General features: G+C 35.9%; 1 protein-coding gene and 1 non-coding gene across 2 annotated transcripts; one reads left to right on the top strand and one right to left on the bottom strand.

Moving 5' to 3' along the window:
* Window positions 1–27,462: 27,462 nt before the first annotated feature.
* On the bottom strand, window positions 27,463–61,358 carry SGPP1 (sphingosine-1-phosphate phosphatase 1). Its single transcript, XM_068544322.1, has 3 exons — window positions 60,501–61,358; window positions 36,721–36,810; window positions 27,463–29,911 (listed from the first exon to the last, which is right to left on the bottom strand). The coding sequence occupies exons 1-3, from the start codon at window positions 61,194–61,196 to the stop codon at window positions 29,360–29,362; spliced, it is 1,338 nt and encodes a 445-aa protein (XP_068400423.1). The 5' UTR covers window positions 61,197–61,358; the 3' UTR covers window positions 27,463–29,359.
* LOC137752616 (small nucleolar RNA SNORA61) lies at window positions 41,064–41,189 on the top strand. Its single transcript, XR_011071236.1, has one exon. It is a non-coding gene; the product is annotated as a small nucleolar RNA SNORA61 (small nucleolar RNA).
* Window positions 61,359–63,402: the final 2,044 nt, after the last annotated feature.

Here is a 63,402-nt window from a genome sequence, read left to right as displayed (position 1 = left end):
AAAAAATACGTTGTGATGATGGAGATAAAATATAGGGTCACAGTGAGAGTCAGCAGCTTGAATAAGTTTGTAATCAGATGATTATAAATGATTACAGATGATTGCTCTTAGGCTGATGAAGCGAAAGGTTAGAAGAGGAAAGGAACATTAAGTAGATTGTCTCAGTCATGAATATATTAATCTAATTAATTAACATTTTCTCACCCTTAAATTCCCAAATTGAAAATCTAAACATGGTAGTTGTTGGTTGTACTATAAAACTGACTACTTTTGATAATCATTTCCCACTTAAACTTGTAGCATGTAATAATTTTTCCTGTAAAACTTCCACAATAAGAAAATGTATATTTCAAAAAAAAAAACATATTTGAGTACTAGTTAGAGCAGCATGAGCAGTGAAGGAAAGAGAACTGTTTCAAAGAGCGAAGTCATAAATACCAAGTCTAAGTGAGCTAAATTGTAACCTTTGTCCCCCACCCTTGAGAGAATGCTCTGTGCAGGAGAAAACAAATCTCCCTCTTTTCCCTTGTAGATGCCTTGACTACCTATTTGGTGGACTAAGATAAGGGAAAGCAAGGACTTCAAAGTTTTACCAGGTCTTTGAGTAGATAGATGGTGGAACCAGAGGTAGATGACTGTAACATGAAATGGTTACCATATGGTCATTTCTTATGTACAAGAAGGCCTCTGGGCATGATTAGGAAGCTGGAGAATAAAAAATGAGAAATGGAAACCACTCTGCAAAAATAATATAAAGTACTACATGTATTATGGCCAGTAATTTACATAAAATGTGCTTTATTTAGAAAATGTTTCTCCTTAATATGAGTTGACTCATTCATTCAACAAATATTATCTATCACCTGTTATGTACTCAGTATATTTTACATCCTGGAATTACAATGTTAAACAAAACAAAGTTCCTGCCTTCATGCAGCTTACTTTCTAGTGGGAAGACACTAGAAATATAAATATAATGTATATTTAAAAAGTATATAATATAATTTCAGCTAATGACAAGTACTATGCAGGGTGGAATATTCAAATATTTAACATTGGTATGGCCAGCTTTGTGATACTTGGTATGGGTTCATATTCCCTTGTACTCCTCTGTATTTGCTCCCTTCCTTCCCTGCCTCACTTCCCTTTCCTGCTCACTCCAACTTCCTTGACATTGAACTTCCCAATAATGTGTTAGTATATAAGCTTTCGCTTGTAACTATGTTCCCACATACCCCTTCCTACTCCCACCCTAACCCCTCAGAACATGGGCCGGCCTTAGACTAGTTGTGACTGGTGTTATGCCTTTAGTTGCCATATCATGGGAAAGTCTGGGAGATGCTAGGATAGCAAGAACAGCGGATGCACTCAGGATGTGGGGCAGCAGCTATCTGCTTGCCAGCATAGAAGTAGCGTATCTCAATATTATAACAATTGATGTAGCCCTGCTAAAGTAAATTGGCTGAAAATCAGCCCTGCTCCTATGAAGAAAAATAAAGCAAGCTAAGAGGGTGGAGAGTTATAAAGTAGCTGTGTATTAACTCTGTATTCTTCCTGAGAAGTATAGAGTCTTTGGGAGGTGTGTGTGTGTGGATATTTTATACAAAGTTATCTGTTGGATAACCAGAGAGCATGGGAGATCTGTTTACCACACACTGATGGGGAGACTTCAGTGGGAACAAGAACTAGGAGTGCCAAAGACAACCTTAGACTCTTCTGATAGTGCCTCCTTTGTGTTGTCCTGGACTGAATAATTCATATTTTGGGATATATATTACAACGACAAATTGTTTCCTATAGACTGAACTGGTATGATAGAGACAGATCCGAGTACAAGACAATTTTGTAGGTGGGTGTATTCTGTGTGTGTTTTAAGGGGAGCAGAGGTTGCAAGAAGGAAATCCTAGGAACCTCAGGGGTACCCTTCTTTCTGAGGCTGATGTCTGCCCATGCACTTAATCACATGTCCTCTGAGGCCTTGAATCATCAATTGTGTCCTCACTTTATTTTCAACCTTTTCCTCAGTTCTACCTTTTCCTTCTTCCTACACATATGTAAGTCTGTTCCATTCTATAAAAACCTTTCCTGTGACCCTGAGAACCCATTGATTTATTCCATTTTCTATATCTTATCTGCTGCCTCTATTTCATCATCTCACCCTCATTCTTCGATTGGCTAGAATATAGCTTTCATCTCTAGGCTTCCATGAAAACTTCTCTCAGAGGTCACAAATCAACACTTAATTGCCAAATCCAAGGGTTTTCTCTACTTTGTCTGACAGGACCTACCTACATTTGAAAATGTTGACCCCTGCATCTTGTGAAATACCATTGGCTTCTGATTTTCCTTCATCCTAGTCCTCCTTCAGTCCCTCTGCCTCCTCCTAAATGTAATGTCCCCAAAGTCCCACAAAAAATTGTCTGCACCTTCAGTGTTGCCCCTCTCTGTGGCTTCCTTATCCTAGCCAACCACATACACGAAAGCCCTTTACATAATTTTTGACCCTCAACTTAACCCTTTTCATTCAGCCACAAATTATAGCATCTGGAAGAAGAAAAAAACATTCTCACGTACCCCTGCTTTCCCCACTGCTACCTTCCTAACTCAGACCCTCTTTACTGTTTGCTTGGACTTTGCAATAGCTTTAAACCAGCTTTGCCTCTACTTTCTCCCTCCTTCAGCCTCTTCTCCATAAAGTCACCAGTGCTTTACCTTGTAGAGAGACAGAGCAAATCCTTGACTCTCCTGCTTAAACCTTCTGTGGATTTTTGGTTTTAAAAGGTAGAGTAACAACAGTTTCTCTCTACTTCCTCCTATTTTCTAAAATTATCATAAAGGAATGAAAAAAAGTTAATAATCCAGAAGGACCAAGCAAACAAGAGGGAAGAAAAGAGATTTTAATGGATTTTTAGAAGATCGAAATTGAGTAGAAGACGGTAATTGATTTAGCAGGGTGGAGGAAGTAACCATTTAAGGAACAAAATATGTAAATGTTAATGAAAAGCCAGGTAATTAGCTCTGAAGAACCCCTCAGAGGCTCAGTGCTTATAGGCACCAACCCCACAAGATGGCTTTAGACCTAGGACCAAAAGTCTGTCATTGGAATCCCAGTTCCCCTTTCCTGTCCCACAGATCCTCACCTCTAAAAATGAACAGACAGCCAAAGATCTAACATAAAACAAAGAGGACCTGGAGAAAACAGGGTCAATGTAAGGAAAAACTTTAAAATAATTATTATTATACTCATAAAAATAAGTTTGCATCCATAAAAGAATAACAGATATGTGTATGTGTGTATATGTTGTATAACATATGTAATATATAATCTTTCTTATTAACTGACATATACTAATTATATATGTAATTATGTATAATATCTAATTATATATCAGTTAACAAGAAAGAGTTTGATATACATTTTATATATACATATTAGTTAACAAGATATATATATTATGTATTAGTTATATATATTAGTTAACAAGAAAGAGCTCTTGGAATCTAAATGTTAGTTAACAAGAAAGAGCTCTTGGAATCTAAAAAACATCTCACAGAAAATAGAATAAAAAGCAAAGAGGTAGAAAATAGAAGAAAAAAAATTTTTAAAGAAAGAATCAATTCAGGAGGTGCAGTTAATATGAGGTACAGAAAGAGAGAAGAGAGGAAATGGAGGAGAGGCATTTATCAAAGAAATAATACAAAAATGTGTCCTAGAACAGAAGGACATGTGTCTGCACTGTGTCCCCAAAACAGTGAATGTGAACCCACACTAAGGCACGTTATTGTGACACCTACAGAGAAGATCTGAAGGGCATCCACAATAATGAGGGGGTGGGCCATGGCAGAATGATGTCCTCATCCACCATGCTGGGAAGTCAATATCCAAAAATTAATAAAAAATAACCCTTTAAGAACACTGATTAGAAATATGGCTGTTGGGCTTCCCTGGTGGCACAGTGGTTGAGAATCTGCCTGCCAATGCAGGGGACATGGGTTCGAGCCCTGGTCTGGGAAGATCCCACATGCCGCGGAGCAACTGGGCCCGTGAGCCACAACTACTGAGCCTGCGCGTCTGGAGCCTGTGCTCCACAACAACAGAGGCCGCGACGGTGAAAGGCCTGCGCACCACGATGAAGAGTGGCCCCCGCTTAACGCAACTAGAGAAAGCCCTCGCACAGAAACGAAGACCCAACACAGCCAAAAATAAATAAATTAAAAAAAAAAAAAGTCTTAGGATGAGAAAGAAAAAGGATGCAGAAGATCTCATCTCATCAATGTTTAAAAAAAAAAAAAAAATGGCTGTAAATTTGAGTAAATAGAAGAATTGAGGACAGTTACCTGGTGAACAGGACTGGGAGTAGAGCAGAGAACTACTCTTATAATTGTAAGCCTTTTAGTACTATGCCTTTTTTTAAAAAATTGAAGTATAGTTGATTTATGATGTTTCAGGTGTACAGCAAAGTGATATATATACACACATACATATATATATTCTTTTTCAGATTCTTTTCCATTATAGGTTCTTACAGGATATTCAGTATAGTTCTCTGTGCTATACAGTTGGTCCTTGTTGTTTACATACAGATTTTATAATAGTAGTGTATATCTGTTAATCCCAAATTCCTAATTTATCCCTCCCCCCCTTTTCCCTTTGGTAACCATAAGTTTGTTTTCTATGTCTGTGTGTATATTTCTGTTTTGTAAATAAGTTCATTCATATCATTTTTTTAGATTCCACATATAAGTGATATCATATGATATTTGTCTTTCTCTGTCTGACTTACTTCACTTAGTATGATAATCTCTCGGTCCATCCACGTTGCTGCAAATGACATTATTTCATTCTTTTTTATGGCAATATGATGTCTTTTTAAAACTATAGACTTGTATTACTTTGGAAAAATGCAAGTACTATTAACAAAAACCTTTCTAGCTTCCCTGCTCCCCTTTGCCTACAAATAAGGCTTAAATCTTCACAGCATGCTTTTTAAAACCAGGCCTCCCCCCACCTTCTGATCTCATTTATCAGCCGTCTCTCCCCAGCCTCACACATCCTGCACACCAGTCACTCATTCCTTTAAGAACATGTGTTGAGCAACTACGTGAGCAAGTGGGTATAAAAAGATGAATAAGATACCTTCCCCCTCCTCACTGCACTGCCTAATGGCAGAAACAGATGCACAAAAAGTAAACTCACTTCAGTGAGTTTGACTCATAAATGAAAGTATAGACAGTGACCTATTTTATGAGAATCCAAAAGAGGGAGCAACAAGTTGCCCAAGTTTGTCCTTCACGCATAGCTCCATGCCCCTGGTCATGCTCCTCTGTGTGTTTGGGCTCTTTGTGGCCATATGGAAGGACATCATGAAACTTTCTCTTACGGTTCCTACCCAACCTCTCCTCTCAGAAACAAAGGCTTTTTCTTCCTTGCTCCCCAATCACTTTGCGCTTAATGCTCTGATTCTGTTTCACTCAGGAAGCATCATAAGATAATAACTAAAAGCTCCAGCTCTGGAGTCGAGAAGACTCTAGCACTTCCTGGATGTGTGACAGAGCAGACGACATATCCATTTAGCTTTTACTTGCTTCATTTCTTAGACGAGAAAGTAAGGCAACTGACATAATAGGGTTGTGTTGAGGATTACATGCATTTTATGCATAGAACATAGTATTTATTATGGTCATGTCAGTCTCCCCTCTTGAATACATTCCTGAGAAGGACAGGGACTGTGTTTGACTTTACTTTTGTCACCACTGTCTAGTCCAGAGCTTGACACTTGGCCAGGTACATGTTTGCTATGATGATAAAGGAAGAAAAAAAAAGTATTCTGAGAAGTTTTGATGGAGACTATGTAAACTAAACTGCCAAGATCCTCCTTACTGGTCATTGCACCCATTCCTCATATGTTGTGACTCTTGGCTGCTAACAGCTCATAGATGGAAGCTTCTGCTTGGGAGAATTGCTCTTAAATGATGGGAGCTACCTAATCAGGGAGGTTATACGCTACCACCACCCTCTCACCCAACCCAATGACTGAATATAAAAGGCTTGCCTCCTTTCTTGGAGGTGACACACACAACTCCATGGTGCCATCCATACTCCAGAGCTCCTTGTAGGATCAGACTGAGGATAAACTTCAGCTGAACGCGCATCTTTGCCTAGCCCCTTCTCCTACCCTCTTCTGTTTCCTGCACTGCCTTACAGGTTTCATCTGACATCACTCACTTTCTCTAAAAATCACTGGCACAAGAATCCTCATCTCAGACTCTGCTTCTTGAGAACCTGACCTAAGGTAATACACATCTGATGTTAAAACAGTCACGCAAAGGAGACAAGAATTGAAAAGACCAATAATAAAAGCAAAAGCAACAACCAAATGGCAGAACTAGATTTTTCCTACTTTCAGGACAATCTCTTCTTAGCCAAAATATGTGATAAAAATGACAGTGTAATGAGATCTAACAAGTCAGCTAAAAACCAAAAAGAAGACTATTTGAAATATGGATTTCTATATACTTTTCCAGCAAATGAATCTTGCCTTAGTGACTATAATGGATTGAGGTATTAGCTAATAATACTATAAAAACACTATTAGCAAGGTATTTAAAATCTATGCATCCAGAATATGAAGCTAAATTTTAACAATCTTTTGAGCAATATTTAAAATTATGTGACATGCAACACTTTATACAGTTTCACTAAACTAAGTGATAAATGTTTAGAATTCTAAGATTTCTTACTTCTGAGGTTTCTTAAAAGTGAAAGACAAAAGAAAACAAAAATAGCAATAACTAAAAAAAAAAAAAATCAATTCATACACCACTGGGGAAATATTTCTTTCCTGCAACAGTTAAAATAGCTAAAATAAAGAATTTTTAAAAAGAGACAAACTAAAATACATTCTTTAGGTAACATTCTAAAGGGAATATGCATAGAAAATATTGTGCAAAGTTGAAGAGACAAGTATTAAAACAAATTATGCAGTGTGGGAGGTTCCTATTCATTTGGATGAACGTGTGTTTCTCATCTGTTTCAGCTTATGGTATTTGTTAAATTCTGAGTTAAGAATGAAGTACAGGAAGAACTATTTTTCTTGAGCCATTAAAAGAAAGATATCCCAGAGAGGTTATGTTTTCAGTAATAAATGACTTTGCTAATAAAAACAATTTTGCATGGGAAAACAAAACTGATTTTTTTTTTAGTGGAGCAACTGGTTTCACTAGAATAAATGAATTCTCTGGAACATGGTTACAGTGCTAATAACACATGAAATCAAATCACTGGATTCTTCATTGGTAAGTTACAATGACAGGAAAGTTGGAGCCAGACTGTATGAAATTCTACAGAATATCATCTATTTTAATAGAAACAAGACTTTAAAATTTTAGTGTAGACTCTTTACAATACTTTTTAATTATCCGTAGAATGGGCATAAAATTTTTTTATACAACAGAGAGAGGTTTACTGATATTTTGTGGCAGAGCACTTAAAAGAGCTGCCAAAGTGAAGATGAGTTTCACATTTTCCCTTTACAAAAAAGAAAGTGTTTCAGATTTCCTGTGCTGACAAGTGGCTCTCTGCAAACGCAATGTTGGCAGATATTTTGGGGAACAGAAAAAAGGAACACTTTATCTGTTCCTTCAAGGTAATAGCGACCTTTTAACAATGAATGGAAAAGTAATTGTTTATCAAAAGCAAGTACAGGGACTTCCCTGGTGGTCCAGTGGTAAAGAATCTGCCTTCCAATGCAGGAGACCTGGGTTTGATCCCTAGTCGGGGAACTAAGATCCCACATCACACGGGGCAACTAAGCCCGCACGCCACAACTACTGAGCTCGGGTAACTTAAAGAGAGAGAGCCTGTGTGCCACAACTACAGAGCCCACACTCCCTGGAGCCTGCACACCACAACTAGAGAGAGAAAACCCGCACATCACGACTAGAGAGAAGCCCACACGCCGCATGTAAGAGCCCACGTGCTGCAACAAAGACCCGACGCAGCCAAATAAATAAATTAAATAAATATAATTTTTTATTAAAAAGGTGATTCACGGAGTAGCTATCATATTTTTTTTAAAAAAGGCAAGTACAATTTGAAAACACGTTTGGAAATGTTTCTATCATTCTGTGATTTTATTGCTGAAAATGATGTTTTGTCATCTATAAAAAATCAAGTCTGCTGAAATTGGGAAACAGAATTGTCAAACTTGTTTGAAAGTTTTCCAATGAAGAGTTACAGTAGATATTTAATCCATATGTTAGATATAAATATACACCATCTGATTGACATTAGGGAAGATTTCTAGTGGAATTTCAACAAAAACTTCCACTTTTCTAGTGGAATTTTCAACAGAAATTTCCATAATTAGGATATAGATGATAAAAACTGAGTATCCTGATTTTGCACCACTTCCCTTTGAACCTTAGTACCTTTTTGAAGTATGTTTTTCATACATTATAGACATTAAAACCGAGAAGTGAAATAAATTGAACATAGAATCAGACTTTCAAGAAGCTTTATGTCCAAAATGTTAAACCAAGATTTTAAAACATAATGAAATTATAATAATTATTATTATTGCTGAGAGCAAAACATTTGAGAATCATTAATAAGTAAAAATTATTTTAGAAATCTCATCCTTTAACAATTTTGATTCCATGTATATTTTATAATACAAAGAACATTATTATAGTACATGTGGGTAATTTATTAAGTAAAGTTTAGGGATAGATGCTTAAAATTTTTTTTGTGATAATGTGCAATCAACAAAGCTTGGTGACCACTGGTCTAGTGAATAGTAAGTACTTCATTGACAGAATGCTCTTTAATCAAACTCTCCAAGCTGATACAATTAAATATTTTAATTTCATCCTGTAATAGGTGAAAATCCAAGATATAAGAATAAAAATATAATTTCCAATTTTTTCTTGGCCAAACAATTTTACATGAAGTAACGTAGTGTGTGGAACTCAAGCATCCTTCCTATAACAGGAGAGCTATGTCAAGAGAGCAAACATGTGAACCAGCCTGCTGCAGAGTGGATTGGGGTCTGCCTTACTTGTTGACTATCAAGAGCCAAGAGAGATGGGCCACCTTTCACACATTAATTCTGCTCAATACAGATGTCATATTCTCACCATTTCACCAAATAGATAAATCCCTCTTGCATTCACAGAGGTGGAGAAAGCAGCATCTCCCTAAAATTTCCCAAAGAATGCAAGTTTTGGCAGACATTCCTGTCTTACTGGCTGAGGGAAAATGTACAAGAATAAGAGAATGAGTTCCCTCAAAAACAGTTTAAAAATCCTAAAGGCAGCTGTTTACAAATTTAATACAAAGTTCAATCACTTTCCCATAAAGAGAAAAGACCCAGTTAGAAAATAAAATGAATAAAAGATCCCATATACTATTTCAAAGATTGTATACTCAGGGAAAAACCTAAGAAATGTTCTGGGCCTGTATGAAGCCAATTGGAGGATACTGAAGACGATTTGAGTATATTTGAGTATAATTTGAGTGAGCTTGGTTGTCACTTCTTCAGGGAAGACTGCCCAGACCCCCAAGGTTAGATCAAATCACTTAATATAGGCCCAGCATGTATCTCTCCCTTAAAGCTTCACAATTTTATGTTTATATGTACAATTGTTTGCTTAATCTCTATTTCCCCTACTGGATTTCATAAAATCTATGATAACAGATACATTACTTTAGTTACATTTATATCTCCAGTGCCTAGCAGAGTTCTCGGTATAATAGGCACTCAACAGATATTTCTTAAGTTAGTGATGAATGAATGAATGAATGAATGAGATGGAAAGACATATATTGTGCTTGGTTAGAAACACTTAATAATGTAAAAGTGTTATTTCTATGTAAGTCTCTACACTGAATATAATAACAGTCAGAATATCAACAGCATTATGTTTTGGAACTTGACAAAGTGTTATTAGAATTCATCTAGATTCTGGGGATGAGTGGTGGTGATAGTTGCACAACAGTGTGAATGTGCACAACTGTACACTTAAAGATGGTAAAAATGCTGAATTTTATGTATATTTTACCACAATAAAAAAAATCTGACTGGCCAAAAAAATTCTTCTAGAAATATGAGAATAGATGGAAAAAAACTTTTTTAAAAAAGAGCATTTATGGAGGATTAATTAGTCTTATAAGAATTTTAAACTTATATAGCTACAGTACTTGAAACTCTTTGCAACCAGATAAACAAATCAACGAAGCTGAATAAAGAATCCAGAAAAAGACTAATATTTATATGGGAATTTAGTGTATGATAAAGATGATATTTCAGAATAATGAGTAAAAGATGGCTGATTCAACAATAGTTTTGGAAAAATAGGATAGCCATAAAAGAAAAAGACTGAATTTAAATTATCTCACCACTTTAGAAAAATTATGAACTTTGAAAAGGTGATTTGCATTCATGATAAAACAAAAAACCTTGAAACAGCACAAAAGTGTATACACTAAGAAGTGAATAGGGAAGCAGGTACTTTCATATACCATTAGTGGTGCTATAAATTGAAATAACCTATCTGGAGGGCAATTTGACATCTATCAATAATAAAATCCACAAAAACTTTGACTTGTCAGTTACTTTGCATAAATGCATTAAAATGTATATACAAGGACAGACTGTATCACTGTAATTTTTAAAAACCTAGCAATATCTTAAATTTATAAATAGAATACTGGTTAAACTATGCTACAAGAATACAATAATATGCAGCCATTAAAATTAGGTAGATCCTTCATACAATTTTTAAATGCACGGAACCATATATATAGCTCATTTTTATTTAACTTTCAAAGGGATTTTTATGCTAGTGTATACATTTTTTAAAAAGTCTACAGGGTCAACAGTGGTTACTTCTGAGGAGTAAAAGGAAGACTTTTATTCTCCCCTTTATATCTCAGTTATATTTTAATTTTTTATGTAACTATGAGCAAGTTTTATTAACTTGTGATAAACTTTAAAAAATATCAATGGACCGAAATGGCCGCATAAAATAGCTACATTAAAATGTCATGTACCAGGCTTCCCTGGTGGTGCAGTGGTTAAGAATCTGCCTGCCAATGCAGGGGACATGGGTTCGAGCTCTGGTCCGGGAAGATCCCACATGCCCCGGGGCAGCTAAGCCTGTGCGCCACAACTACTGAGCCTGCACTCTAGAGCCCGCGAGCCACAACTACTGAAGCCTGTGCGCCTGGAGCCCATGCTCCGCAACGAGAGAAGCCATGCAATGAGAAGCCCGCACACGGCAACGAAGAGTAGCCCCCGCTCGCCACAACTAGAGAAAGACCGCGCGTAGCAACAAAGACCCAATGCAGCCAATAAATAAATAAATAAATTTATAAAAAATAAAATGTCATGTACCCATTCAGAAATCTTTGCTGCAATCCCCCTTCTAGAAAAAAGCAGCCTCTAAGCTCCAAGAACAGGGTCTCTATACAGACTGCAATAGCACATGAAAATTTGTTCTTCCAGATATTGACTGTAGGAGAAAATTAGGCTCTCCATTGTTAAAGGAGAATTAAATTGTAGTTACAAAGTTATGGGAGTAATTTATTTGTAAATTTTCAAAGACTTTCATTAAAAAGGGCTTTCTTTTAAACACAACTAATTTTTAAAAAATTAAATAGTTCATCTCAAAGCATTCAGGTCAATTTCTTTTTAACTGACGTTTAGCTATAAAACAATACACTTTATCACTATTTCTCTATCAAAGACAGCGAAAGTAAGTTGTTAATGTTACTTCCTGATTTTGCAAAACTCCAATATCTGCTTTGAATAACTACAAGAAATAGAGAAGTTCTTTCTCTTGAAAACACAACTACTGTTCCACTCTTCTGCGGTTATACATATTTCTAAATTTTGAAATATAAATGTTGATTCTCGAGGGAACACTCTCTTCATAAGATAAAAATATTGTGAATACTATTCTTGAAATACCACATACAGAAATAGAATCTTTTAAAGAAATGCCAACCTATATCACCAGAATTTGTATTGAACACTTATTTGAAACATTTGTATATTGAGAACCTTGAAAAATGTAGCATATGTAGGTTAAGGTCCCACCAATATTATTAATGATACATTAGTAGGTATGTAATATTGGAAATCACCATCTTGCTCTCCTTTGAACATAGTGGAGAGGAAGAGCTGTGTAAGTCTGGCAACAAAGACTAATTTCCAATCTGGTAATAATACATATTAGCATTTTATAGTTTGAACTGGTAGTTAAATTATTAACAATTGGGAAGTCTTCATTCTTTGTCATCTGTTAAGGACTCCAATAGCATGAGAGGTATGGGTTTCTTGCAGCTGTTTTACACTTTTATAATTATTATGGTACTAACTTATGGGTTTTTTTCCCCCCTTGCAATAGAAATGTCTTTAAGTGCAGTATTTCAAATTTGGGATTTTAAGGAAAGTTTGCATAGCGGAAAATAAAATGCTGATTTGATAATCTGCATAAATTTAGGGCAATAGTCAGAAATTTCAGTTCAACTTACTCTAGAAGAAACTGAGTTTATTAAATACACATTATTGAATGTACTAGATGTATTTTTATAGGAACTTTCATAAACGTTCTTCCTCTTTTCTTTCAAACCAAACCACAATATATAAGGATTATTATTTTTGAGGCAGGAAAAATTATTTTTATATTGACAGTTTTTCAACAAAATACTGTCAATTTAAATGTTGATAAATGTTTAGAAGGTATTTGAAACATAGTAGTTTATGCTATTGCATGATTATTAATAAACAGTGATATGTGATTTTTCATTGTACTAATTGAAATGTGGATTTAATAAAGAGAGGAAAATAATGCACCTGCATTTGATTGGTAGCAATGAATTCAAAACAATTTGGCAAATTTTTTAATGAATTGTAAGTATGTTGAATACATGAACTTAAAACAATCATAATCACTATCAATCATTTCAAGGTTACATGATAATTCTGAAGCACAGATTGTCTAGACATTCATATAGTTACAAGATAAATTAAGGACAAAGTTCAGAAGGAGAAACAAAGATGTCACTCTTAAGGTTATTGTTAAAAAATGCTTTGAATCTGATGATGTAGATATCCATTAAACCCATACTGTAACTTTCACTATAAATAAAATGTTGATTAGTAAAGGGCATTTTCAATTTTTATTTAAAAAAAAAAACTGAAAATAAATGTTCTCAGTTTTACAAATATGAATCACACAATTATTGATCTCTATGGTGGGGTTCTGTCTTAGACCTTCCCTGGCATACACAGCACTGGCAGATGTGAGGATGCCACTTCAAGCCTCATGCCCATAGCACAGATTGACCAATGGAAGTAACTAGGACCAAACCAGAGTCAGAGAAAGTAAGAGAGGGCCTTGGGTAGTGAGCACAGGTTCAGCAGAGTCAACACTATGCCTGTAAATACTGGCTAGATAGTCTATTTTCTGACACTGGGTTGATATTATACAAAGAAATGAGCTTTTAATTTCTTTAGGTAAAGACCTTCAATAATTGCAAGGCTGAAAGGAGAACTCAGTAGGAGAAGCACACTTTCTAGATGAAGGGATCTTTTTAAAGGATCTGATTATTTTGAAATGCAGTACAATATATTATTATGTAATATTATATGTAATACAGCAATGTAATAGATGTACAAATAAACTTGTAAAAAAGGGGGGGGAAGAATTTTTGCAAGGCATATGTTACAAATGGGTAGTGAGGCAAAAATTCAACAAATAGTTATGTTCTTCACAGACAAATATGTCAAAAATGACTGTATGTAGTTTTGATGTGTCAGGAATTGGCTCTGGCTACCTGAGACTTCTGAGTTCAAGCCCCAGGGACTTAAGGAGAGGAGCTTCTCTCACTTGTGGGATCACTGGTGCCCAATGTGAGTAATCATTTTTCCTCCAGCTCTGAGGTTTCTTAATATATCAAAACTGGCCAATAGACCACAATACCCTTAAAAGACTTTCAGCTGGCTCTGAGGCCTTGAAAGGGTTTGGCAGTATAGCATCTAGGCCAAGCCCACCAAGTAGATTAGTAACTTAATAACTATGTGGCTTATTTAATAAGAAAGTACCATTATAATATGTTACAATATAATAACTCAAGTGTGCATCCAAATTACCTGTTGGGCTTGTTAAAAAAAATTGCTGGTTCCAGGCTCCAAATCTTTTTTGATTCAGTAAGTCCTAGACGGGGCCTGGGAATGTGCATTTCTAACAAGTTCCCAGGTGATGCTGACGCTGCCGGTCAGGGAAATGCACACTGAGAATCACTGCTCCAGGTAGTTCAGCTAATCCCCTAGACGTGGTTCCCTGATGTTTTCTCTTTGTTTGACAAATGTGAGATAAAAGCTAGGTTAAAGGTACTGAAATTTATTGCTTGAGATCAGGTGCTACAAAGTCATTTGATGGATATTCTGAGCTTTAGGTTTTACATTCTTTCCGATTCATACGCAGTCTACTCTTAGATTTGATGTAGATTTAAAACTGTATATAATAAAATTAGCTCTAGCGTGTAGTACCTACTAATTTCACAAATTTATAAACTTCAGAAATATACTTACTGCCTCATTCCCCAATTCTTTTGTTCCCCCTCTAACTCATTATAATCTGACTACTAATCCTACCACATATATTATTGAATTTGCTCTCTTTAAAGTTAAACAAGAAACCCATGGCTTTTCTCTACCCTTATCCTGAATCCTTCCACTAGCGTTTGACACTATTGATCTCTTTGTTCTTCTGGGAACTCTTTCCATCCTTTCAGTCTGGATTTTAGGGTCCTTTTCATTGACTTCTTATCTTCCACCCCCTTTCTCTTGCCCTTGGCAGACATCATTAATTGCTTGTAGCACTCCTATCGACAGAATTTGAATAATTCTTCACAACACAGCCCTTAAACACTCTTAGTTGATCGGTTTTTGTCCTTGAGGTGAAACATGTGTTGTAAAGACTCCCTCCAGAAGCAGATTTTAAGTACTAATTTTCTTAAAATAAATTATACATTTTTGATATATGTCAGTATACCAACAGCTATTAAATATAAAGGGAATACAAATAGCAATAAATATCCATTAAAAATGATAATTACAAAATGTTCGGTACTGGACTTTTAAACATTCTAGTATTACTTGCTGAAGACATGTACAGGCAGGGAGCCAACAGAGATGAATAAGATGATGATGATGAAAGATCAAACTTAAAATTATTTGTAGAGGTAATTTTAAGGGTCTTCTATCTATCTTCTTACAATCCCATGGTGATTTCTGAGACATAAGAGAATTTCAGATCTAACTAGACTGGGACAGAGAATACATTCTTGATGATAAAGCAAAAACTTTCTCTTTGGATCTAGCTATTAAAAGAAACAAACTTGCTTTATGTTTCAAAATTACTTTGGGAAGAGGGCTCTTTAAATCTCTGTGGAAAAAGGAAATAGAAATGCTGTTAGGAAAGAGGACAGGATATAGTCTTATTTATTAATCTCTGTTGGCTCCCTGCCTATTTGCAGTCACATGCAATTACAAAATAATAATAATAATAATAAATAAAGACACATACAAGAATCTTTAGAGTAGCATTGTTATAGCAAAAAATTAGCAGCAATCTGAAAGTCCATTAATATAGTAATCATTAAGTAAACTCTGGTAGATTTATGTAATTATACCATGCAGCACTGTAAAATAATAAGGTAGATCTATTCAGTCATTCATAGGATCTATTCAGTCATTTATTGAGTTGGTGCTGGGAATCATGCAGAGAACATGATAGATATGGTTCCTGCCCTCATGGAGCTTCCAGGCTAGTGGGGAAAGAATATAACAAGCAAACAAATAAACAACATAATTTCAGTGCTATGAAAAAAATACAACAGGATAATGTGATAAAGAAAAACATGTAGGAGATGGGGGCCCATTACATAAGATGAGCAAGGAAAGCTTCATTGAAGAGGTGCTATTTAAGCTGAGATCTGAATGATGAGGGGAAGCCATGCATATGAAGACATAGGGAGAGATGGCAATGGCAAAGGCTGTGATGCTTGAGTTAGAGAAAAAGGCCATTGTGACTGGGATGAAGTTTAAGTCAAAGAAGTAGGTAGTAAAATCCAGATGGAGTAACTACATACAGATGGGAGTGGGGGACACAAATTCTATAAATACTAGAAGAAAACATGGGGAAATATCCTCTGGCTACAAGGTAGGGAAAGCTTTCATAAATAAAACTTAAAAAGCATAAGCCAGGAATTCCCTGGCGGTCCAATCGTTAGGACTCAGCACTTTCACTGCCGAGGGCCTGGGTTCGATCCCTGGTTGGGGAACTAAGATCCCACAAGCCACTCAGTGTAGCCAAAAAAAAAAAAAAAAAAAAAAGCATAAGCCATAAAGCAAAAGGTTAATAAGTTTACTATCTTAAACTAGAAAAAAACTCCATACTGCAAAAGATATAACAAACAAGGCTCAATAAGTGACGTAGATAAAGATTAAAGAATTCCTACAAATCAATTTTTTAAAGACAATCCAGTAGAAAAATGGGTAAAACACTGGAGTAGGCAAACCACAAAAGGAAACTCGAATGATCATAGAGGGAAAAGCATTCAATTGCACTGAGGAGTAGAGATGCAAATAAAAGCAACAAGATACCATTTCATACTCATATATTAGCAAAAACTAAAAAGCATAAAATAGGATATGTTGGCAATGATGTGAAGCAAAAAAGTACTGTTATTGGGATTGTAATTGGTACTATTGCTTTGGAGAGCAATTTGTTTGTAGCTACTAAAATTATAAATGTGCATAATTCACAACCCAATACTTCCACTTTGGATATGTACCCAAGAGAAACTCTTGCATAATTCCACAAGGAAATTGTCACAAAGGTTTTTATAGAACTTTTTATTTTTCATTTTAGTTTTTATTTATTTTTTAAATTTATTTATTTATTTATTTTTGGCTGTGTGGGGTCTTCGGTTTTTTTTGTGCGAGGGCTTTCTCTAGTTGCGGCAAGCGGAGGCCACTCTTCCGTCGCGGTGCGCGGGCCTCTCACTATCGCGGCCTCTCTTGTTGCGGAGCACAGGCTCCAGACGCGCAGGCTCAGTAGCTGTGGCTCACGGGCCTAGTTGCTCCGCGGCATGTGGGATCTTCCCAGACCAGGGCTCGAACCCGTGTCCCCTGCATTGGCAGGCAGATTCTCAACCACTGCGCCACCAGGGAAGCCCTGGACATATATTTTTAATGTTCTTGGGTAAATACCTAAGAGTGAAATTGCGGGGTCATATAATTACTCTGCTTATATTTTGAGGAAGTGCCGAACTGTTCTCCAAAGACACTGCGCTATTTTACGTTCCCATCAGCAATGTTTGAGAATTCCAATTTCTCCATATCCTCACCAACACTTGTTATTGTTCGTCTTTTTTATCATAGTCATCCTAGTGTGTGAAGTGATATCGCATTGTGGTTTTGATTTGCAGTTCTCTAATGACAAAGGATGTTGAGCATCTTTTCATGTGCTTCTTGGTCACTTGTATTTTTTTTTGGAGAAAGGTCATTCAAATCCTTTGCCTATTTTAAAAATTGAGTTATTAATCTTTTGTTATTAAGTTGGAAGAGATCTCTATATATTCTAGATACTAGACCCTTATCAGATATTTTCGTCCCATTCTGTGGATTGTCTGTTTCCTTTTTTGATGGTATCCTTTGAGGCACAAAAGGTTTTGATTTTGATGAAGTCCATTTTATCTATTTTTTCTTTTATTGTTTGTGCTTTTGGTGTCATATATAAGAAATCATTGCCTAATCCAAAGTCACAAAGATTTATTCCTATGTTTCCTTCCAAGAATTTAATAATTTTAGCTCTTAATTTATCCACTTTGAGTTAAGTTTTGTAAGTCTATTTTTTTTTTTACCTTGAGTTTTTTTTTGAGTAAGGTTTAGGTTTACAGAAAAACTGGGGGAAAAATAAAGATATGCCCCCTAATCCCCTCCCCAACCCCCCCTATTAATTTTTGCATTAGTGTGATATTTGTTACAATTGAGGAGCCAACATTGATACATTATTATTAACTAAAGTCCATAGTTTACATTAGGGCTCACTCTTTGTGTTGTACATCAAAGCATGTTATTTTAATATAAAATTGCATATTAATATGTGAAAGAAGCCAATCTGAAAAGGCTATTACTGTGTGATTCCAACGATATGACATTCTGGAAAGGGCAAAACTGTGGAGACAGTGAAAAGATCAGTGGTTGCCAGGGCCTTAGGGGGAAGGAGGGAGGCATAGGTAGAGCAAGGGGATTTTTAGGGCATTGAAATTATTTTGTATGATGCTATAATTGTGGATACACGTCATTATATATTGGTCAAGCCCATAGAGTATACAACACAAAGAGTGAACTCTAATGTAAACTATGGGTTTTGATTAATAATGATGCGTCAGTGTTGGTTCAGCTATTGTAACAAATGTACTGCACAGGTGCAGGATGTTGATGGTGGTAGAGGCTATGTAAGGTTTGGGGAGAGGAGAGGTGGGGGAATGTGAGAACCCTCTATACTTTTTGCTCAATTTTACTGTGAAACTAAAACATTTTTTAATGAACCATATTGATAATTTAACTGTCCCTTCTAGAGGAATAAATAAATTGTGGTATAATTATATAATGAAATACTATACATTAGATAACAAATGAATTAGATCCATAAATTATAAACAGGGATATATCTCAAAAACATAATGCTGAATCAAAGAAAAGCAATTGTTGAATGATACCATTGATGTATATTTAAAAGAACACATAAAATATTGTACAGTGGTTATGGATATACAAATATGTGCGTAAAAGTAAACAATGGACTGGAAGGACTCATAACAATTGCCTCTGCAAATCATTAGAGGAGATGGGAATAGGGCAATGATGAAAAGATGCTTCTGTAACGTTTTACTTCTTTTTAAAAATAAACTAAATCACTAATCATCAGGGAAATGCAAATCAAAAGCACAATGAGATATCGTCTCACACCTGTTAGAATGGCTATTATCAAAAAGACAAATAAAGATATGCAGAAAAGGGAATCCTGTACACTGTTGGTGGCACTGTAAATTGGTGTAGCCACTATAGAAAACAGTATGTTAGTTGCTCAAGAATTTTAAAAAGGACTACTGTATGATCCAGCAATTTTACTTCTGGGTATTTACCCGAAGAAGGCAAAAACACTAACTTGAAAAGGTATCTGCACCCCCATGTTCATTGTAGCATTACTGATAATAGTTAAGACATGAAGCAACCTAAAAGCCCATCAATGGATGAATGGATAAAGAAAATAAATACACGTATGTACACACACAATGGAATATTATTTAGCCATATAAAAGAATGAAATCTTGCATTTGCGACAACATGGATGGAGCTTAAAGGCATTACGCTAAGTGAAATAAGTCAGACAGAGAAAGATGAATACCATACGATCTCATTTATATGTGGAATCTAAAAAACAAAAATACAAACTCATGGATACAGAGAATAGATTGGTGGTTGCCAGAGGTGGGGGGAGAAGAGGGGGCAAAATGGGTGAAGGTGGCCAAAAGGTACAAACTTCCAGTTATAAAATAAATAAGTCATGGGGATGTAACATACAGTATGGTGACTATGGTTAATAATACTGTATTATATACTTGAAAGTTGCTAAGACAGTAAATCTTAAAAGATATTATCATAAGAAAAGAATTGTAACTATGTGTAGTGATGGATGTTAACTAGGCATATTATGGTGATCATTTCATAATATATACATATATCAAATCATGTGTACACTCAAAACTAATATAATGTTATTTGTCAATTATATCTCAATTTTAAAAAGTAAAATACAATAGACTGGAAGCAAATATGACAAAATACCAAGGGTAGTTCATTCTAGGTAATGGGAATATAGATATTTATTATATTCTTTTCACTTTTCTGTAATTGTTATAAATTCTCAAATAAAACAGGGAATGGGTGGTGAGGAAGTGGAGACAATATACAGACAATTCGCAAGAAGCTGAAAACAGAGACATGAGGCAGACCATGTTTGTGTGCTCTTGGCAGCAATTTAGTAGATAGGGGAAAAGTCCATGTTTCAGGATAAAAAAGATAACTCCAGGAGAGAAATTCTCTATGAACTCCAATATATATCATTAATTGGAAAAAAAAAGAGGGGAGCAATTTGCAGAACAATATGTACAACATCCTGCTTTTGTTTAGAAAACCCAACTTTTATAAAACACAATTATGTATTTCAACATGTGTGAATATATACATACAAAAGAAAAAAAAAACCCTCCAAATGGCAACACTGGTTACTTCTGGGAGGAGAATGCAATTGTTATAATGGTCAAATAGGACTTCTGCTTTTCTTGTATTTGAATTTTTTTACACCACCAATGTATCCATATATATCTCATGTAATTTTTTGTGGCAAGTTAACTTCTCATTTCTGTGAAAAAATTTCACTGTAAGAAAACAGCTGACTGACATTCAATAATCTCATGTTTTCTAACAGAACTTTTGAAACATTTTTTAAATGCCTTACTGCAATGAGCACTGTTGAAATTTTAGAAATGTTCTAATGAACAAAGGTAGTGATTTTATGTTCTGCTTATTTTATTTTTAAAAAATATAACTTGATAATGTGCTCTGCAATTTTTAAATGTCTTGAATTTATTACAAGGGTCTTATTTTCTAAAATACAACATGGATTTTCAATGTTCATATGAGATTTATGCTTGTAATGAGGTAGTTTTACATTCTTTATCAAGCATTCTCTTCTCTGTTTTTTCTTTTAGTTCTGATTGAGATTCCCAAAGGGAATTTTCTTCTTTCTCTTTCTCTCTCTTTTTCATTTACATGTTCATCTCCATAGCTAGCAAGATTTGTTGAATGAATTATAGAATTACTGAGGTCTTTGGCATCTACCCTGTCCTTGGCCCCCTCCCTTTATTTTTTAAAGAACCATCTGTTTAGGGATTACAGTTCAGAGCTATTTGGATAGGAGGCTGGATTAGGTAATGCCTAGTGGTCACTTTAAACCTTGTGATTCAAACAAGAATTATGACCGAGACTTATAACCTCCTATTATGACCCTTCTAAAGCTATTAACTCATTGTTTCTCTTTGGAGAAACTTGAAAGTTTCTTAGATGGATGTCTACAAACCTTTTACGGACAGGACAAGATAGGCTCCTTCGACTCTATTCCCTCAGTGAAAAAGGAGTAAAATTTTTTCTGTTAAATTTCAGTATCCTCATAAAACCAATAGAAATATTCCCTTTGTTTTTGCATGCTTCGTCTAGTACAGTTTATTAAATTTTAGTGTTGAAAGGGATCTTAGAGAACGTCAAGTCCAACGTCTTCATTTTATATGTGAGGACATGGTGTTTCACGAAGACGGAGCTAGTGCCTAAAGGTGTACAGCAAATTATAGTCAAACACAAAACAAAGTCAAAACAAAAATTCTGCTCTTCTGACATCATCTGTAACATACTGGCTTGAGTCTGTTTCTTTTATTCAACATACTTGTTTTGTCGTATTTACTGGAGAAAACAGACACAGAATGGGAACATAAAAGTCAATACCAGTTTGACCAGCATCTTCATGCAGACTGGAATTCATACACAAAAATTTTCACAAGGATGAACAAGAGTTCTGTAAAAAATGAAGAGTTCTTTATCAGGGTCAGGATTTGAGAGAAACCACTGTTTGCAAGCTGGGAATCTGAAGTCAGCTTTATGATAGACTTGCAAGGGCAAGAATAAGAATGTAACATATTATGACATGGAACACCTTAAAGTCCCCCAAAACAAAATTCTATGATCTTTCTGTTCTACTTACAAAACCATCTCATGGAAAAGTCGCCAAAGGGTTCTTTGAATGAGAGTTTCAAGTGAATGATATGGAATGGCTGTACTTGCAGGTCTGCACTGTCTAGTAACACGTTTGAGGGCTAACTGGAAGGTAAATATAAGACAATATAGTTATTATGTCCTTTTAAAATAGGTAATAGACACACATACACACTTCTAACGAGGAAGCTAAGAGCCCTCCTGAACAATAATGTTGAATCAGAAAAATCAGGTGCTCATGGGTGTATTGTGGATTACCTGACATATATAGAACATATTTATGGTGTCTCTGTGATTCTACTAGCAAACATCCTTCCTACACTCACCCCACAATCCATGTCTCAAGCAGTTGGGGTTGATCAGATGTGTGATAGGTTCTGACTTCAAACCAAAGAAGAAAGTTCAGTCTCAAGTATGGTGGGATAGGAGATAAATTGAAGAACACCAACATTACTCCCAGAGCATGTCTCGAAATCCCAGTGCATCCCCTGGGAGGGAGTCCTTGTTGTGGAATACATGAAGGCCTGCAAACTCTGCAGTCCTCATGCTGCATTCCTTAGGGTTGTTTGCAGGGTTCTTGGTGTGCCATTATTTGCTTTACAACCCCCTAGTGAGGGTGGAAGGTTGGGGGAGTATAACTTCACATTCAAAGTTCTCCTAAGTCACTTGGGGCTCCTCTAAATAACTGCAGCTGTAGCAGTCATGACCTCATGTCACCAAAGTTCAAGGCCTTGGGCTTCTTCATATAAAATCCAGGATTAATAATAAAAAATTGCCTTACTTCTCTTCTCAATAAGTAAACAAGACTTAAAGCTAAACACACAACTCTCTTCCGTTATCACAGATTAAAAATATATCCTTATTTATTGAACAAACAATAGTTTTTTTTGTTTTTTTTTAAACTTTTTTTTTTAATGCTTCTGTCCTACTTAGTGTCTTTCATTTTATTAGCTACTTGTTAACACCCTTCTGTTGTCGTTATTTTCTCTTTTTTATGTTTCTTCAGAATATAACTTTCTTTTAAAAAACTTTATTTATTTATGGCTGTGTTGGGTCTTCGTTTCTGTGCGAGGGCTTTCTCTAGTTGCGGTGAGCGGGGGCCACTCTTCATCGCGGTGCGCGGGCCTCTCACTATCGCGGCCTCTCTTGTTGCGGAGCACAGGCTCCAGACGCGCAGGCTCAGTAGTTGTGGCTCACGGGCCTAGTTGCTCCGCGGCATGTGGGATCTTCCCAGACCAGGGCTCGAACCCGTGTCCCCTGCATTGGCAGGCAGATTCTCAACCACTGTGCCACCAGGGAAGCCCCAAACAATAGTTTTGATTACCTTCAAGTTGGGTGTAATTTCATCCACAAGCAATAAATAGTGCAGCTCTTCTACTGGTAAAGGAAGGCAACATCAACTATTACCATTGTTTACTGAACAACTTAACAAACTTCTCAGCTTTACATTCTACCACTCCCTTCCAGGTACCTTGATGCTCCAGACAAACTGCAATCCATTTGTTTGCCAAACAGGTCTAATACATCCCATTTCCATGTTTTGGTTCATCCGATTACTTCTACCTAAAATGTATCCTCTGTCTCACCACACTGCTCTTAGCCCATTGAAATTTTATTTCACTTATTTCATTCATTCATTTATTTCAATAATGCATCATAAAGTTACAGTCTGCCTAAGTATTTAAGAAGACTGCACGTGATTATCTGCTAATAATATTATAGAATAGATTTATGCACTTGGTAAGAAATTGCCATATATGAGCTCTAAGATGCCAGATACATCTAAAGTATTTTGTAATTCTTACCATATGACCCAGCAATCCGACTCCTGGGCATATTATCCAGACAAAACTATGATTCAAAGAGATACATGCACCCCTATGTTCATAGCAGTACTATTCACAATAGCCAAGACATGGAAACCACCTAAATGTCCACTGACAGATGAATGGATAAAGACGATGTGGTACATATATACAATAGAATACTATTCAGCCATAAAAAAGAGAACAAAATAATGCCATTTGCAGCAACATGGTTGCAACTAGAGATTATCATACTAAGTGAAGTCAGAAAGACAAAGACAAATATCATATATCACTTATATGTGGAGTCTAAAATATGACACAAATGAACCTATCTATGAAACAGAAACAAAATCAGGGACATTTGAATAGATTGGTGGTTGCCAAGGGGGAGGGGGGTGGGAGAGGGTAGGAGTGGGAGTTTGGGATTAGCAGTGCAAATTGGTATATATAGAATGGATAAACAATAAGGTCCTACTGTATACCACAGGGAACTATATTCAGTACCCTGTGATAAACCATAATGGAAAAGAATATGAAAAACAATGTGTATGTATGTGTGTGTGTATATATATATATATATATATATATATATATATATATATATATATATATATATATATATATATAAAACTGAGTCACTTTGCTGTACAGCAATTAACACAACATTGTAATTCAACTATACTTCAATAAAAAATAGATTAAAAAAATAAAGTGTTTTGTAAATCTATGATTACCCTTAACATATATAACATAGTTGGAAAATGTAGACAACTTATTTTTAGAAAAGGAAGAAAAATATTTCAGACATAAATGTCATGTTTGGGTTTGTAATTAATGATATTTATAAATTAAGTTATATGTTAATTTAAAAAATTTACAGCTTGTGTCCATGAATAATTTAAATAAGATTTTGGGAATATACTGACAAGAGAAAGAAATATTTTTAAAATATTTATTTTGTAAAGCTATTTGAAACATTTTGCAGAGTGGAAATGTTGAGGGACTACTTTTTTTTCTTTTACTTTTTCAAGTTTGTCATCACAGCATTTCAATCAGAAATTAGCAAAAGTAACACCACCATTAAAATGAGTTTGGTGAATTTTATCCCTTAAGTCAGCCCAGATAAAAGCAGGGAGGCGGACACTGGGGGAACTTTAAATATTAGGGGAATTAGAATCCACTTTATTGTCACCAACCCCAGTTGAGTTCCGTAAGTCTGGGCCTGGAGACATTTGGAATCCAGGGGAGTCTTTGTGCTGAAGTAAAAAAATTGATATTTAAGCCCTGACTATATCTCATCTACATTTTAATTATAAATATCACTTTAATTATAAAAATCACAGATTGTGAAGTAGTTGGTTATGTGAAAGATTAAAGATCAAACTGTACAAAGTAATATTCTCAAGAACATATTTATATAGCTTATTACTAGAAACTAAAGTTATATCCCCATATATGCAGAATATTTTCTTCTCAGATTTTATTTTAATTCCAAAGAAAATAACATCTTAAAACTTATTTGGATACAAATCACATTCTATACAATGGGGTATTATAGTAATTACATGTAAAACATTTCAAGAATCTAAATGATTATCCTTTAAATATTTGCATGAAAAGTGACAAAATTTTTACTAGATGAATTGGATGCATTTACTTACAACCTAAACCTTTAAAACAGCTAGAACAAGAAGTAAAATGTAGACTATTACATAATTTTAAACTTTTTTAGATCACCGGTCTCTCTAAGAAGCTGATGAAAATTGTAGAATTTTTCACCCAGATAAACACACATACTGAAGCCTGTCTAGAGACTGGGTAGTCATTCAATATATATTATTATGCGTGCTCTGTCCCAGGGATCCAGAAGTAAATAGAGGCACAAGCCACTTTTCCTCATAGAGCTTACATCATGGAGATGAAGATAGAAAATTTAAGAAAATAATACATAAATAATTACAGGTTGTGATATGTGCTACAATGGATTTCAATTATGAGAACCCCTAATTTAGGACAAGGGACAAACCTCAAATCTGAAGGGGTAATATTACTGTAGTAACTATTTTTTAAAAAGAGAATCCATTTTACATCTCATAAGAAAATGTCATTATGTAACAAAGGAAACTTTAAAAATATGTATTAAATCAAACAAATATTGCAAACAGCATAATAGGTAAGTGTATGAACTTTTAAAACATGAGATAATGGACTTTATGACATTTAAGGTTGAAATAGACCCAATGATGTTGTAGACATCATGATACAAGCTGTTAGTATAGGTCATAAAGCTATTTTAAAATTCACTTGGCTTTTAGAAAATGACAGGAAAATACCCTTTAAAAACACACTTTAGATTTCTGTCATATCCTGTTGCTTACAGTACTAGGAGCTAGGCTTTTTAGACATCCATGGAAAGTGCACCAAGACTAAGCATGATGAAAGGAAAAAAGAAGGACAAATTAGCAGATACCAGATAGTTGAGGTTAAAAAGCTAGTGTTTATTTCTGTAAACATTTTCATTTTAAAAAAATACTTATTTTTCTTTGAATTTTCCCTCCTGTGTGTCTCACAAGGAAGGCATGGCATGCTTTGTTTATAAAGATTTGTAGTGGTCTGGTGTGCTTAAAAATGAAGAGCTTTCTAAAATGTCCTTTGTAATTAGCATGTTAAAACTTATTTTTATTGTGCTATTTGTAGCCTATGTAACCACCATTAAAATCCAAGTGTAAAAGTTATTTAACATTCAAGTTTAAAAGTTTTCTTTTTAACTTATGTATATAACAGCAAAAACTGGAAGAACATGACCAAAATTTGACAAAATAATAGCATAGTAACATCCACTACATCAAAATTACTTTCTCAAACTATTGCCTCTTCCCTTTCTCAAAATAATCTCCACAGCAAGCAACAAAAACTCCCTTCAGAAAAACTAATTCAGCTACAAAGTTGCATTTTAAAAACTGGGCCTTATTGATGTCCAGATTAAACAGTTTGGTTTTAAATCTAGAGTAAACATTCTTCATTAACAAGAATGAAATTGCTTTGGCAATAAAAAATCTTTGCCGTATAAAATTGTGTGATTATATACAACTTTACTCAAAATAAAAACATTTTAACATTTACTCATCTTTATCAAACATTTTATGAAAATCTGCCTTTAAATTATACTCATATCACTGAATTAATTTTTATGTTGTCTTTGAAAGACACATTTAATAAACATTACTTGTAAAGAAAGCTAGTAGATAAAGTTAAATTACATAAGTCTACTATAGTAGCATTGCTTTATATTAGGTCTTATAATGACTTTCGGGAAGCCCTAGTTTTTGCAGTTCACATGTCATGGCACTTTATAATTACAAAATGAAATGTCCATATGTTTATTTTGCTTGTAAAAGTACCTGTTCCTTGTATTATGATTAATTCCTGAATTAATGGATTAACAGTCAACTACCTACAATACTTAGTCGTGGATTTTACTGAAACATGTTTTAGGCATAAGTTTTAAAAACAAAGTTATGAAACTTTTCACTAAAAGTACAGTGTCAGAATGATCATATATAGAGCCCAAAGCAGTTTGAACCTTAAAGAATTTCTTCAATGTCTTCTATTTCTAAAAACAGTACTTATATTGAATAAAATGCTTCACAGGAAAAGACTGCTAGAATGAAAATACTAGATATATTTTACAAATCTCTACCAGACAATACAGAAACAAATGCATAGAAGGCAAACAAAACACCCTCCAATCTTGAATTTGGCTTTTATTTTAAAATACATTTAGCATGGAACTATCATAGGACAGAAAATAATAAATCACAAAGAAATGGAATATTTTCAAATACCTTTTAAGCTAGATATAAAAATTAATAAGATAGCATATACTCAAATTATGGGAAATAGTCCCTAAAATTTGATTCAGTGAACACATTTTGAAAGAAAAGTTCTTTGCACATTTTCCAACGTACCGATATGTTCCTAAGTGCCTTGGTTTTCTGTTAATAGGTAAATGTCGAAAATTTAGTTGCTTTACTTACAATTATCAGATTCACTATTGGCAAAAATTACCATGTCCCTAAATTCTCAATCAGAATTATAAAAATATGAGCTCAAATAGTTTTGCTGCCCAACATAGAAACATCTTAAGTTGATACCTCTGGATAATCAGACAGATATTGCACTAAGTCAGTAATTCCATACCTGATGCTCATTTACATGGAAAGTTAATTCTCTTCTTTATGAAAAACTTACTACAAATAAACTTAATGTTAACCTAATTACAATTACACTTCAAAATATAAAGGCACGAACAGAATAAAGAATAGTTTAATATTTATACTCAAATATTCCACCATGGAAATAATAAAAGGTTGAAAAAAAAAATAGGGCCTAAAATACTGATACTTTAAAATTTTATAATTTACCGTAGTAGCTAATAAATGGTATTAAAAGTTAACACTGCTAAACCCAATCATTTCCAAATAATTTAGAAACATGGTTTGTTTACATATGAAACGTGCATTGTCCCATCTATAAAGTTCAATTACAGTTCCATTCATTGGAAATATCTACCTGTAGTATAAACGATCAAGACAATGTACAAAAAATATATCTTGTTCCTATAACTTACAATGCACAGAAAAATACCTACAAAAATGGAAATATTTATCCATTTAGGTTCCCAATAAATTAGTGAGAAAGTTTAGTCCATTCCACATTTCTTTCTAAACAAAGGCTAAAGAACTGAAGGTGGTTTACTGCTAGCCCTGTTAGCTTGACAGATATTTTTTAAAATATTTGTCTGATTATATGTAACTTAAGATAAGGTTAGTCTTATTTTTATATCACAGTATACATGGCATTTCTTAATTCAGCAACAGAAAGGCACAATTAGCAAGCAATAAAATTCAGTACCTGAATTATTAAACTAATGTCCAGAACAAGTGCAAATAAAGTACATTCAACACAGTGTACAGAACTGGGAAACAAAAAAAGGAATCCAAAAACTAATTTTTCTGAAAATTTGGTCCATTAAAAATGCCTCCTATGTTCAACATCATGAGTAACGTGAAAGGTGATGGCAGTATAAAAAGAGGCAGTAAATCAATATGTGGTAGCATACGAATTCTGGTCTAGTAATTATGCAATTTGATCAGGAAATGGCTCCCATAGTAAATAAACATTAAATATATCTGTTAATAACAACATACCTGTATTAAGTCCAAATACACAGGCACAACTGTTTGCATATTATTATTGATTTTATAATACACCCCCATGGTTTAAAAAAAAACTTAGGTATATTATTTTATATATAACATATATTAGATACATAATTGTATATTATGTTCCTTAATATATATTATATATAACTTGAATCCATAATAGCACAAAACTCTCCAAATATTACATGAACATTCCAAATGGATACTTATCATTTTCTCAATGTTGAAATAGCTCAGCTCACCTAAAACAATAACTGGATGTGCAATGATAAAATGCCCTGACTCATGAATTTACTTAAATAATTATTTAAGTTAAATTCCTGCAAAAGCCTAACTCTGATTTGGCTTTTAACTAGAATATGGTTTTAGATATCAGTAACTGATACCCTCCTTTCTTATTGTAAATAATATTTCTCCATCAAGAGATACCAATAAAGAAAAATATGTAAGGAACAAAAAATGTGATAGAGAAACCAACCATTCCATAGGTAAGATACCGATAAGGAAGTTCAACTTCCATGTGCTGTCTTGCTTTTCGAACATCATCACACGGTATATTGAAGATTTTACAGGCTAAAGGAATAGTGATCCTTTTCATTATATCTCTGACTACTAGTACAAACAACATCCCTACGAGAATCCGCAATATGGCTTTTCCAAACAGAGTCACTGAAATGGGGTGCCTAGGTAAAGGTAATATATCCAGAGGAGGATCTAATATTAGACCCATTTTATAGGTAAAATGAGATCCACATGCAATCCCAGCACCACTTCCTAGAATCTCAGCTGTGTCTCCCCGGGATGTACTCCAAGTGTCTAGAGTGAAAGAAAAGATCCCCAAGGCTAAATGAAGCCCGATGATGATTAATGGAGCATATTTGTGAGTTTGGTTGAAGTTGTCAATCAGGTCCACAAATGGATAGAAGATAGCTAAGATTAAAATGGTATATACGAATCCAGCAATAACATCCTGAGAAAAGAAGAAGGTAGAGTTGTTTAGTATAATAATTTTTTGGCATTTAAGGAAATATATATATATATATATTTCACATTTCAATGTTAATAAATGTACATTTTTTAAATATGCCACATTCTTAAAGTAAATTTTATATAATAGGTACTAAAAGCTGTTTTAATAATACTAAAAAGATTCATTGATGATAATAAAATGATTATACTTTTATAGTTCTGCCCTTTTACAAATTAATACATATATGCTATACACAAATGTATATTCAAATGAACAATAAACTATGCTTAACGTATGTAGTTGTGATTTCTGGGAAAAACAATATACAGCTGACCCTTAAACAACATGAGTTTGAATTGTGTGGATCCACTTAACTGCTGATTTTTTTCAACAGTAAACAGTAGTACAGTACTACATGATCCCCAGTTGGTTGAATCTGAGGATGCAGAACCCCTGATACAAAGGAACTGCAGATACAGAGGAACCAAGTTTATGAAGGGCACTCTGTAATTATAGGTGGATTTTTGATTGTGCTGACCTCCACGTTGTCCAAGGATCAACTGTACTTATTTTTCAAAGACTTCATCTTCATGCATTTACTATAATAATCACACATTTAAATACATAATTATTTCCATGACTAAAGAGGATACAAAGCCTATTTTTCCTTTTCCCATTCATTCATTTATTCACTGAACAAATACTTATTGAGCACCTACATGTGCCTGACACTATTTTAGGGGCTGAGGATACACTGCTTAATAAATGAAAAGATTCCTACTGCCATAGAGCCTACATTTTAGTGGGGATGACTGACAATAACCATGTGAGTAAAAAATAGATAAATATTACAATTTCAGATTGTTATAAAGAAATTAAAACAAGACAATGGGATAGAATGATGAAAGACCCTATTAGAGTGATTAGGGAAACCTGTCTGAGGAGGTGACCCTTGAGCAGAAATCTGATTCCAAAAAAGAGTCAGCCCTATCTTTAGATCTAAGGAGAAGTGTCCCAGGTACAGGGAATACCAAGTGCCAAGGCCTTGAGGCAGAAAAGAACCTAGTGAGTTCAAGGAACTGAGAGAAATTCCGTGTGGCTCAAATAGTGAGAAGAGTGATGTGATATGAGATCCAAGAGACAGGCACATGTCAAATCATGTAGAGAGGGCCCCTGTAGGCTAGGTAAGAAGTTCAGATTTTATTTCAAAAGTGATAGGGAGTCTGAAAGATTCCCAAGTAGGAGTGTAATAAAATTTGATGGATATTTGTAGAAGAACACTCCATCTGCTGTGTAGAGAATATATAATAGGGGTAAAGTATGGAAGACAGGAGACACTAGTGGGAGGCTACTGTAGTGGTTCACTCTAGATATGGTCCATATAAAGAGATGTACATAGATGGATTTAGTAAAATATTTTAAAATTAGAGGTGACGAACTTCAGCTTGGTGATGATCTGAATGTAAGAGAGAAGCAAAAGAAAAAGGGATCAAAAATGACTCCTACTTTTAGGTACAAACAACCGGGTAGAAAATAGAAGATGGTTTATTGGAGGAAATAACACTATTATTAAAAGAACTTTCCTTTCTGAATCATTCCTGACATGAACAAAACTGTTTCAGAATTTCCACCTTAAAACAAACAAAACGAAATCCTGGGATCTAGTATCCCTGAAAAATTTATCAGAAGAGTTGCTTATATTCACTGCCTCCACTTTCTCACTTCCTATTTTTTCCTAAACTCATCACTGCATTGAAACCACTCTTTTCATGGATACTAGTGACCTTTATGCTGCCCAAAACAATGGTTACTTCTCAACAGCATTCAATACAGTTAAGCAACAGAGTAGTTGCTTAACGTTTTTCTGTCCTAAGATTTTTATTATGTAATAGTTAGTACATAGAATAAGATACGTAAAGTACATGTGAAATTACAAAAAGAGTATCTATGAAATCACTGCCCCAAAAAAGAACTATAATATTACCAGTACTTTGAATCTATTGGTATGCTGTTTCCTAGTTCTATCACTCTGCATAAGCCTGAGTATTAGCTGAATAAATACCTGCTTTTAAAAACTGTTTTATTACATATCTCCAAATAAAACATTACCTAGTTTTGCTTCTTTCTGAGCTTTATAAAAATGTTAGGCAGTATGCAGTCTCCTTTGATTTGCTTTTTACACTTAACATTAAGTTTTTAAGATTCATTCATCATATGTAGTTAGTTATAGGTCATTCACTGCCACAACTATATAATATTTTATTGTGTGGTTATACAATTTAACTATTTTCCCACTGATGGTCACTTAGGACGTTTTCAGCTTTTGGATTAGTTCATTGGTTATGGTTGAGCTTGAATGCTTTCTTAATTGGTATATATTCTTAAACCAACCAGCATTATAAACAATGCCTCTATGTTCTTTCTTTTTATGTTCCCTGTATGGGTCTATGAAAGTTTCTCCAGGACATATGCCTAGGAATGTAATGGCAGAATCATAGTATATGTGCATGTTCAATTTTACAAGACAATAAAAAATTTCCAAAATGTTTATAGAAATTTACATCCCATCAGTTGTTGGTATTTCTTGATGTTTAATTTGCATTTCCCTGATAATTAATTAAGCATTATTTCATATGTTTATGGACTATTCCTTTTCTATACAATGTATATTTGTGTCTTTAGGGCAACTATTCCTTTGGATTTTCTTTTACTTGCTGATTTACATGATTATATATATATATGATAACACATCAATTATATTTTTAGATGTATATTTCAGTATGACATAAAACATCCAATATTTGTTGTCCTCTGCTTTTCTTTTATAGCTCTATGAACAATAAACTTAGATTGCTACAAGTCTCTATACAAATCTGCCTCCTTTTCTGATTGAATTATTAATTACTTATAATATTATCCTGGATAAAAAGGCACATTTAATTTCCATGCTACAGAACCAGAAGGAAGAATGATTGAATTCAGGACATAAACATGGTGGCTATCATTGTAATATCAATTTAATGTACAATATTAAAATGTGTAACAAAGTGGTTTTAAGCATTACAGCACAAAGTATTCAATAAAGAAAAGCTGATGTTAAAGGTAGCATAAAGAACTCAAAGTAGGAAATTTTCCAAAAAGAAGCTTAGCAAATAATTTTAGATACTTATTAATTATAGATAACATATATGCCGTAAAAGTTAATAATTACACATTTGAATGGAATGTTCCTGGTTATCAAATTTACGGTAGAAGATATCAAATACCATAAATTCAATAAAGATTTATTATGTATTAAATTTGAAATTGTCTCCTTTTCATTTCTTCCAATCAGTAAATAAAACTAGAGAGGCTGGTGATTCACTGAGGCTAGAATTCAAGACTTCTGCTGGCTCCTAGGGCTTTGTTTTTTTTTTAATTGTAACATATTTCAGGTGTTCTGCTTCTAATTCAACATGTCAGTGATGCCAACAGGGTTTCTAACAACAAAATGTATTATTGGAATGCAATCCTTGATTATAAAGGCATTATTAGGGATGGATTTTGAAATTTTTATCTTTAATTAAAATTCAAATTTAATACATGTTCAGTACAGAAAAACTAGAAAATATGGATAAACGATAACAAGTAATTATTACCCAGAAATAACTACTATTAAAACTCTTAGTGTTTACTGTTCTGGATCTTTCTCTATAACGTTTTCAGGATTTTTCCTGTTGTTTGGTTAGTTTGATTTTTATGTCTTGTTATAAAAATGGGTTTGAGAAGTACATTCTACTTTATGATCTCATAATACCTTTCGAAAAAGACTTTCCACATATAGAAAAATAAACTTTTAGTACAATTTTGGGTAAATGTAATTATAACATATTCATAATTTTAGTAATGTAGAAACAAAATAGTAATTTGTCAAGTACTTAATCTAGTAATTTAAAAATGGCTTGTGTTTCAAGAAATTTTTAGAGCTAGGTTTGATAATGAATAAAGGAAAAATGGGGACTTCCCCATTAAGTTAAGACTCTGCACTCCCAACGGGTTCGATCCCGTTTGGGGAACTAAGATCCCGCATGCCGCATGGCACGGCCAAAAAAATAAACAAACAAACAAATACATAAATACATACATACATATATACATACATAAATAGAGGAGAAATGGATGTAGTAACTCCTCTACTTTTCTGGGGATTAAGAAAATCTGTTTAGGAAGGTAGGCAAATGTTAAAAATAAACTTAAGTGTTGCTCTTTGTGTTATAACAATAAAAACAAAGCATATGGAAAATACTCAACAAAGTGCTCATTATAAATTATTTAGACTACATTATTAGAACTTTCTTCTTAATGTTAATAAAGACATCTGCCTAGATAATATGGCATCTAAGCACCTATTAGTAACTTCTAGGCCATACTCTGCCTATAGTTCCATAGTAATTTCACAATAAACAATGAAGATACAAATTATGATTAAGAAAATAGTTCAAAATGCGGGTAATTACTGAAGCATTAAAATATAGGAAAAAGTGAAAATTGTGGGAATATATTAGATCCATAATGTAAAAAGGGGGGGTTCATTAGGACTATAATTTCATATATCAATTATCAAATGATAAAACCAATATAATATTGATTAGGAATAATTGTGCTTATAACACAGAAACATAATTTACAATGCTTGCAAGTCATCTGTGATTTTACTTTTAAAAGAAAAACAACTTGCAATGCTATACATAATAAAATTCAGTAGCTAGTCAGAATAAAACTGATAAAGACATTTTATGGGACAAGATCATTTTTGAATAATTAAAAGACGGGCTGGGGAATTCCCTGGTGGTCCAGTGGTTAGGACTTGGTGTTCTCACTGCTGGGGCCCGGGTTCAATCCCTGGTCTGGGAACTAAGATCCCACAAGCCTCACAGTGTGGCCAAAAAAAAAGACCAAGGGTTATCGGACTCACGATTTGGTTGTCAGACTCATGATATGAAAAAGAATACATCAATATTGTTTTTACTTCAGCTGATTCAAGAACAGATGTTATCCAGTATCTAAACATGAACTGAACTCAGCTTGAATATTTAATCAATTCACTATACATTTCCTTTTTATTAAGAACAGCATGGTTGAGATTACATATTCAATATATTAAGATTCTTATTCCTCTTTTATGATGATAATGAATCTAGGGATAATATTATCATTCATAGATGCATAACCTTTCGTTAGTTTTTTAGGTGCAATATTGCTAATTGGTAGTGGAAGGGAATAACTGTAACATGGCACAGAGATGGAAAACATTTTCTTGTGACTAATATTAGATTGGATATAAAAATGTGATACTTAGTCTATTATAAAATTAGTAGAGATTAGTCAGAAAGATAGAATTATATGCCAATTAATAATTTGCATTAATATAAATAATTATAAAAAATAAAACACAAATAGTTTGCTTCTTAACATAGCATTTGGGACTTCTGGAAATTTACTAGTGAAGGGGCAGCTGCTGGAAGCAAGCAATCTGAGGAAGAAGTAGAAACCCAATACTTCTACAGCTACGAGATAAGCTAATGAGACACTTTGAGTCGAAAAGTCTAAAAATGTGAACTTGTTAAGGACAAGAAAAATTTTATACAACCCATTATAAACTTTTGGATTCCATGAATTCATTTCTATCTCTCCACCTTTCTTCTGATCCTTTATCTACAAGATAATACATAATACATTCACAGTGTCCTAAGAGACACCACACTAAATGCAAGGGATAGAGAGTTACTTTTCTCATGTTGCTTATTATCTAGTGGGGATGAGAGATAAAGAAAAAAGCAATAGCAATTTAGCATAAGTGCTATGCCAGAATTATGTTCAAGATGCTCTGGGAGAAAGGCTACCTAACCAGTCTTGAGAAAGGAAAGATGGGGAAGGTAATGAGGCTTTAGGAGATAATGTTTTTTTGTGAGTCGTGAAGAACAGGAGAGGATAGTCCGTTAGGCAAAGAAAAGGAAAAGGGCATTCCATGTGGAGGTTAAGGCATTCCTAACGGTGTTGGGATATGAAACACCCTTTGCATCTGAGGAAACATAAGTCATTCAGTATGGCATCATACTTGTGTGTTGGGCAGTAAACTACAACAGGAGGCTAAACACTGTTCAGAGCAGCGTCTTGTTGGAAGTGGGGCTGCTAACTAAGAAGCTGCTGCAGTAATCCGGTTAAGAGATGGTGCAGGCCAGAACTAGGAAATGTCAGTGCGATAGAGGGGAAGGGAAGCAAGTAGGTGTGTCTGGCTGAAAGAGTACAGGGTCTCTGTGCTGCTGCTTTTGAAACTGAATTGCATTCTCAAAATAAAATACCTGATGTAAGCCCTAAAATACTGTCAGGACAGAGAAGAAAACTAGAGTTTAATATTCAAATACAAGTGGCACCAGGACAGTTTAAGTTCATTTAGCTTCTAGTCACGGGGTCCTCACTTATAAGTAGAGCTCCTTGGTGTCTGTATTTACATTGTTGGTTTTGACTCAGTGGTAGGAAAGGCATAGAAGAGAATGAGAAAATAAAAGTGAAACTGGAAGGAGGGAGAAATGTTATCCTGAGTATAATACTTGGTTATCGTGGGAACTGTTTGTACGAAATACGTGATAACTATATTAAAACTTTACAAAGCATCCTGTTTCTATTTTTGCAAAACAAAGAAGATTTACAGTAACTAACTATATTTTCTCATTTAGGTTTCCAGTAAGTTTGAAAATGATTAAAAATTATACAATTGCCTGTCGATTTTAGAAAAAAATAAAGCTCTATGAATACAATGTTTTCCTTACCAGAATGGAGTGCATGCCCATGTAAATTCTACTTAGGCAAACTAGAGAACACCAGCAGGGAATAAGAATCAGTCCATATATAAGAGGATACTAAAGGGAAAAAAAAGTAAAATTAGTTAAATAAATTAGGTTAAATATAAACAAGCAAATAAAAAATCACTATACTACAAAACTCCAGGAGAACAAGAACTATGTGTTTTTTACTCTCCGTTGTATTCCCAGCACCTAACCCTAAGCATGGCACATAGCAAACATTCAGGAAATCCTTTTACATGAATGAACAAATGAATCAAATGGAATGTTTCTACAATCTTCGTTGTGGGAATTGGCTCATTTTTGCTTCTACAGTAAAGATTCAATCACTGGTATGCTACAGAAGAAAAACAGGTAAGAGACATACTTTTACTGTAGCTTCAAAATGAAAGTGCCTCTGGAATAACGCCTGAATCTGGTCCAGGTGAATATCATTGCTCCCTTGGGGAGGAGGCATTACCTCCCTCTCACTTCCATCAGTGACTGACTGCTATTTGCCATTTCCCCATCTTCCTTTTGATATTCAGCATCACGTAATTTGTTGCCCATTTTTGCCCCTCCACTAAAATTTCAAATGGCAACCTTATTGCAAAAAATTTTGGTGGGATACTGGGAGCAGAAAGCCATAAATTGGGAAAAAACTTAAAATGTAGACAGCTCTTAGTATTAATGGCACTGGTATTAGACTTGGCTTTGAAGCTCCTGATATTAAAGGGAAGGAGGAAATGACTGATGGATGGGCATGTGCCTGATAACTTCAAATTTCTCAGTGAAATTGAAGCCAAGATAGTTCAATTCAATAAGAATTCAAGGTGGTTCAATAAGAAGTGGAGTTGAAAGAGTTAAGTAAGGTTGCAAGAAGAGTGGTCAAGATTTAGTACACAGTTGTTTTGATTTGACTTCTCTACTGCTTTTAACATGGCCCACACATTTCTTCCTGAAAGTCTAAATACCTTGATTTCTACAGCATCACACTCTCGTGGTTCCCCTTTCACCACCTATTTTTTTCTGTGTTTTCTGCACAAGAGCATGTATTCCTCTAATTGTTCCTTAAACGTTAGTTTAACTAAGGGTTCTGCCCTTAGTAGTTACTGGCAGTCTCACCTTTTCTTATTTTTTAACTACTACTTAGCATGCTGAAGACCTATCCATGCCCTTGGATTAAGAACCATTTAGCCAACCCCTGCACATATCTCCATCTTGAGATCCTTATGGAGTTAAACCTACTATACCTCAGACCCAACTCATCATCCTACCATCTAGACTTGTTCCTCCTCTCACATTCCTTATTTCATTTGGAAGTATCATAATCTAAATGAGAAGTATGAATTATCCTTGATTTCTCCCTTATCCCTCATATTCAACCAATAAGCAAGTCTTGCTGATTTTACTTTCTAAATATTTCTTGATTCTGTCATCTCTTCACCCTACTTACACTGTCCTTATTCGGATCCTCATAGTTTCTTTTCTAGGCTCCATGTATTTCTTCAGGCATTCTTCCATATGCATGAGGAACTTGCTTAATGGGGCAGACAGACATGTAACCCTATAAGGAGGTTAAGGGCTATGATAGGAGTATAATAAAAATTCAGAGGGAGTCTAAGGGATGGGCTTTTAACTTAGTTTAAGGATGTTAGTTGAGTCTCCCAGATTAAGATTCAAATTGTTCCAAAAGATAAGGAGCATTTACTCTTTAGAGGAAAAAGGAGCACAGGGCAAAAAAGATAAAGGACATTACAAACAGCAAGAGCAAATGAAGAAATGCTTGTGTCCAAGAAGCTGTAAGTAGTGAGGTTTTCTAGGAGAATAAGTTTTAAATTGTTGCTGAGGAAAGGCACTAAATAATAAACACAAAATATGCAAATTATACAATATGTAAATATATAAATGACATTTTATATAAAATATACAAAGTATACAATAAAACATGATAAGTACTATAGAGAAATAAAAAGAGAACAGGTGTTGAAACAGTAATGTTCACCAAATATTCCTTGTGCTCCTTTTGCAGTTAGATTGGGGCCATGTGACTGGTTTTGACAATGACTGGGAAAAAGGTGACTTCTGCCCCTTTCAATCATTCTATGAACTCTCTCTTCCCTACAGATGTGACGCTGGAAGCTGCATGTTGAGATGCATCACAAGATGGGCAAACTTCCATCAGCCTGGGTCCCTGAGGTTCTAAGTGGAACAGAGTTGTTTGCTAACCCGTAATGGATATGAAACACAAATGAGAAATAAGCTTTTGTTGTTAAGCTGTTTTCAGGGTTAAGTCATTACCAGAGCATAACCACACCTATCATAATTAAAACTGTAACAGAAATAGGATCAGGAGTATGGGAGTGTGAGTGGGGCAGGTTAAAGTATTAAAAGATAGTCAGTGTAGGCTTTATATTGACAAGCTGAGATTTAAGGCAAGACTGGATGGAAGTGAGAGAATTAGCCAACCAGGTATCTGAGGAAAGAACAAATATGAGGGAGTGGGATCAGGTAGAGCAAAGTCTTTAATGAAGAAATGCGACTGGCAAGGAAGCTAGTGTGGCTGGAATAGAGAGAGCAGGTAGGAAGAGAGGTGAGAGAGGTCATGGCAACCAGAGCCTGAGAGCCCTCCGTAAGAAATCTGATTTTGGGGGGAATCAAATGGGGAGCCATTGCAGGGTTTTGAGCACAGCAGTGTCATGGGATTAGACAATAAGGGAGCAAGGGTGGAAGCAGGAAGACCAGTTAGGAGGCTGCTGTTACAATCTAGGTGAGAGATGATAACAGTGGCTTTTGTCGCTGTAGCAGGCACTCAGGTTTTTTCAATTTTTCTGTTAATTTTTTTTTTTAAACTGTTAATAGCAAGGGAGAGGCAAAGAAGTAAAAACCACCACCACCACCAAAAAAGTCTCCCATGCGTCTTTCTTCTTTCTCTTTTTTCACTTAGACCCCATAAGGAAGTAAAAAAGTACAAAGTTATTGGTGGGAATTCTCTTACACAATAGATAGAAGAAAAATTCATTTATTAAGTCTCAAAAGCTAGGACTGAAGGTAGGCAAAAAGAAACATTTTAAGTTAACTGAATTTAACTTAACTTAATCCACCTTTATTCAGTCTTACTAACTCCAAGGTGTTTAAATGGGAGAGTTAGGAATGCAAACAAGCTAGATGCGGAGGCTCTTCCCCTATTCCAGAGCACCTTTAGACCTCACTGGGGTAAGATGACTACTTGGGAAAAGAACAAGTCACTTTTTTTTTCATTGATGGTTGATTTTTTTAAGCCATTGGTCTCTACCTTCACAATATTTTCCCTAGATTGTTTTTGTGGAAAGAAACACATTTGGGGGAAGACCTGATTCAGTTCTGACTACATAACTTTCACATTCGCTCCCCACAGAACAGAATTCAGTATAATTACAGTATCAAAGCAAAGAAGTATTTTATCAAGCAATCTTTTAAGCAGATAAAAAAGATCACAGATCATAATGACTATAAAAAGTAAAACCACCTAGAAAAACTAGATAAAGCATTATTCCTAAAGTGGGATCATGTTCGGGGAGGAAGATTATGCATAATAACCAATTCATCTGGCACACTTATTTTATATTTAAGAATATCCAAATTATAACTACCCTTTTATTTTATGTTAAACTGTCTCTAAAATTTAGGACCACTAATATTTAGGACCACTGTTCTCATTTAGATATTGCTGGAAAGAAAACAGATTTATGTGGAATTATCCTTTCCTAAGAAATGACAGAATCTATTACAAATATATAAAATATACATAGACCACTCCTTTTCAGTCATTTTTGTTAGTTCCCCCCTTTATTCACAGCTCTTTAGTATTAGTGTGCCCATTTCCCAATCTACACTCACTCCCTTAGTGATCTCATCCAGTCCCAAGGATTTATATACAATCCATATGTTCATGACTCAAATTTCCATCTCTAGCCAGGACACCTCTCCTGAATCTCAGACTTTTATATCCAACTGCCTACGTGATCAATATCTAACAGGCATCTCAAATGTAACATGACTAAATCTGAACTCCTGATTTCTCTGCCATCTCCACATCTGACCAGCTTAAATTCCTATGGTTATCTCCTTCCTAATAAATGACTTCTCCACTGTTCCATTCCTCAGGCCAAATACCTTGTTGTTAACCTTGACTTCCTCATTCATACCTATCATCCAATCCATTAAAAGTGTCAGTTATACCTTCAAAATATATCTAGTTATTAATTGTAATCCCCATGGTAACCACAAAGAAAGTATCTAAAAAATATACACAAAAGGAAATAAGAAGGGAATCAAAATGGTACGCTATAACCCTCCAGTTCCCTTTCCCATTGGATTTGAACACTGGTCTCAGTGGTCGTAAAAGGAGGAATAGTAGTACTGAAGCTGTGCTCATAGTGTCTGCTATATAGCATGTGGGCTAGTTTAAAACAAGGTAAAAAAAAAAAAAAGGTACGCTATAAAAAACTCAAACACAAAAGAAAACAGTAATGTAGGAAATTAGAAGTAAAAAACGCGTAAGACACACAGAAAACAAATAGCAAAATGTCAAAAGTCATTCCTTATCAGTAATTACTTTAGATGGAAATGGTTTAAATTCTCCAATGAAAGGCAGAGATTGGTAGAATGGATAAGAAAACACGATCCAACTATATGCTGCCTAAAGAGACTCACTTTGGATCCAAAGACACAAATAGGTTGAATGTGAACAAATGGAAAAACATATTTCATGCAAATAGTAACCAAAAGAGAGAACTATGTGGCACTACTAAAATCAGACAAAACAGACTTCAGGTCAGAAATCGTTACCCAAGACAAAGGACAATATTTATTGATAAAAGGATCAATTCATTACGAAGATATAATGATTGTAAATACATTTGCACCAAACAAAGCCCCAAAATAACTGAAGCAAACATTGACAGAATTGGAGAAATAGTTCTACAAGCCAGTCTCATCAGCATTGAAAACCTGCTTTTCCACATAGCCTTTTTCCTAAATAACACTTAGCAGACAATCTAAAGATTCTCCCACAGCCTCTTGATCTTGACTCAGGATTATTGCAAGTTTAACATTTTTCATGCTGTATAGTCTTTTGAAATGTGCAGGCCAGTCAGTACTACAAGAGAAGAATTTAATATTTTCCTTACTCTGGGTAACATGATTTCATTGGCTTTCAGCTTCATAACGATGCTGTCCACTATGCTTTCTTTTTTTTAATTGGTTATCATCTCATGAATCCACAAAGTCAGCCACTTTTCCATCTTTTCCATAGCTTCATCAGGCACTACAGATACTACTTCAGCATTTCCAGAGTGGCCTTACATACACATCAGCGAATTTCCTCTTCCCTTTTCTGGATGTACTATATTGTTGATGCATTAATATTGAACTCATGGCCAAAAGAACTATAACTGGTGCCTGAATGAATCTTACCTCACACATGTATATTTCCTTTGTAAAGCATATCACAGCCTTCTTGTATGTAGGAACACTAAACAACACTGCAGCTTGGGGACCATTTTAAACAGCAAAGCCATCAAAAAAAAGCACAAAGACATGACAAACGTGGTACTGAACAGACTGCAAAAAGGACTCTTGTTTACAGTGTAACAGCTGAAACAAGAAAGCAGTTTATTGCCTTGTTCAGCCTTGGCTGGGAACATGTACGCCAGGTGACTCAAATTTTTCACCACTCTGCACAGGTCTGAATGTACTGATTCTCGAGTAACAAATTCTACTGCGTAGGTAAACTTACAAACAAGCAATCCATGAATAATGAGGATCAACTGTATGTAGAAATTAAACTACTCTTTTTTTTTTTTAATTGTTGTTTGGCTGTGTTGGGTCTTAGTTGCGGCACGCGTTGTAACTCGAGGGCTCTTTCTTGCGGTGCAGGGGCTTCTCTAGTTGCAGCCCATGGGCTTCTCTCTAGTTGTGGCTTGCAGGCTCTAGAGCGGAAGGGTTCAGTAGTTGTGGTGCAGCCTTAGCTGCCCCGTGGCATGTGGGATCTTAGTTCCCTGACCAGGGACCGAACCCATGTCCCCTGCATCGGAAGACAGATTCTTAACCACTGGACCACCAGGGAGGTCCCGAAATTAAACTACCCTTAAATAACCATAGGCCAAAGATGAAATCACAGGGAAGTTATAAAATAGAGACAAATAAAAACGAAACACAACATACTAAAAATCATGTAATACAATAAAAGCAGCACTCAGAGGGAAGTGTATAGCAGTGGAGCCCTACATTAAAAAGAAAGAAATCAGTCATAACTCTGTACCTTGAGGACTAGAAAAAGAAGAGCAAACTAAATGCAAAGCTAGCAACTGAGGGAAATAATAAAATGATAAGAGTAGAGAAAAATGAAATACAGAATAGAAAAACAAGAGAAGCAACACAACTAAAAGTTATTTCTTTAAAAAGAACAACAAGACTAATAAATCTATAGCCTGGCTGACAAAAAAAGAAGAAGAAGATGCAAATAACTAAAACCAGAAATGAAAGTGGAAACATTACTATTGATCTTACAGAAATAAAAAGGATTATAAGACGGACTTCCCTGGTGGTGCAGTGGTTAAGAATCTGCCTGCCAATGCAGGGGACACAGGTTCGAGCCCTGGTTCGGGAAGATCCCACGTGCTGCGGAGCAACTAAGCCCGTTCGCCACAACTACTGAGCTTGCGCTCTAGAGCCCGCAAGCCACAACTACTGAACCCACGTGCCACAACTATTGAAGCCCTCATGCCTAGAGCCTGTGCTCCACAACAAGAGAAGCCACCGCAATGAGAAGGCCGGGCACCACAATGAAGAGTAGCCCCCGCTCGCCACAACTAGAGAAAGCCCGCACGCAGCAACGAAAACCCAACGCAGCCAAAAATAAATAAATAAATTTATTTTTTTAAAAAAGGATTATAAGAGAAAACTATGAACAATTATATGCTAACAAATTAGATAACCTAGACGAAATACACAAATTCCTGGAAAAACACAAATTACCAAAACTGACTCAAGAAGAAATATAGTCTAAACAGACTTACAACAAGTAAAGAAAGTGAATAAGTAATCAAAAACCTCCAAAGAAAAACCTGAGTACAGACAGCTTCACTGGTGAATTCCACCAAACATTTAAGGAAGATTTAATGTCAGTATTTCCCAAGCTCTTCCAAAAAACAGAAGCAGAGGGAACACTTCCTAACTCATTCTGTGAGGCCGTTATTACCCTGATATCAAAACCAGACAAAGACATCACAAGAAAACTATAGGCCAATATCCCTTGTGAATACTGATGCAAAAATCTTCTACAAAGTATTAGCAAACAAAATCCAACAGCACATTAAAAGTATTATACACCACGATCAAGTGGCATTTATCCCAGAAATACAAGGGTGGTTCAACAAAGAAAAATCAATCAATGTAATACACCACATTAATAGAATGAAGTAAAAACAAAACAAAAAACACATGATCATCTCAACTGGTGCAGAAAAAGCATTTGACAAAATCCAACACTCCTTCCTAATAAAAGCTCTCAAAACCTTGGAATAGAAGGGAACTTCCTTAACGTGATAAAGGGCATTTATGAAATATCTACAGATACTATTACGTTCAATGGTTGAAAGACTGAAAGGTCCCTCCCACCCTGCCTGCCAAGATTAGGAACAAGACAAGGATGTCTACCTCTTACCATTGCTATCTAACACTGTATTGTAAGTTCTAGCCAGAGCAATTAGGCAAGGAAAAGAAATAAAAAGCATCTAAATTAGGAAGTAAAACTATCTCTATTCACAGATGACATGATCTTAAAAACAGAAAATCCCAAAGAATCCACAAAAAACTACTAGAGTTAAGAAATGAATTCAGCAAGTTGCAGGGTACAGGATCAATGCACAAAAATAAGTTTTGTTTCTATACACCAGTGATGAGTAATCTGAAAAGGAAATTAAGAAAACAATTCAGTTTACAATAGCACCCAAAAGAATAAAATACCTAGGAAAAAATTTAGCCAGATAAATAAAAGAACGGTATACTGAAAACTACAAAACATTAATAAAAGAAATTAAACACCCTTATCTTTGACAGGATATATTTATGCATTAGGATATATTTTATGTATATTCTATGTGTACATATATATTACAAATACTTATATGTCCTTAAAATAATAGTATTTATTTTAATTATTGTCTAGTGTCTGCATATAGTAGGCAGTCAATAAATACTTGTTGAATGAAGTAAATGTAAGCCTTTAGCCACTAAGAACATCCATCTTACAGTATCTCATTCAAGATAACTTGGGGTCAAAAGCCACAGTATCATTCAATTCCTGGCCTCAAACTTGGGCTATGTTAAACTTTAGTTCTAAGAGCATCTCTGGAATTCACCATGATAAACTGCAATCTGAAAATCCTGTTGAGTAAACTAGGAAAGGGAACTTCCAATACTTGTTTTAGAATACACATTATTAGGTAAGGATTCTGTAGCTTAAGCTTTTAAAAGTAATATACACTTTCTAAAACAAAGTAACTCAAGTTGCATAGAAATATAAAAGCCACTTCATTCAACAACACAATATGAACTATATTTTCTATACTAAAAGGAAAAATAAATAATCAAAAAAATTTAATCAAAATAGCATGTTTTCCTTCATGGTACTTTCCACACTGGTAGACTAATGTAGAGTAATATGTTGGTTCAAATAGGTAAAACAAAATCTGACCCATATACAGTCATTTAATGTACATATTAATAAAAATGTGTACTAAAATATTTTCAACTCAATCTACTGTTTTGACCTATACACATTTGTTGTCATCTTAGTTACTGTTTCACTGTCAAACTTTTATATCACAATTTAGCAAAAGAACTCATCAATAGAACTTAATTATAATTTTAAATGTCTTTTATATTACAAACCACAATAAGGAAATACTATTTATTAGCAAACTAGTTGACGTGGCCTTATGTTAACAAAATAAGTCCATTTCCCAATTCCTATTATAGGGAAGGGATTTGTGACGAAAAAAGATAAGGGCTACATGTAATATTATATAGATTGCATCATTTTAGAGCTGCTAAAGGAAGCTCTAAAGCCCACAGCTTTCCAGATAGTTAAGATGAACAACAAATTCTTAATTCCCTCTGCAGAAACCAGAGTAGAAACAAAAGAAATTTAGTAAATCCCGTCTTCCAGGCAGTATCCAATTCATTAATTCATTACGATTTTAACCTGTCAAATAATTTTTAATCTAATTGTCTCTTGGATAATATAGCTTATTTGCTCACAAGGTCCCAGAAAATTTCTCCAGTGTCTAGTACAGATTCTGTAGAGATTTTTTTTTTTTTTAATTCCTAACTCAAATCTCCAGGGTTGGGAGCAAATCTAGTCTGGGATGACAACAGCTCTTCTGGAGCTGCCTCAGCACTTGGGAGAGTAAGTGGAATAAAGGCAATTAAGTACAGTAATTTTCAAAATGCAAAAGGCATTGCAATAGAAAACTCAAACTGGATTTTTTTATACCCCAAATTCAATTCTAGGCAGATGTTAGAAGAAATGTGTGTGGGTTTGTTTTTTACTGAGATGTTAATAGATTAAATAATTTAACGTACAATTTACCATGTACCAGGCACTTTTCTAAGAGCTTTACAAATATTAGCTCATGTAATCATCAGAACAACCCTAAGGGGTAGGTGTTCTAATTTAAATGAAACAGGCAGAGAGAGGCCCAAAATCAAACAGGTATTAAGTTACAGAGATGAGATTCAAACACTGGAAGTCTGATTCACAAGTCTGAGCTCTTAACCACTAAACTAAGCTGTATAAAGTGTATTGTTTGTTTAATTCCTTGTATCCCTAGGATCAAAAATACCACAGATACATTTTACTTCGTTTTTCTTAGAATGGAGGCTAGGTACAAATTTCACTTAATTACAAGCACAAAGGATCTTACACTAATTCCTCTCCCCTCTCTTTACAAAATAAGAAACAGACCCAGCAATGCTAAATAACATTTAGTATTATATTCTAGTGGCCTATTCTGATGACTTTTCCAATTTACCATGCTTATTACTTTACACTTTTATCACTACACAAATAGGTTATAATTTTGAGTTTGGTAGGGGTTGCTAGCTTCTATTTTCTTTTTCTTAGAGAATGTTGAGCTTTATCTGCTGAATTTATGTTATTTCCTCTAAAAAGAATGTTTTTACTTAAGTCTTTAGATCTTATCAAAAAAGATGAAAGAGGGAATTCCCTGGCAGTCTAGTGGTTAGGACTCCTCACTTTCACCGCGGAGAGTGCGGGTTCGATCCCTGGTTGGGGATCCTGCAAGCTGGGCAGCCAAAGAAAAAAGCAAAATGACAACAACAACAGCAAAAAGATGAAAGAAAAAGGTACAAATCCTTCCTGTTTTCAAATCAATAAAAAATTACCAAACCCAAAACAGATTATATGACCTCCTAGATGTTTTTAATTTCATGCCACTATCTAATCTTTTCATTGCGAATCCTATCACAGAACACTTATCTAAACATTTCCTTCAGTTATTCTACCAAATGTTTTTACTCCTACTGATATGCTTTCCTTAAATATTTATCACTCATAATTGGAATTATTTTTTATATTAGGACATTTTCCATTCACACTCACTTAAGTCAGTAAATCAATAAAATTACTTACAAATAAAGCAGTTACAGGACTGCCCTGCTGGCACAGTGGTTAAGAATGCGCCTGCCAATGCAGGGGACACGGGTTCGAACCCTGGTCTGGGAAGATTCCACATGCCGCGGAGCAACTAAGCGCGTGCGCCACAACTACTTAGCCTGCGTTCTAGAGCCTGTGAGCCACAACTACTGAGCCTGCGAGCCACAACTGCTGAGGCCCACGCGCCCAGAGCCCATGCTCCGCGACAGGAGAAGCCACCGCGGTGAAAATCCCGCGCACCGCAACAAAGAGTAGCCCCCACTCGCTGCAGGTAGGGGGAGACCCTGTGCAGCAACAAAGACCCAACGCAGCCAAAAAAAAAAAAATTTTTTTTAAAAAGCAGTTACAAAGACTGTCCTTAGTAGAATTCAAAAATTTTTAAAGTAACTTAAGCATGGGACAAAGGCAAGCACCAAGAAAAAAAATTATATTTTCAATTTGAGGAATGGACAGTGTTCATATGAACAACAAAGGACAGGAAGAACACATTAATGATATATCTTGCACTGTTCTCATACACTGCTAGTGGAGTAAACATTGAGGCAACCTGTCTGGAAAGCATTTTGTCAATACATAAAAGAGCTGTAAATGTTCATATACATTGAATCAGTAACCTCTCTCCTAGAATTCTTCACTAAAGAAATAGAAATGAGGGCAAGGCTTATATATAAATATGTTTATCATAAAATTATATATACCATACAACAATGAATAAATCAACATTTATTGATAATAAAGTAGTGCTTAAAAATATCAGTTTTGGGGAATTCCCTGGCAGTCCAGTGGTTAGGACTCGGCACTTTCACTGCCAAGGGCCTGGTTCAATCCCTGGTCGGGGAACTAAGATCCCATAAGCCATGCAGCGAAGCCAAAAAAATAAAATAAAATATCAGTTTTTGGAGCTACACAGACCTGGATCTAGCCACTTACTACATGCATTTATTGGGACTCTAAAAATGTAAATAACAGATATTAAATTATCTTGAGGGGAAAAAAAGAGATGTATCTCTAAAGATACAGAGCATCTCACAGAACCCTAGGGCAGAATGAGGCTAAGCTTCAAGAAGAAACTGGAATTATAAACTGGACAGTCACAGGACCATCTCTTCTCTTTACATATCCACTTCATTCTTCTTTTTCTGCAGACTAGTTTCTCTGTTCTTCAGTCCACATGGTAGATAAAGATTTCTGAATTCACTACTTCTTCATTGAGGAACCTGCCCAAACAGTACTCTTCTCAGTTCCTGATGGGCAAGAACATGTAGAGAAAATATGGCAGCCCTAAAGGTGAGGGAACCTTTAGAGGGTTGGGAACTAGGCAGACTCTCCAAAAGGTGCCTACTTCTTCAGGTGTGGGACCGTGGGCTAGTTTTATAGTCTCTTTGCAATGCAGTTTCCTCGTTTATAAAGATAATAATATCAACAGTAAGGACAACCCTATAGTATAAAAAGTATTTTGCAGGAATATGAAAATATTTCATTCATTAATAATGTTTTCTAGGAATTTTTACTGATAGAAAATTTATGACATAATGTATTAGTCAGAATTCTTTAGAGAAAAAGAACCAATAGGATGTATATGTATACATATATATTGAGAGATTTATTATAAAGAATTGGCTTTATTATTGGATTTATTTTAAGGATTATGGAGGTTGGCAAATCCAAAATCTTCAGGGTAGGAAAGCAGCCTGGACACCCAGGGAAGACTTGATGTAGCTCAAGTCCAAAGGCAGTCTGCTGGCAGAATCCCCTCTTCCTTGGGGGAAGACAGTCTTTTTTGTCTTAAGGCCTTCAACTGATTGGATAAAGCTCCACCCACATTATGGAAGGTAATCTACTTTATCCAAAATCTACTGATTTAAATGTTAGTGTCATCTAAAAATATCCTCACAGAAACATCTAGAATAGTGTTTGACCAAAAATCTGGGTACTGTGGCCTAGCCAAGTTGACTCATAAAATTTACCATCACACTTTATATTAAATAAAAAAAGAATAAAGTCCGTATACAATATGGTCCCAATTATTTCAAAATTGTAAGGAAATAAAGTTAACGCTAGCTTTTTCCTATTCTTGTATTTTCCAAGCCTTCTATAAGGTTCAGTACTTATCCTGTTTATCCTCTTAGTAGCATTTAACAATATTAACTACTTTCCTTTTCCAGAATACCCTCTCTTTCTTTCACTTGTAGTTTATAGTATATTCTTTTTATGATACTGTCCAATCTATATCCCTCTCTTCTGCAAACATCCCCACTTAGACCCAGCAGTGTGGCCCTGGAGACATGCTCATACTGTGTGATCCTGCTCTCTTGGCCACAGCCCCTGAATCAGACACGGACACTTGGCTCTAGGGAAGCAAATCCATTGGCTGGGCTGAGCCGATTAGATTCTTTTTCCTAATAGTAATAAAGTCAGAAAGTCAGTCAGTCTCTGTTACATGCTTGAATTTGGAAATGACATAGAACTAGGGGTGAGGCTGACATACACATGCCAAAGTAGAGACAGAAAAGAAAGAAGCAGAAATGAGAGACCATGCAACCTCAAGAAACAAAGATGGATGGCATGCCTTTAGTTCTGATAGCGTTCCAGAGCCTAGCTCCAATCCCTCAGGAGGCCTGGTAGCACTTTCTTATCCTTGACTTCCACGAGACACGCCACCTCTAGCCTTCAAATAACATTTTCTGTTTTTTTTGTTTGTTTGTTTGTTTGCTTAAGCTAGTTCAAATGGGTTACTAGAACACTGCACCCCCCCCAACACACACACACACACACACACTCACACTCACACACACGCTGCCTTAGTTAGACAATCCTTAAGATATCCTCTTAACCTCTTGAACTGCTACTTGTCAGATTCTGTTCCAGGTTCTTTTTACTCTATCCATTCCTTAAATATTGATGTCTTTAAATTTTTTTTTCCTATAGACCCTCTGTTCTTCTTATTCTGTATCCTCACTGAGGGCAATATCATCCACTCTAATCACTTTGTTCTGCACGTCTATGTTGTTGACACCAAACCTGTCCAGGTCTCTTTCTTGTATACAGCTGCCTCCTAGATAGTTCCAAATGGCTGTCTTACACGTCAAATTCAACATATCTAAAACAGAACTCATCTCCTCCATGCTCCTGCTCCTTTCCACAAATCTGACCTGATTTCAGTATTTTCTATCTCTATAAATCAAACTAATAGTTCTCACCTTTCCAAATATCTGGAAATTTGGGAATAATCCTTTATTCCACTTTTTCCTCTTTACAGCCACACCCAGTTAATCACCATGCCTTGTCAGTCTACCTCCTAATAACTCTCAAATTCACCATTTCTCTCTACTGCCACCTAAAGGTCAGGGGCCAGCAAAGTCTTTTTCTGTAAAGAGCCAGAAAGTAACTATCTTGGGCTTTGTGGACTATACAATCAGGGTCACAATTAGTCAACTCTGCTGTTGTAGCACAAAAGCACCACAGACAATTATGCAATGAATGAACACGGCTGTGTTCCAATAAAGCTTTACTGTATAGCCCCTAAAATTTTGAATAATATAATGTACACGTATCACAAAATATCATTCTTCTTTCAACTTTATTCAACTATTTAAAAATGTGAAAACCATTCACAGTTCACAAGTCATATAAAATCAGGCAGCAGGCCTGTCTGCAGTCTCCTGATCTAGGTCCCTATCATCTCTCCCTTACACTGGCAGAGTAACCTCTTACTAGGCCTGGCTTACCTGCCTCCAGTCTTGCTTCTCTCCAGTCCATTTTCCATCCTACAGACACAAGAGTATTTCTAAAACACCAGTCTAATCTCCTTGAGCAAACAGACCATATTTGTTTTAGTCACTCTGATATCTGGAGGGCTTATGTTATTGCCTAGTACTTATTAGAAATGTGAAGAGATCATATTTGTGGAATTGAATGTCATTACCTTGATTAAAGCTTTTCAGTCAATGAGAAGGAAAAAAGGTGTACAACTACAACAGAACAAATATACTTGTCATTATTCTCAGCTGAGATGATTTTCCCTATAGAGAACAGATGAGACTATCCTACAAATTATTAAATTAATGGAGAGTTGAACAAAGTTTATATGTGATCAATGTATAAAAACCAAGGGTATTTCTATATTCCAGCTACAAAAAGTTAGAATATTTGAATTTTAACAAGATATCATTTACAACAGTAACAAAAATAAATAAATAAAGTAACTAGAAATAAATCCAACAAAAGATATGCTTGATCCGTATGGAGAAAATTATAAAACTTCACTGAAATGCATTTAAGAAAACATAAATAAATACGATTTACCATATTCAAACATAAGAAAATTCAATATTGTCAGGCTATCAATTCTCTCTGTATTAATTTATAAATTCATTGCAATTTCAGTAAAAGTCCAGACAGGTTTTTACATGGAAATTAAAGGGCTGATTCTAAACTGTATATTGAAAACAAATATTCAAAAATAGCCAACACAGTCTTGAAGAATATGATAGAGAACTTTCATAAACAGATACCAAGACTTATTCTAAAGCAACTATACCAATTAAGAAAGGCGATAATATTGCTAAGGAGATAGACAAACAGGCCAGTGAAACAAAACAGAGAACCCAGAATTAGACCCATACATATACGGGAACTTGATATGTAACATAAGTGGCATTATAGATAAGTGGAGAAAGGATAAACTATTCAAAAATGGCACAAGGTCAGTTAATTATTTATATAAAACATTACATCAGATCCATACCTCACAGCACATACAAGGCAACTGAAGGTGGATCAAAAACTTAAATGTGAAAGGACAACTTTATCTTTCCAATTAAAAAAAAACCACAAAAGGATTTTTCTTTTAGAACTAGACAAAATCGAAAGTACACGAAGACAGATAAATAAAAACAGCAAGAATTCTGAAAAAATATTTATAAAACTACAATAAATATAATAGTATAGTACTTGCACAAAATATTAGATATATCAATTCTAAATCAAATTATGGACATAGACCGAAATATATACCTATACTTAATATATGATAAAAGTGACAGTTCAAGTCAGTAGGGAAAAATGGATTATTCAATAAATGGTGCCATTGGGAAATATCAAGTTGGATTCCTTTCTCAAAACAAGAGATGATTCAAAAATTTAAGCATAAAAAATGAAACCATAAAAGTACTATACGAAACCATGGTAGAGGGGGCTTCCCTGGTGGCACAGTGGTTGAGAATCTGCCTGCCAATGCAGGGGACACGGGTTCGAGCCCTGGTCTGGGAAGATCCCACATGCCGCGGAGCAGCTGGGCCCGTGCGCCACAACTACTGAGCCTGCGCGTCTGGAGCCTGTGCTCCGCAACAAGAGAGGCTGCGATAATGAGAGGCCCGCGCACCGCGATGAAGAGTGGCCCCCGCTCGCCACAACTAGAGAAAGCCCTCTCACAGAAACAAAGACCCAACACAGCCAAAAATAAATAAATAAATAAATTAATTAAAAAAAAAAAAAGGAAACCATGGTAGAAAGCCATCCTAATATTACACAAAACCGCGAAACTATGAAATAAAAGATTGATACATAAAAAGAAAAATTTCTCCTTGGAAAAAAAGTCAGAAGAGAAGTAATGATTAGGGAAACATACTTCCAAATCACACCACAGTCAAAAGGCAAATTTCACCACAACATAAAAGGCTTCAAAAACTAGTAAGTAACCCAAGAGGGAAAAAAAATATGTCCACACAAAAACTTACGCAAAAATATCCATGGCAACATTGTTGAGAATAACTAAAAAGTGAACTCAAATGTCCAACAATAGATGAAAGCATAAATAAAATGTGGTATATCCATCCAATGGAATATTACTCCGCAATAAAAAGGAATGAAGATACATGCTATAAATATGGATGAATCTTAACACATTATGCTAAGTGAAAGAAGCTATTCACAATAGACTACATATGTATGCTTCCATTTGCATGAGATGACAACAGTAGGCAAATCTCTAGAGTGGATTAGTGGTTGCCTAGGGGTGCCTAGGGATTGGGGGAAAATAGAGAACAACTGCTATGGGTATGGGGTTCTTTTGGGGGATGATGAAAATGTTCCAAAGTTGACTGTGGTGATGGTTGCACAATACTATGAATACATTGAAAGCCACTGAATTGTACATTTTTAATGGGTGAATTGTATGGTATATGAATTACATCTCAGTAAGCTGTTGTATGTTTAAAAAAAAAAAAACAGTAGAGGTAAGAGAATTTCTGTTTCTGCCCATAAATGATTAACTGTTGTAAAAAAAAAAAGCTGTTCCACTGTAAGCAACCAGAAAACTAGACAAATTATATGAAAGAACTGCTTTCAGATACTGGAAAACAAATAGCACAGGACTGTGATTCATGAGAAAAGGGAAAACAAATGAGATGAGCCCTATGACTGCCCTGGCTTGCTGCTAGAGGCAGTCTCCAGGCTGTAGCGCAGGAGGAGGAAGCAAAACAAAGTCCAACGGTCTCACTGAGTTGAGGGGAGAGAAACAGGAGTTCCCAGAGGTCAAAGCAGCAATAATTTTCAAGAGAGTACTGGAGAGAGGACTCTGTACAGAGAAAGAGCCCCGTGGGGGTGGAGGGGTCTCTGCAAATCATTGGCTGAGTACTAACCTGTGCACACATGGGATGAAAATCCACCAGGCTGGGGGAAAAACTATTGGAAAGCAGTAGGCCAAATAATTCCCAAAGCTTACACAGGCCTGTAATTGCTTTCCCACCAGGCAGAGTGCTGAGGGAATTGGGTAGTCTTTGGAAGGTTATCACCTTAGTAGTGAGGCTAAATTAGCTCTAGACTATGGTTATTCTAGACCCACTCTAGCAAGCCTAAAAAGATTAAACTGACAAGTAATTTAATTGTACACTAGACCAAAGACCCAATAGGAACTTCCAGATATAAACTATATAGTATCTAAAATCATATCTCATTCTACTTCATGAGTTTACCAGAAAACTAGACATTGCAGAAGACCAGTGAATTTGAAGTTGTAGCAATAGAAACTATCCAAAATGAAGCACAGAGAGCAGAAACACTGCAATCATCATCATCATCATCTTCTTCATCATCATCATCATCATAGCATTAGTGATTTACAAGTGACCAGTGTTAAACAAATCTAACATACATGAGATTGAAGTTCCAGAAGGGGATGATGTGAGAGAAGAAGGGAGAAAAAAATACTTCTAGAAATAATGCTGGAACACTATACAGAAATAATAATGTATTCTGAGTATTATAACATATGTAGATGTAAAATGTACAACAACAATAATACAAAGGAGGGAAAAGGGAAAAATGAAGTATGTTGTTGCTATACTTGAAATGGTATAACATTATTTGAAGGTAGAGCAAGGACTTTAAAAAAAAAAAAAAGAAAACCAAAGAGGTATAGTTTTTTAAAATTAGTAAAATACCAACAATCTGATAGGAAAAAAATAGAGAAAGTCTTTGAATTGGCAGTACTGGAATAGTCAACTTTTAAATAAATTACGCTGTTAATATACTGGAACATCATGCACATGTGAAAAAAATCAGATAGCTCTCTGTATAAAACATGGAAAATGCTAATACGGAGAGGCAATATAACAGTAGTATAGTGTCACTTCACAGCAGAACAGCCTGGGTCTGAATCCAGGCTCTGTTAGGTACTTGCAGAGTCATTTTGGGCTAGTTACTTATCTTCCCTCTGCCTCAGTTTCTTCTGCAAACCAGTGACAATACTCATGGGATTTTATGGAGTTTAAAAGTCATGTAAGGCATTTAGACAATCGCAAGCACAAACTTAGTATTCATTAATTTTTGGGTAAAAGAAAAGGAAAATCTCCACAATATATTTCTACATTAAAAAAGCAAGGTCCAGAACGGTATGTTGCCATTTGTATGAAAAATAAGCTATATAAATATATGCCTACAAAAGTAAAGACTATCTCTAGAAGACTAAATAAGAAACTTCTAACAATGAATCCCTCTGGAAATGAGATTCTCATAGCTGTGGAACAGAAAAAGAAGACAAACTGTACTCTCCTCTTCATATTTTTATGTAAATATTGAATTTTCTACAATCTATTACCTATTCAAATAAATTAATTTAAAATGAAGATTTAATAATAAGTACTTATAAAATCAGGAGAATGTGCATTTCAAACACAAGTATCATACTAGGTAAAAAGAAATAAAGTAGCAAACCAATCTGATTTTTTAATAAACTGTGTTTCTTCCGAGAATTACTATAATGATCAGTTTCCTTGGCTCTGGAAGCCTTTTCTGGTCTCTCTCATTTGTGACCTACTTTTCTAACTCTTACTTCTTGCCTTTCTTTTATTGTTTCATGATCTCACAGATATCTTCCTTTTTAATCTACAATAAACTACATTATGATGGAATATCTTATGTTCTTTTTTTCCCCAAAGACTTCATTATGCTTAATTTTTTATTTATATTAGGAAGATAGAGGAAAGGAAAGGTGATCAAATCAGCATTTGATTTCAGTCAACAACTTAATGTTTAAAAGAAATATTTGTCACTATTGCACATGTATGTACACATTATATTCTCAAGGCATATAAAAGCTGTTTTTGTATTTTAAGAACACACATATCTATTTCAAAAATTTTATTATTGCAAAGATCATTTAAAAATCACAAAGTATGATATGAAAAGAGTTTTCTCTGTAAGCTCTGGAGTTTGTCTACAAGTTTAAAGACAGCTTGTGGGACTTCCCTGGTGGAGCAGTAGTTAAGAATCCGCCTGCCAATGCAGGGGCCACGGGTTCGAGCCCTGGTCCGGGAAGATCCCACATGCCGCGGAACAACTAAGCCCGAGCGCCACAACTACTGAGCTTGCGCTCTAGAGACCGGGAGCCACAACTACTGAAGCCCACACGCCTAGAGCCCATGCTCCGCAACAAGAGAAGTCACCGCAATGAGAAGCCCGCGCACCGCAATGATGAGTAGCCCCCGCTCGCTGCAACTAGAGGAACCCCGCGTGCAGCAACGAAGACCCAGTGCAGCCAAAAATAAATAAATAAATAAATTTATTTAAAAAAAAAAAGACAGCCCGTGCCTCACTAGCTATGTTACTCTGAGTAAGTCATTTATCCTTCCTCTATGTCAGTTTCCTAATCTGTAAACTTGTATTAATAGTAGGACCAAACATTGGGATGTTTTAAGAGCAGACCAAATGAGGTAATAAACATTTCAAACAATATCTGACCCATAGTAAGACCTTAATAAATGTTAATAAAGATAATAATATAACTATTATTATTATTAAAAGTAGTGAAAGCATATGCCCTAGTTGGGAATGGGTTAGCCTATAAAGTGTGAGATGTCACTAATTTTTTAAAAATGAAATTCATCTAAAACTTGCTTAATGTTATTAAATTAAGTATATAATTAGAACTCATTATATGCCATATTATTTAAAAATTAAGACTTTTTATTTCTGGAAAGAACATGCAGACATAAACACAAAAGGAGTGCTTTATTTTTTATTTTAGATTATTCTTCAAAAGACTATGTTCTTAATATCTGATGTCCCTTACTTCTTATTTTTTCCCAATTCAGGCTACAAAAAATTCCAACAAATAATATGAGAGCAATAATCATTATCTTGGCCAATGGATCAAGCTATTTAATACCTGGAGAAATGCCATAACACTTTCTATCTTGCATTACTGGAAAAAATTCTTCCAGCATATCAAATAATTGTTTGGAGCCATACTGTTTCAATCTCCCTTTTTGTATTATTAACATATCTTTAAAAGATTCAAAGAATCGAACTGGAAAAGAACTGAGACAGCAATGTTGGAGAAATATAAAATATATTCTAAGGATCAAGAGTTGATTTTACTGGCTGGAGGTTGGTTTGTTCGTTCTGCGGACCAGTCCCTTAATTAAAGAAAAAAGTTAATAACTATGAAGAATCTAAGGGGACTTCCCTGGTGGCGCAGTGGTTAGGAATCCGCCTGCCAGTTCAGGGGACACAGGTTCGATCCCTGGTCCAGGAAGATCCCACATGCCACAGAGCAACTAGGCCCATGTGCCACAACTACTGAGCCTGTGCTCTAGAGCCTGCGAGCCACCACCACTGAGCCCTCGCGCCACAACTACTGAAGCCCGCATGCCTAGAGCCCGTGCTCTGCAACAAGAGAAGCCACCGCAATGAGAAGCCCGTGTACCGCAACGAAGAGTAGCCCCTGCTCGCTCCAACCAGAGAAAGCCCACCCGCAGCACTGAAGACCCAATTCAGCCAAAAATAAATAAATAAATAAAATTAAAAAAAAAAAAAAAGAATCTAAGGAATCAGCCTTCCTTGATATTTTTGAAGGGATTGAAGAAAGTACATTTTTTCCTCAAAAATATTTGGGGAATTTCAGTAAAATGCAATACCCCTCACTTATCTAATGGATCAGAATCTCTGGGAGTAAGGTGCAGAAACTGCACTTTACAGAAGCCCCAAGTAATTTTTCTGGCTTACTGTCATTTTAAGAACAAATGAATAATGAAACAGAAAAGGTTCATTGAAAAGGCTCCATGTAAGTGAACCTTGTCCAGACTTCAAGTTAAGAACATGAAGTGAGGAGTGAGTGAAGTAGTTGTTCCAAGCCAAAGGGATGGCATGTGAGATAACTCAGTTTCCAGAGAAGTTTCAGCATCCTAGGCACTAGAAATAAACACACCTGTCCTGAATAAGCAGTAGGAGCACAAGCAGATGGAAACAACTGTCAACCAAAACTGCTATTAATTAGAAAAACACTAGGCTTGCATTGTTTAATTCTTATCCCACTTTCCAATATATATTTTTTTCATTACCCACTCTGGAAATATAAGCCTCCTAAGTACTATAACACTAATTGGCAGAGAAGAGGACCAAAACACCTTAAGCAAAGGAAGGTACTTTTGTTTTCAATCATAACAAGGATTTTTTTAAAAAGTAAAAAATTTAAAAAGTCATTTTGGTTTTTTGTACTGCATTATTACAACCAAACATTTATGAACACAGAACTTTCATGTACGGGAGTCTTTCTTTCAAAACAACTAACCAAAGACAATCATTCAAATTTTGGAAGTTTATTCAAACTTAGAGTGGACAGGTAAAAGAAGAAACTTAATTTTCCAAGATTAATTCTAATGTAACTGGTCAGTTTCCACATCTGTAAAATGACAGTTTGAGACTAGGTGATTTTTAAAGTCCTGTCTAGCTCAAATTCTAAAACTGTATGATATATAAATTCCTCAAACTTTGAATTAAATATACTAGGGTGTTCAAAAACTGTAATGTAAGCATATTCTGATAATTCAAATAACCCTGAAGTGTCAAAATATTGATAGCTGCATCCCATAAACAATCCAGCAGTACTGTTTTCAGACTTCCTGTTAGCATGTGTTCTGAATGAATGATGAGCAACAACTACTTTCTCTTTCTTGGACTGCTAACATTAATAGCTTGCAACATAGCTACTCAACGAGGAGTTACAAAAGGCTCTATCATTATGGAATCTGGAAAATCTCATAAAAATAAGAGAAACATCATTAGCTAACCAGTTAATATTATAAGTCAATGACAATCTTAAATTCTGAAGCATTTAGATTAAATAAACTTGAGATATTTATCTATTATGCAAAACAGGCAGCACTACTTTACAATCTGAATATTACTGTGTATCTCCTTAGGTTAAACAGGAAAAAAAAAAACTGTTGATGGTACTCTTCCCTCATAATTCTGCCATTCTTACTATACACATTACATACTTTCCATGTTCCTGTAAGAGAGATGCACTGCCCAGAAGTGTCCATGAGGACAAGGGTTTATCTATACTGAAATTAAGTCTGAGATAAGTAAGCTTACCATAATGGAGTTTTATACAGAATGTGTATTTCTCAGTGTGAGATGATTTTGTGCTGTAATGGAAAAAAAATCAAGGAAGTCTGATTCCTTAGATTCTTCATAGTTATTAACTTTATTCTTAAATTAAGAGACTGGTCTGCAGAATGAACAAACCTCCTTACAATTTAAAAGGCAGATAACTAACACAACATTGTAAACCAACTATACTTTTTAAAATAAGAATTTTAGAAAAACATAAAAAATCAGTCTAAGAATAAATTTTTCTTCTATATAAAAAAAGAATTAGCTTTTAAATCTAAGTAACATTTACAGACCATGAAAAACTGAAAAATGGGAGGGCAGAAGAAGTAGGCAAAATATAAAAGTTTACTGTTAAAAACTCATCCCCAGCTGTCAGGCTGATCTTGCTGTCATATTTACCATTTTTACAAACCCACTAGTCTGACCAAGAACCCTAACTTTAAGAATAACTTTAAAACCATTTGTAAAGCTAATTCAACAATAATACTGTAGCTCAAAGTGATAGTTCAGATCAGTGATCCAAAAGCTAATTAAACTGTGTCTATCAGCAAATTAGCAACCACACCCCTTAAAAAGAGCAGTCAGGCGGTGCTCCATTAACTTCCACAAAGCGTGGCTTTCATTTAAAATTCATTACTTCATTGCCTGAACAACCATGTTTGTTTCATAAACATTGTCTCGGGATAAAGCCAATGACCTTACCTACGCCTGAAACAGAAATCAGTCTGGGGAAAGGCACCATATAAAACGGGTGAATCTTAGTCACCCAACTATTAATTATAAGGATATTACATTACATTACATTAAGTAATCATAATTATATTCTGTGCATCACAAGAATTAAAACCGCTTAGAAACTCAACCAAAGCCCGATGATAATGTATTACTCCACGAATAGTGTTTACTTTAGGTTCCAAGAAAGGTATTACTATTAAAATAGAGTTTGACGACTAAGTCTGAAGGTTTTCCCCATCGTTTCATTATTTTTTTTAAAGCTAGAAAGGGCCTGTTTGCGGGTACTGTGAAAACCTGTGGGAAGAGAGGTTTGGGAGGGGAACGGCCAAATTCAAATAACTGCAGACAGCAACAACGGCTCGGAGTCCTTTAACTCCCCTAGGCTGAGCCGGGCGAGGACAGGGACCCTTACCTGCCAGCGGCCATAGGTGAGGAGGATCATGGAGATGGGGATGGCAGTGCCGGACATGGCATGGGTGGAGGGCATGCTGTACTCTGAGTTGTAGAAAACCTCCAACTTGACCACGGGCGGCGAGGCGGGCCGCGGCCAGCGGATGATGTCCTTGGTGCACTGGCCCAGGTACATGGCCAGCACCCAGATGACCACGAGCCTCCGGCCCACTAGGGCGTCCAGGTTCCAGATCCAGAAGGGGAAGAACAGGATGTAAAAGAGTTCATTGCCCAGCTCCGTGCCGAAGCAGAACAGGTAGTAGAGAGGCATGTTGCTCACGTGGGCCAGCTGGCCCTCCTCGCCCGTCAGCGAGTTGCGGCGCAGGACCCCCGCGCGGCGCTGCGAGGCCGGGCCCAGCTCGGTCGCCCGCCCGTTCCGCACGCCGTTGGGGGCGCCGCCGCCGCCCGGCTTGGCTGGGCACTGATTGCGGTCGCTCTCGGGCGGCGGGGGGCCTCCGGACGCCCCCAGCTGCCGCTCTCGGCGCCTGGATTCTCCGGCGAGGGGCGCCTCCGCCTTCTCATCCTCCCTCGGGTCGGCGGCAGCTGTGTTGGTGCGGCTCACCGGCGCTTCCACCCCGCACAGCCGTTGGAAACGAGCCACTTTCTGCGGGTCCTGCAAACTGCCGACCAGCTGGACCAGCCGCTGCCTCAACGACATGATAACGGGACCGCGCGGTCCGCGGGCCGGAGGACGGCGGCGGGAGGGTGGACCGGCCGACGGTGCAGCCCCGATCTGTCTACGCGCGCCTCGCCGGCAGCGCCTCCCTCCACCCGCTCGGGTCTGCCGGGTGACGGCGCCACAGGCCTCAGCGGCCGCCGCGCGCCCCCGCCCCGCGCGCCCTCGCCCCGCGCGCCCCCGCCCCGCGCGCTCCTCCCTCGCCGAGCGCTCCTCCACCGCCCGCGGCCTCCACGCGCCGGCGCGCGCCGCGCCCCGCCCCGCCCCCATGGCCACTATGGAAGGGGGCCCGGCTACTTGGGTCCGCCCCGAGCTCACACGGGCGGCGTCAGGGCGCCTGAGGCTCGGCGGGGCCGCGGCCTTGAGGTTCTTCTTATTAATACCCACCAGGCGTCGCGGCGCTCAGCGGGCGGGACTTTGCGCGTCCTCCTTCCCCAACTTCAGCCCTCGTTCCCCGCCAGCTGGGGTTGCTGGCTTCTCTCGGTCTAGCGTTGACTGGGAGAGGCCACGATCCCGGTGCCAGGTTCGGCGGTGGCAGTGGCCAAGCACCCGGACGACCTGCTGGCACAGAATCAAATGGTGAATGAAGGCTAAGTAACCACCATGCGCCCGGAATCGTTCGACTCAAGGAATAACAAGTAATTACGGAGCTGTCCCTGATGATTGGTGTCCTGAAAGCCACGTGCCAGTTGACTAGTGGTGACAAGAGTAGATATAGATCCCAGGACAATAGCGTGTCATTGATAGTCAAAAGTTCACAAATAGCCGAAGTAAAACCAATAAATCACTGAAGTAGTAATTAGTGAAAGGGTATTGTGCACACACCGAAAAACAGTTTGCAAACTGGAACCACCCAAACCAAAACATGGAGTGAGGCTCAGGGATATATTGTTATAAAGCAGCTTATATAGTGAGAAGGCAGTGACTGTTTCTTCTTCATAGTGATTGGTTAAAATAGTAGAATTTTCAGTGGTTACCTCATGTCAACCTTGAGAAACGGTTCAAGTTTTGTTTATAATTTCCAAAGGCATAAGCAAGAAATGACTAAATTGGTTTTGTCTGCCCAGGGAATTTTCAAGGCTGGCCTTTATTTGGTTTTAAGAGATCACAGTTATTATTGACTTACATATAGAATTTACTTTTAATAAATTCTAATAGCTAGCAGGGTTGCACAGATGATACATAATTGGTGGCTGAATGCAGGGTGTAGATTTTTTAGTTTGATACGGCTGGTTGAGAGACTTAACTTTCATGTTTCACAAGTTACAAACTTGACTTCTAGAAAGAATGGTTTTTTATCAGAAGGGCTCTGAACTCTAATTCCAGGAAGTTATTTCAGGTACGGTGAATGTCTATAATTTTAAAATTTGAACTTCTTCCAAGAAACAGGCTGGAAAATTCCCCTCCCTTATGTCATTAGAAATATTTTCTTCTTTCCCAGGGAGAATTATTCTCCTTCTGCCACTCCACTTGCCAGGCCGTGGCCATGGACAGATGAATAAATCATCAACCGTGCGCTAAAGTTGCTCACAGTATAAATGGGAGACAGAGATAGATCCACCTCTGGAGTACAGAGCAGATGGTAAGTGCTAAAACTGAGTCATAAACAACATGCTCTGGAAAGAAGAAACAAGTTGACTAGGGACAGCAAGAAAGGTGTTAAGAGGTGATCCAATTGAGCTGGATCATAATTGAAGAGCAAGATATGAATAAGTGGAGAAGTCCATCTGAGGAAGAGAGAAAATGAATAAAGACAGGGGATGGAAATGTGCAAAGATGTATTTGGTAAACAATTAATAGCTCATAGAATACAGAGTAGGAAGGGTAAGTGGCTGGAATGGGGTTAGAAACGGAAGATAGGACCAGATTGTAAAGGCTGGGGATTTTATTTTGTAAGCAGTGGGGAGCCATCGAAGGCCTTTAAGCTAGGCAATGACACCAGCAGAACTGTGCTTTAGAAAGATGACTAGGAAGGAAATCAGCGATGAATTGCCAGAGGTTAGAGACCAAAGGCCAGGTAAATCATTAGAAGATGATTACAGTAATCAGGCGAGAGAGAATGAGTGCCTGAACTAGAATCGGGTTCTGGGAATTGGAAGGAAGGGATTTGAAAGGATTTCATTTGAATTCAGAGATCTGCAGGCAAATAGTAGTCCATCCCTGATTGGAAATTATTGTGTCTAATATT

Source organism: Eschrichtius robustus, chromosome 1 (assembly GCF_028021215.1).
Source record: "Eschrichtius robustus isolate mEscRob2 chromosome 1, mEscRob2.pri, whole genome shotgun sequence".
NCBI classification, from domain to species: Eukaryota; Metazoa; Chordata; class Mammalia; order Artiodactyla; family Eschrichtiidae; genus Eschrichtius; species Eschrichtius robustus.
Note: the sequence above shows the minus strand (reverse complement) of the source record. Positions and strands in the feature narration are given on the sequence as shown.

Bases quoted from the DNA above. Each gene is read 5' to 3' on its own strand.
- SGPP1 (XM_068544322.1), bottom strand. From the start codon at position 61,196: ATGTCGTTGAGGCAGCGGCTGGTCCAGCTGGTCGGCAGTTTGCAGGAC. The intron at 36,811-60,500 runs GTAAGGGTCCCT...TTTTCCCTTTAG, and splicing joins TCACCTATGGCCGCTGGCAG to TATCCTCTTATATATGGACT. The intron at 29,912-36,720 runs GTAAGGAAAACA...TTCTTTTCTCAG, and splicing joins TGGGCATGCACTCCATTCTG to GATGTTATTGCTGGATTCGT.